This window comes from Lissotriton helveticus, chromosome 4_1 (genome assembly GCF_964261635.1).
Source record: "Lissotriton helveticus chromosome 4_1, aLisHel1.1, whole genome shotgun sequence".
Taxonomy (NCBI): Eukaryota; Metazoa; Chordata; class Amphibia; order Caudata; family Salamandridae; genus Lissotriton; species Lissotriton helveticus.
This window is the reverse complement of record NC_136063.1, coordinates 83,729,862-83,798,664: the sequence shown is the minus strand read 5'-3', so window position 1 is coordinate 83,798,664 and position 68,803 is coordinate 83,729,862. Positions and strand designations below refer to the sequence as shown.

At 51.8% G+C, this 68,803-nt stretch overlaps 10 protein-coding genes across 10 annotated transcripts; 7 read left to right on the top strand and 3 right to left on the bottom strand.

Annotated features, from left to right (window-relative positions):
* Positions 1 to 6,193: 6,193 nt before the first annotated feature.
* LOC144827018 (histone H1.3-like) lies at positions 6,194 to 6,972 on the top strand. Its single transcript, XM_078685483.1, has one exon. It carries the CDS (start codon positions 6,194 to 6,196, stop codon positions 6,836 to 6,838), a length of 645 nt encoding a protein of 214 aa, XP_078541609.1. The 3' UTR covers positions 6,839 to 6,972.
* A 2,144-nt stretch (positions 6,973 to 9,116) lies between these two features.
* On the bottom strand, positions 9,117 to 9,497 carry LOC144827017 (histone H2B 1.2-like). The gene has a single exon (XM_078685482.1). The coding sequence runs from the start codon at positions 9,495 to 9,497 to the stop codon at positions 9,117 to 9,119; it is 381 nt and encodes a 126-aa protein (XP_078541608.1).
* A 33,238-nt stretch (positions 9,498 to 42,735) lies between these two features.
* Positions 42,736 to 43,514, top strand: LOC144828378 (histone H1.3-like). Its single transcript, XM_078686490.1, has one exon. It carries the CDS (start codon positions 42,736 to 42,738, stop codon positions 43,378 to 43,380), a length of 645 nt encoding a protein of 214 aa, XP_078542616.1. The 3' UTR covers positions 43,381 to 43,514.
* A 700-nt stretch (positions 43,515 to 44,214) lies between these two features.
* On the top strand, positions 44,215 to 44,706 carry LOC144827938 (histone H3). The gene has a single exon (XM_078686102.1). It carries the CDS (start codon positions 44,296 to 44,298, stop codon positions 44,704 to 44,706), a length of 411 nt encoding a protein of 136 aa, XP_078542228.1. The 5' UTR covers positions 44,215 to 44,295.
* Positions 44,707 to 45,657: 951 nt separating this feature from the next.
* LOC144827937 (histone H2B 1.2-like) lies at positions 45,658 to 46,038 on the bottom strand. The gene has a single exon (XM_078686101.1). The coding sequence runs from the start codon at positions 46,036 to 46,038 to the stop codon at positions 45,658 to 45,660; it is 381 nt and encodes a 126-aa protein (XP_078542227.1).
* Positions 46,039 to 51,838: 5,800 nt separating this feature from the next.
* Positions 51,839 to 52,533, top strand: LOC144828376 (histone H1.4-like). The gene has a single exon (XM_078686487.1). The coding sequence runs from the start codon at positions 51,839 to 51,841 to the stop codon at positions 52,481 to 52,483; it is 645 nt and encodes a 214-aa protein (XP_078542613.1). The 3' UTR covers positions 52,484 to 52,533.
* Positions 52,534 to 53,317: 784 nt separating this feature from the next.
* LOC144828377 (histone H3) lies at positions 53,318 to 53,861 on the top strand. Its single transcript, XM_078686488.1, has one exon. The coding sequence runs from the start codon at positions 53,399 to 53,401 to the stop codon at positions 53,807 to 53,809; it is 411 nt and encodes a 136-aa protein (XP_078542614.1). The 5' UTR covers positions 53,318 to 53,398; the 3' UTR covers positions 53,810 to 53,861.
* An 878-nt stretch (positions 53,862 to 54,739) lies between these two features.
* LOC144828375 (histone H2B 1.2-like) lies at positions 54,740 to 55,405 on the bottom strand. Its single transcript, XM_078686486.1, has one exon. The coding sequence runs from the start codon at positions 55,138 to 55,140 to the stop codon at positions 54,760 to 54,762; it is 381 nt and encodes a 126-aa protein (XP_078542612.1). The 5' UTR covers positions 55,141 to 55,405; the 3' UTR covers positions 54,740 to 54,759.
* Positions 55,406 to 55,425: 20 nt separating this feature from the next.
* Positions 55,426 to 55,824, top strand: LOC144827935 (histone H2A type 2-C-like). The gene has a single exon (XM_078686100.1). It carries the CDS (start codon positions 55,426 to 55,428, stop codon positions 55,822 to 55,824), a length of 399 nt encoding a protein of 132 aa, XP_078542226.1.
* A 983-nt stretch (positions 55,825 to 56,807) lies between these two features.
* On the top strand, positions 56,808 to 57,119 carry LOC144827934 (histone H4). The gene has a single exon (XM_078686099.1). The coding sequence runs from the start codon at positions 56,808 to 56,810 to the stop codon at positions 57,117 to 57,119; it is 312 nt and encodes a 103-aa protein (XP_078542225.1).
* The last annotated feature ends 11,684 nt before the right edge of the window (positions 57,120 to 68,803 follow it).

Sequence of the window (68,803 nt, the reverse complement as noted above, 5' to 3'; positions counted from 1 at the left end):
CCAGATGGATCGAAGCATACCCACTGAAGGACAATACTGCCTTATCCACTGCCAAAATTCTTCTTAAAGAATACTTCCCCAGATACGGAATGCCACGGATCGTATGGTCAGACAACGGAAGTGAGTTCGTAGGGAAAGTTATGCAGAGTGTGTGTGCCGGCCTAGGGATTAGACAAAAATTTCATAGTGCGAATCATCCCCAGTCCGCGGGTTTAGTCGAGGGTTACAATGGTACCCTTAAACTGAAACTCGCTAAAATACAAGCATCCACGGGTTTGTCCTGGCCAGACGCATTGCCTTTGGCTTTGCTATCAACAAGAGCAACTGTGCATTCTAGAGTAGGGCTTAGTCCTTATGAAATAATTTTCGGTCGTCCTGCAAATATTTGGGGGGTACCTAGACCGAAAGAATTTAAGCAGCTGGAATACCCAATGTTAATTGATTACCTTTTCGACTTGACTGCTAAATTGAGTCTTATTCACCAACAGGTTTTCGATGCATTGCCAAAGCCACCGGAGAGTCCAGGCCATCAGCTGAAACCGGGTGATCAGGTGGTCATCAGAAATTTTGCAAGAACGAAAAATCTTCAGCCCAGATTCATTGGCCCTTTCCAAGTCCTGCTAGCAACGAGAACTGCTATTCGTGTGGCCGGAAGGAAACATTGGATCCATACGACACATGCTAAACGTGTGCCTCTGCCACTTCCTTACGACAACTGGGTAAAGAAAGGAATCGGTGCCTCTGCAACGGAACAAGTCCCCAGGTTCATACCTTTCAGCGATGCAGAACTAATCACGGATTCACCAAATTCTGACTCTCCTCCTGAAACTGCTCTTTTGAACCCTGAACATTTGTCATCCACACCCAAAGAACATTTGCCATCTGCGAACGTGAACATCGCAACGTTAGCTGAAAATACATTGTTTCCAGATCAGACAGCTCCTGCAAAACTGAGATACAACTTACGTTCTCGCAATATGGACAAATAAAGCAGGAAACTGCCTATTTTCAGATTTGAATTTGCTATACATTGCCTCCAGCCGGGAAGTTTGCTAATACTTTGTATTGTTTCTTTTTGTTTTAAAATTGCCTTGCCGTCTGGGTAGCCGTAGGGTCGTGGCTGTGTGCCTAGTTGAATCTGCGGGGGTCAGACGCAAGGTCGATCTTTCTGTTAGTTCTGGGAACTCCCAGGGCTGATAGAGGCATTTTCATCTACGTACACATCATCAGTGGTCGCGAACGGTCGTAGAAGATGGAGCTTCCTGAGCTACAACGAGAAAATGTAATTTATATTCGTAGAAATAGACTGTACAGAATACTACACAGCAAATGCTTTCTAATGCAATGTGCAGTTACATTTTTAATTGTTTTGATAACGTTGGTGGGTGGAATCGTCTTTGGTGTACATTTGATTTTTATGCCAGTAACTACAGTACCTTCCCTTGACCCTACTACTTCTACGATTTCTTCTATGCATTCTTTTCACTCATTTCCTGAACACGAACAAGCTCGACGCTCAGAATTTATTAACAATACATTTGTACAGCTCTTGCATCAACACCAACTGATAGTTAATACTACAGACTGCTGGGTGTGTGGCTTGATACCTCACACTATGGATAAAGGCATTCCCTATCTAGTCTTGCCTTTCAGCTATAATGGATCATTTCAGGCCTTTCAGACCATTTTTTCATATGCTCTTGAGACCTATCCTCCGCGTCCACCACGGTCCACTAAATACAACTCAGCCAACAAAGCTTTAGTCCAGGGAATTATTGACATGATTAAAGACGTCAATAATACTCCATCTTATCCTAGAGATGAATTACTGGTGTATTTGAGTTGGAACTCTACAGAGTATCGCCTTAGTTTGGGAGAAAGCAAGCGTAAAAGCTCCACTTCAGTTTGGGTCGTGCCTCACCGAGGTCAGGTCTGTTTGCAAGGAAATGGGGGAAATCCGAGAGCTCAGCTAGGGAGCAGTGAGTGCGTTGAGACTTACGTATTTCCGTCTAACTCCTCCCCTGCCTTTCTGACTGCTAGGGGTACCTACTTCATTTGTCAGGACAGAGCATATACATGGCTGCCTGCTGACTTTTCAGGTTCATGTTATATTGCTCGATTGTTACCCCCGACATACACTGCTTCTTCAGATTATCACAAAACCAGAGTAGCAAGAGGTGTCTTCAGCAAGGAAGATACCGCTGGTCAAGAAGCTGGAGACTTCTTCAAAGGTTTTCTTCCGTTTTGGGGGCCTATGGCCAATAGTAGAAATCTACGTCAACTAACACGGGTAGTTGAATCTACTATTACGGAAACTGCAGGTGCCCTTAGTAACTTAACAGCTGAGCTCCAGGCGGATCGTCTCATGACGTTGCAGAACCGTATGGTTCTAGACGTAATACTTGCAGATCGAGGTGGGGTATGCAGAATGATCCAATCGAGCTGCTGTGTCTTTATTCCCAATAATGCTCCAACAGTCTATGAAGCAATCTCTAAGCTACATAAGATTTCCGACTCTATACACGTAGATAAGGGAAACTGGTCCTTCATGGAGTGGTTTTGGACTCTGGTATCAGCGTGGGGATGGAAGGTTCTGATGGTTATTGGTGTCATCCTAGTATTTCTGTTCTCGTGCTGTCTTATTATCCAATGCGGTCCCGCTCTGTGTAGCCTCTGTGCTGCAACCTGTTTCAGAAAACCACCTGTACTAGGAGAAAAGGCACGAGACAGGATGATGATACAACAACATGTCACTGACCTAATGAGCATAGAATTAGACTCTGACTCTGATATAGACTGAGTAATTGCCTATGTAAGGGCAAAAGGAGGGTCTGAGGTTCCGTGACGATTTTACTCGTGTTTATAACATTGTCGTAAATACATAATTTTGGTATCAGTGAACCGCAAATGATCCATTTAGTATATCCTGATGTTTTCGCTATGCTACGAGCAAGAGCACTCCTGTTACCAACACATTTGTGATTTACCCATGGCATCCATTTTAGAACACGGAAGCCATTTTGTATTCCTTGCCCTCACATAGTCAATGGACACGCAATGACTTCTTCTTATTTAAGGACACGTAGGCTTTAACCGGCGATTCACCTTGCTAGTGACACGTGCACCTTAGGCCAGCAACGCTGTGGCAGCATGACTCGGCAAGAACTGCCTCCCCAGCCTGAGGCCAGTCCTGCTATACTGGTTCTTGTGTTCGTTGGCCTGATCATGATTAGGCGGCCGAAGCTGGTAACCGTGCCCATTTACGACCCACAAACATTTCTTATCCTGTCTTTCTATCTTCTGCACCTGGCTCTGCTCCTTTCCTTCTGGGCCTTTATTAGGGGGAGGTAACGAAATTTACGATGAGGCGGTCCGGGTCTTGAATGAAGAATTGACATGGGATTATGATGGACTAGTGGGAACCCCTCATTCGTAATGTTTTGACATCAGATACTGTTGACGATTCCTGTGCAACGCCAAATATTTATTGTTCAAGACACGAATGTTTAGAACTGTGGTAACATGTAAAGAATTTGCCCCGAGCAGAATATTTAGTATATAAGGAACAACCCTCTTTGTACAAATCGAACAGGCTCCTAGATACTGCCCATGTGTAGTTTCTGTGACTTCTGTGTCCCTGCAGTAATAAACCTTTGGTCTTTGACGCCACCATCGAGAAGCCCGTGTTTCTGTTTGTTTGTGCACCAAGACAGGTGGAACTCCGGGGTCTTCGGGTGTTATCCCTGACACCTCTGGACGGAACCAAAAAGTCCAGAACTCCACTGTGACATTTGGACGTGTTAAGCTTCAAGGGGATGAAGTTGCACCTTCGACCCAGGGTAATGGAGCTCCGAGCAGGGTACGAATTTAGGTTAACCCCCCCCTGGCTGGAGGTGTTAAAGGAAAACACTTCACATGCCCATTAAAGTCTATTTCACCCCTTCACAGTATCAGGAAAGGCCTGCAAGGCCTTGGGACTACTTCCAGCCTCCGGACACCAATTGTACTGATACCTGTGACATTTGGTGTTGTTCAACTTCAAGGGGATGAAGTCACACCTTCTACCCAGGGTTATGGAGCTCAGTGCAGGGTAAGATTTCAGCTTTTCACCCCTAGCTGGATGTGTTGAAGCAAAACACTTCTCATGCCCAAGAAAGTCTATTTCACCCCTCCACAGTATCTGGAAAGGCCTGCAAGGCCTTGGGCCTACCTCCAGGCACCATTTTTACTGATACCTGCGAGATTTGGTGGTGTTAAGCTTCAAGGGGATGAAGTCACACTTTCTACCCAGGGTTATGGAACTCAGCGCAGGGTAAGATTTTAGGTTATCCCCCTGGCTGGAGGTGTTTAAGCAAAACACCGCACATGCCCAGTACAGTGCATTTCACCCTCTCCCAGTATCAGGAAATGCCTGCAAGGCCTTGGGCCTACTTCCAGCCTCCAGGCACCAGTTTTACTGATACCTGTGACATTTGGTGGTGTTAAGCTTCAAGGGGATGAAGTCGCACTTTCTACCCAGGGTTATGGAGCTCAGCGCAGGGTAAGATTTCAGGCTTCACCCATGACTGGAGGTGTTAAAGCAAAACACTTCACATGTCCAGTAAAGTGTACTTCGCCTGTTCACATTATCAGGAAAGGCTTGCAAGGCCTTGGGAGTGTTTCCAGCCTACAGGCACCAGTTTTAGTTATACCTGTGACAAGCTAGGGCTGGGCCAGAGTACCTGAAGGCTAAGATCTGAAACTGTTGATGTACGTTTTGTACTGTGAGAAGTGTTTGATTTGTGGTTCACTCTACCTACATCCAAGGCGAAAACCGGTATTTAGAAGTAGATCTCAATCAGGCTGCCAGGCGCAGAATCTGATTTGTGGGCGCAGGTCGCACTCTTGACAGACCATTTGATTCAGGAGTGGTCCCCACGCCAGCAATCGGGCTCACTAGAACGGTGATAGTCACAGGCCTCACTCTGTACTGTGGGATGTATGATGTAAGAATTAGATTGCGGTACATTACATTGCTTTTTTAGGCGCTTTCCACAACTTGCACGGGAGGGCGATCTAGACTTAGGAATAGTATGATTTACTATGCCAGGGAGGGAAGGTGTTGGAATAGTAAATCACACTATTCCTTAGTGTAGAGCGCCCTCCAGTGCAAGTCGTGGAAACGATTTGCGGGGTAAATGCAGAGATCTAAATGTACTGCGGTGTTTTGACCGCGTTGTTAAGGTCGGTTCCCTTCTAGGTACGTCACCTGAGTGGTAAACCTAACTCCAGCTGTAAAAAAAGCAGCTCAGCAGAGTGCCTCCATGCAGGTACTGGGGGGGGGGGTCACCATTTCAGGTGCATTCACACCCTCTGCTCTCACTCTGGGTGCCGTTAAACATGCAGGCCTGACTCGGCCGCCTGCCTTCACCGTGCCACTGTGTGCTTATGATGTGGAGTCTGCGCCCGTCTCCTCCAGCTCGGCGCTTGGCAGTGAATGCCCTCTGCCTCCATGTGCAGCTATCAGCGCGCAGCACCCCTGGTGATGCCTGAGCCCGGACCGTGCCCCGCTGCTTGTGAAAGTCCCCCGGCTGCCCCCGACTCGTGGGTGCCACAGCCGAGGGTGCGGGCGCGCGGCGAGGGCCCCCCTGGACCCCGGGCATTGTCTCCACTCCCCGCGCTCGTCCGGCGGAGCCCTGTGTTACTTCGGCCCGTTCCAGAACCCGTTCCCCGCGGCCCCCGGAGCCCCACTGCGCCGCCACAGGGCCCGCTCCCTGCAGGAGGCCCCTCCCGCCCGCGGGCCGCCGCTCCCGGCCTCGGAGCGCGAGGGTGGACCGGGGAAAAGGGGCCCGAGGCCCGGGATTCCAGGCACGGAGGCGTCAGCCATCGGGGGAGGGCAGAGATTCACGGCGGATTACGAGCCTCTGAGGACGGGGGCAGCTGAAACGGGGGCGGGAGCGGGAAGGGGCTGAAGCTGGGCTTCTTTTCATGTGTGCCTGGGAGCGTGTGTTTAACTGATTGTGTTTTAAAACTTAGTTATTCCGATGGAAGGAAACACAAAAGTCAGCTGGGAGCAGGGAGCCGAGTGCGCCTCGCACAGCCCTCTCTCCCCGGGACCAATCAGGGGCTGGCTCCTCCCTATATATGCACGGGGCTCGGCTCGGGCGGTACATTTCTGCTCTCTGACAGTGCCTGCGCCCAGACTTGCATTACAATGGCAGAAACCGCTCCAGCCGTCGCGGCGCCTCCCGCTGAGGTCGCCCCCAAGAAGAAGCAGCAGAAGAAAGCTGCGGGGGCCTCCAAGGCCAAGAAGCCTTCCGGTCCCAGCGTGTCCGACATGATTATGAAGGTGGTGACTGCCTCGGCCGAGAGGAAGGGAGTCTCCCTGTCGGCCCTGAAGAAGGGGCTGCTCGCCGCCGGCTACGATGCGGACAAGAACAAGGGCCGTGTAAAGGTCTCCCTGAAGAGCCTGGTCAGCAAAGGCGCCCTAGCCCAGCTGAAGGGCACCGGGGCCTCCGGCTCCTTCAAGGTGAACAAGAAGCAGCTGGTGGGCAAGAAGGCGGCAAAGAAGACAGCCACCAAGAAGCCAGCGGCCAAGAAAGCTGCCCCTGCCGCCAAGAAGCCCAAAAAGGCTCCCGCGGGGGTCAAGAAGAGCCCGAAGAAGGTCAAGAAGCCAGCGGCAGCCAAGAGCCCCAAGAAGCCCAAGGCTGCCCCCGCCAAGAAGGCTGCCAAGAGCCCAGCGAAAGCCAAGGCGGCGAAGCCCAAAGTAGCCAAGAAAAGCCCTGCCAAGGTAGTCAAACCCAAGGCAGCCAAGCCCAAAGCAGCCAAGCCCAAAAAGGCAGCACCCAAGAAGAAGTAAGGGCTTGCACCGAGACACTGCAAACACAAAGGCTCTTTTAAGGGCCACCACCCTGTCTAGAAGAGAGCGTGTTCATCCCCACCTTTGCACCCACCCAATGCCCCACTTTTCCAAAAATAAACCGCACAATACATCCCAGCGCACCGTTTCACAGGCGAGTGCTGCGTGTGATCTTGGCCATATAAAACGGCTCTTTCGGTGCTGAGTGGATTGAAATCGTTATCACATAGAAAACAAGGGGGTCCGGGAGTTATAAGACCTCCGTTCATAGTACATGTGCAATAACGTGTTTGTGTCTCGGTGCTTTCACTGTACCCGGGCAGACTCGACATAGTGTCTGCATAAAGCAGACGATTGTGAACTTTAAATGGAGCGCAGGGCACTGCGTGCTCCAGGGTGACATGGGGCGGGTAAAAGGGGGTCTGGGAGTTATGAGACCTCAGTTTATTATAAACGTGTGCTAACGTGTGTGTGTGTGTGTTGGTGCTTTCACTGTACCCGGGCAAACTCGACATAGTGTCTGCATAAAGCAGACGATTGTGAACTTTCCATCGAGCGCAGGTAACGGGGAGTGTTCCAGGGCGGCGTGCTCATGACATCTCGGGCTCCTCTCCCGGTTGACCGGGGTCGGGTGGACCACCAGTGGACGGACGGACACGGAGACAAAGGCTGGCCGGGGCGCGGGCTCCGGCTACATCATCCAACCGGAGGGTTCTCTTTTATCCACAGCTCATTGGACAGCTAGGCTGCAGCCTCCGGTCCAGTAACCAATCGTTGCACACCGCGGGCTATTTTCGAACGTGGGGCGGTCTCCTCAGCCAATCAGAGCAGCCCTCCGTCTGTGAGCGCATAAATAGGGCTCTTTCCCCGTTCGACGCCATTCTTCTCTGCCTTCGCCGAGAGAGACCGCTCCCGCCATGGCCCGCACCAAGCAGACAGCCCGCAAGTCCACCGGCGGCAAAGCGCCCCGCAAGCAGCTGGCCACCAAGGCTGCCCGCAAGAGCGCGCCTGCCACCGGCGGCGTCAAGAAGCCTCACCGCTACCGGCCCGGCACCGTGGCCCTCCGCGAGATCCGCCGCTACCAGAAGTCCACCGAGCTCCTCATCCGCAAGCTGCCCTTCCAGCGCCTGGTGAGGGAGATCGCCCAGGACTTCAAGACCGACCTGCGCTTCCAGAGCTCCGCCGTCATGGCCCTGCAGGAGGCCAGCGAGGCCTACCTGGTCGGGCTCTTCGAGGACACCAACCTGTGCGCCATCCACGCCAAGAGGGTGACCATCATGCCCAAGGACATCCAGCTGGCACGTCGCATCCGAGGCGAGAGGGCCTAAGGCGACAGACCGACCCGGACAACCACCACAACGGCTCTTTTAAGGGCCACCACCCTGTCACCTACGAGCTTATCCTATCTGTCATGGCACGTGTTTTAACACGTCAGGGAGGGTGGGCTGTGAGTACCACGAGCACTGGGCAACTTATACCGCCGGCTCTTGAGAAACCAGAGCACTCTGTGTTCACAGTGCACCAACACCTCTCCAATGTGTCCTTCATTTTAAAGCGTTGTTTGGGTAGAGGGTTGTGGTCGGGATCCGCGGGTCACAAGCCAGCACTATGGGGCATCTGTGCCCCCGGTACGTCGGGTTCTGAGAGTACCTCGAGTACTGGGCAACTTATACCGGCTCTGGGGGGGGGAACCAGAGCACTCTGTGTTCACAGTGCACAAACACCTCTTAAACGTGTCCTTCATTTAATAGAGCGCTTCTTTGGGGGTAGAGGATTGTGTAGGGATCCGCTGGTCACAAGCCAGCGCTATGGCGCATCTGTGCTCCCGGTACATCGGGTTCATGTGTCCGATTTCAGGAACGTTTGCCCCGGGGCGGATTATAGCCGTTCCCCAGGGTCTTAGAAGTACTAACACAACGTTAAACCCGCTCACACAAACACTGTTCGCCCCATACATGGAAAAGAATAAGCCCAAGGGCAGATGCACGAATTCCCAGTGGGTTTATGTAACCGCATCGTTACAGTGCTTATGTGACACTTGGTCCCAATGAGGGCTCATTCATAGGGATATGTTAATTTAAAGAGGCAAAACGGGTTGACTGCTCTGTCGGCCCTCGGTTTGCAGCAAGCCCCGTGAGAGCGGGCCTTTCTGCACTCAACATTACCCTTCTAAAACACATATTTCTCAAGTGATAACAGAAGCACATTAGCTCTTAGAGGAGGAAGTGATTGGCCCTTAAAAGAGCCGTTGTGTTCGTTGGTGATGCGCCTCGAAGCCTTACTTGGCGCTGGTGTACTTGGTGACGGCCTTGGTGCCCTCCGACACGGCGTGCTTGGCCAGCTCTCCGGGCAGCAGAAGGCGGACTGCAGTCTGGATCTCCCGGGAGGTGATGGTGCGCCGCGAGTTGTAGAGAGCCAGTTTGGAAGACTCGCTAGCGATGCGCTCGAAGATGTCGTTCACGAAGGAGTTCATGATGCCCATGGCCTTGGAGGAAATGCCGGTATCTGGGTGCACCTGCTTCATCACTTTGTAAATGTAGATGGCATAGCTTTCCTTCCTGCTCTTCCTGCGCTTCTTCCCGTCCTTCTTGGGCGGCTTGGAGAGCGCTTTCTTGGAGCCCTTCTTGGGAGCCGGCGCGGACTTGGCTGGTTCAGGCATGGTCGAAGATATTTCACTGCTTGCTGTGAAGCCGAGAGAAATAAAGCCTACGCGCTCTGCACTTGTATTTATGGGCTTGGCGTGCAAAGCAGTCTTCTTCCCGGTTCTCCCTTCTCATTGGCAGGCTCCCCACTTCCTATGTTAAGTCCTCCTCCAATGAGAAGTACTATCAGCGCCTAGCTGTCAACCAATCAGACGCTCCCGAAGTCTTTATATCACCGAGTCCAGCAGAAAGAGAAGTATTATTCTCTCTGTTGTGTGACTGAGACCCCGAGACCGATCGCCATGTCTGGACGAGGAAAGCAAGGAGGAAAGGCCCGCGCCAAGGCCAAGACACGCTCTTCCAGAGCCGGGCTCCAGTTCCCCGTGGGCCGTGTGCACAGGCTGCTCCGGAAGGGAAGCTACGCCGAGAGGGTGGGCGCCGGTGCCCCCGTCTATCTGGCTGCAGTGCTGGAGTACCTGACCGCTGAGATCCTGGAGCTGGCTGGCAACGCGGCCCGGGACAACAAGAAGACCCGCATCATCCCCAGACACCTCCAGCTGGCCATCCGCAACGACGAGGAGCTGAACAAGCTGCTGGGCCGAGTCACCATCGCCCAGGGAGGAGTCTTGCCCAACATCCAGGCCGTGCTGCTGCCCAAGAAAACCGAGAGCCACAAGGCGCAGGGCAAAGCAAGCAAGTAAAGGCCCGCAGACCCCCGTGGAAACACACCCTAAACACAAAGGCTCTTTTCAGGGCCAACCACAGACTCCATCAAAGAGCTTATCCGTGCCATGGTGTTACTCTAGCGGCTTCATAGATGCGGCAGCGCCCGCAACCGTAGCTTTGTAGCGGAGGGCATGCCCAAGCTCTGGCCGTACACTTTAATGTAGTCCCGTCCCAAAGCCTAGCATGAGGCCGACCATATTATGTTTTTTTTTTTTTTTTTTTGTATATACATATATAATTTTAATTTTCAGGGACACATTTTGCAGACTCTTCCCCAGCTGAGCGGGCACCGAGCGAGAGGGTTAGCCGGGCCGCGGTGACAAGTGGGGGCCTGGAAGGTGGAGTGTGTGTGTGTGTGTGTGTTTGACTGATCAGTGCACCGGCGGCAGCTGCTGAGCCCGATCGGGAGCCGCTGACAAAGAGGCGGGCTGGGAGCGCGCTCCTTTTTCAAACAATATTCTACATATATATTTTTTCATTCTTGGGGGACACATTTTGCAGGCTTGCCCCAGCCGGGCGCGAGATGTGGGCAGTGTTACGTGGTTGCAGGCGGCCAAACGCCCCGGGGTGGTGCCGGTGAGGCCGCTAACGTGTGCTGGCTCCATTAAAACATGTCCGAGCCTTCTGCTGATATTGGAGAGGGGGCACCGGAAGGCATGGGATAGGTGGGCCGCGGTCACAAGTGGGGGCCGGGAAGGAAGGTGCTTGCGTGTGTTTGACTGATCCGTGCACCGACGGAAGCTGCTGAGCCAGCCCATGACAAAGGCGGGCTGGGAGCCCGCTCTTTTTCAAACGGCAACGGCAGCTCCAGTCCCCGCTCCCTGCAGAGGGCGGGCCGGGGCCCGGGCTCTCCCGCCTCACTGGGCGTCACTTGGTGCTCCCGCGCAGGTCCGCTCCGCCTCCATATAAGCAGCCGTGCGGGCCTAAGTCGTCATTTCTGCTCACAGCATCAAGAGGAGAACATGTCTGGACGCGGCAAAGGAGGGAAGGGGCTCGGCAAAGGCGGCGCCAAGAGGCACCGCAAGGTGCTCCGGGACAACATCCAGGGCATCACCAAGCCGGCCATTCGCCGCCTGGCGCGCCGTGGCGGAGTCAAGCGCATCTCCGGCCTCATCTACGAGGAGACCCGCGGGGTGCTCAAGGTTTTCCTGGAGAACGTGATCCGGGACGCCGTCACCTACACCGAGCACGCCAAGAGGAAGACCGTCACCGCCATGGATGTGGTCTATGCCCTGAAGCGCCAGGGCCGCACCCTCTACGGATTCGGCGGTTAAACACTCGACTTGCCCACGGAAAAACGCAAAACACCAACCCAAAGGCTCTTTTAAGAGCCGACCACGATGTCATGGGAGAGCTGTGTCTATGCACTATTGTTCCCGCAGAGCCGGGATCGGCTACTCGCTAGCCCAATACCAGGGGATTTGCTCCGGTGCCACCCTACCATGTCGGGCGCTGTCCCGTGGCCCCAGGAGCCCGCCATTCAGGAGCCCTGGACTGGGTTCCTAAGGGGGTGTTTAGACCGGCCCAGGTGCCCGCCATTATGGAGCCCTTGCCTGGGGACCTACGGTGGGTTTAGCCCGGCCCAGGGTCCCGTTTTCCTGGAGCTCTAAACTGGGGACCTAAGGCGTGTTTAGCCCGGCCCAGGGGCCCGCAACCATGGAGCCCTAAACTGGTGACCTAAGGCGGGCTCAGCCCGGTCCAGGGGCCCGCCACCACGGAGCCCTGGACTGGGGACCTAATTCGTGTTTAGCCCGTCCCAGGGTCCCGTTATCCTGGAGCCCTTCACTGGGGAGATAAGGCAGGTTTAGCCCGGCCCAGGTGCACGCCAACATGGAGCCCTTGCCTGGGGACCTACTGTGGGTTCAGCCCGGTCCAGCGGCCTGCCATCATGGAGCCCTTGCCTGGGGACCTAAGGTGGGTTTAGCACGGCCCAGGGGCCTGCCATCATGGAGCCCTTGCCTGGGGACCTAAGGTGGGTTCAGCCCGGTCCAGGGGGCCTGCCATCATGGAGCCCTGGACTGGGGACCTAAGGAGTGTTTAGCCCGTCCCAGGGTCTCGTTATCCTGGAGCCCTTTACTGGGGAGATAAGGCAGTTTTAGCCCGGCCCAGGGGCCCGCCATCATGGAGCCCTTGCCTGGGGACCTAAGGTGGGTTCAGTCCGGTCCAGGGGCCTGCCATCATGGAGCCCTGGGCTGGGGACCTACGGTGGGTTTAGCCCGGCCCAGGGGCCCGCCATCATGGAGCCCTTGCCTGGGGACCTAAGGTGGGTTCAGCCCGGTCCAGGGGCCTGCCATCATGGAGCCCTGGACTGGGGACCTACGGTGGGTTTAGCCCGGCCCAGGGGCCCGCCATCATGGAGCCCATGTCTGGGGACCGAAGGTGGGTTCAGCCCGGTCCAGGGGCCTGCCATCATGGAGCCCTGGACTGGGGACCTAAGGTAGGTTCAGCCCGGTCCAGGGGCCTGCCATCACGGAGCCCTGGCCTGGGGACCTAATTGGTGTTTAGCCCGTCCCAGGGTCACGTTATCCTGGAGCCCTTCACAGGGGAGATAAGGCAGGTTTAGCCCGGCCCAGGGGCACGCCAACATGGAGCCCTTTCCTGGGGACCTACTGTGGGTTCAGCCCGGTCCAGCGGCCTGCCATCATGGAGCCCTTGCCTGGGGACCTAAGGTGGGTGTAGCACGGCCCAGGGGCCCGCCATCATGGAGCCCTTGCCTGGGGACCTAAAGTGGGTTTAGCCCGGCTCAGGGTCCCACGAGTCACGCAGTTCACCGACTATTAAGCCCCCCACGTAGTGGGGGCTTACAGCGCCCGGCTGGGAGACAAAGTTGGAGTCAGCGCGGCCATTCCGCCGCCCGGCCATCTGGTCGCCGCAGCTCACTGGGCCATCTGGTCGGCGACCAGATGGCCCAGTCAGCTACGGCGACCAGATGGCCGGGCGGCGGAATGGCCGTGCTAACTCCAACTTTGTCTTCCGCCCAGGAGCATAAGCCCTAGGGGCTTAATAGTCGATACAACAGGGTTCCCATGCAGGCCCATAGGAAGAGGGTGTGGGGTCCTAAATGATGTGGCGAACCACCATGTCCGTTTACGGGTCCCCGTGGGCCTTTACACAACGCTTTCAGTATTTTTCTTTTTTTGTGTGTGGACATTTTGGTTCAAGGGGACGTGGGCACTACTTCTACCCAGGGCTGGTGAGCTCCGATTCGGGTAAAATTTCCGCATTTCCCCCTTAGCTGGAGGTCGGCAAAAAAAAACTAAACAAAAAACGATACATACATTTTTTCTTCTTTTTTTCTAACTTTATGTTCAAGGGGACCAAGTCACTTTTTCTACCCAGGGCCGATGAACTCCGATTCGGGTAACATTTCCGGTTTCCCCCCTTAGCTGGAGGTCGGCAAAAAAAATAACTATATATATACATTTTTTTTTTTTTTTACTATTTCCTTAGTTTCAAGGGGACAAAGTCACTTGTTCTACCCAGGGCTGGGGAGCTCCGATTCGGGTACAATTTCGGGTTTCCCCCCTTAGCCGGAGGTCGGCAAAAAAAAAAAAAATCTAAATTTTTTTTTTTTTTTTTTAACTAACTTTAGGTTCAAGGGGACAACGTCACTGTTTCTACCCGAGGATGTGGAGCTCCGATCCGGGTAAAACTTCAGGTTTTCCCCCTAAGCTGAAGGTGGTCCAAAATAAATAAATAAATAAAAAAATATATACACATACAATTTTTTTCTTCTTCTTCAAATAACTCTAGGTTGAAGGGGACAAAGTCACTTTTTCTACCCGGCCTATGGATCTCCGATCCGGGTACAATTTACCCATTTAAAACTGTTAATACAAAATATATATATATATATATTTTGCTCAATGTTTAGGTTCTAGGGGACTAAGTCACTTTTTCTACACAGGGCTATGGAGCTCCGATTAGGGTAATGTTTCAGGATTTCCCCTTTGGCTGGAGGCGGAGAAAAAAAAAAACGTCATTCAAAAGGTATATAAAGCCCTTTGCATTATCAGATCCTAGCCTTCAGTGTCCCAAGCCCATTTCTAGCCTGCAGGCACAAAGTGTCTATTTCTGCACAGGGCTATGGAGCTCCGCGCAGGGTGAGATCCCCCCCTGTTACAGTATCAGCACAAGGCTGTGGGCCCATTCCTAGCCTCCAAACACCTCTTTTAGGGATACTTGTAACATTTGGCGGAGTTAATCTTCAAAGGGGATACAGTTGCTCCTACTAGCCTGGGCTATGGAGCTCCGTTCAGGGTAAGATGTCAGGTTCCAACCCTGGCTGGAGGTGGGCAAACAAAAGAATTCTTTATTCCAACACTGTGTCTAACCCCTTTACAGTATCAGACCCAGGCCTGCAAGACCCTAGGCACATTTCCAGCCTCCAGGCACCTATTTACGTGATACTTGTGACATTATGAAGCCTGCAGCTTCAAGGGGACAAAGTCACTCCTCCTACCCAGGGTTAAGGAACTCCGCGCAGGGTAAGAATTCAGGTTATCCCCCTGGCTGGAGGTGTTTAAGCAAAACACTTCACATGCCCAATAAATTGTATTTCACCCTTTCCCAGTAGCAGGAAAGGCATGCAAGGCCTTGTGCCTACTTCCAGCCTCCAGGCACCAATGTTACTGATACCTGTGACATTTGGTGGTGTTAAGCTTCAAGGGGATGAAGTCACACCTTCTACCCAGGGTTATGGAGCTCCGCGCAGGGTAAGAATTTAGGTTATCCCCTTGGCTGGAGGTGTTAAAGCAAAACACCTCACATGCCCAATAAAGTATATTTCACCCCTCCAGAGTATCAGGAAAGGACTGCAAGGCCTTGGGCCTACATCCATTCTCCAGGCACCAATTGTACTGATACCTGTGACATTTGGTGTTGTTCAACTTCAAGGGGATGAAGTCACACCTTCTACCCAGGGTTATAGAGCTCAGTGCAGGGTATGATTTCAGGTTCTCCCCCTGGCTTGAGGTGTTAAAGCAAAACACTTCACATGCCCAATAAATTGTATTTCGCCCCTTCACAGTATCAGGAAAGGCCTGCAAGGCCTTGGGCCTACTTCCAGCCTCCAGACACCAATTGTACTGATACCTGTGACATTTGGTGTTGTTCAACTTCAAGGGGATGAAGTCACACTTTCTACCCAGGGTTATGGAGCTCAGCGCAGGGTAAGATTTCAGCTTTTCACCCCTAGCTGGATGTGTTGAAGCAAAACACTTCTCATTCCCAATAAAGTCTATTTCACCCCTCCACAGTATCAGGAAAGGCCTGCAAGGCATTGTGCCCTTTTCCAGCCTCCAGGCACCAATGTTACTGATACCTGTGACATTTGGTGGTGGTAAGCTTCAAGGGGATGAAGTCACACCTTCTACCCAGGGTTATGGAGCTCAGCGCAGGGTAAGATTTCAGCTTTTCACCCCTAGCTGGATGTGTTGAAGCAAAACACTTCTCATTCCCAATAAAGTCTATTTCACCCCTCCACAGTATCAGGAAAGGCCTGCAAGGCCTTGGGCCTACTTCCAGCCCCTAGGCACCTGTTATTGTGATACTTGTGACATTTGGAGGTGTTCAGCTTCAAGGGGATAAAGCCACACCTCCTACCCAGGGTTATGGAGCTCAGCGCAGGGTAAGATTTCACCTTTTCACCCCTAGCTGGATGTGTTGAAGCAAAACACTTCTCATGCCCAATAAAGTCTATTTCACCCCTCCACGGTATCAGGAAAGGCCTGCAAGGCCTTGGGCCTACTTCCAGCCCCCAGGCACCAATGTTACTGACACCTGTGACATTTGGTGGTGTTAAGCTTCAAGGGGAAGAAGTCACACCTTTTATCCAGGGCTATGGAGCTCAGCGCAGGGTAAGATTTCAGGTTATCCCCCTGGCTTGAGGTGTTAAAGCAAAACACTACACATGCCAAGTAAAGTCTATTTCACTCCTTCAGAGTATCAGGAAAGGCCTGCAAGGCCTTGAGCCTACATCCATTCTCCAGGCACCAATTGTACTGATACCTGTGACATTTGGTGTTGTTCAACTTCAAGGGGATGAAGTCACACCTTCTACCCAGGGTTATGGAGCTCAGCGCAGGGTAAGATTTCAGCTTTTCACCCCTAGCTGGATGTGTTGAAGCAAAACACTTCTCATTCCCAATAAAGTCTATTTCACCACTCCACGGTATCAGGAAAGGCCTGCAAGGCCTTGGGCCTATTTCCAGCCTCCAGGCACTAATTTTACTGATACCTGTGACATTTGGTGGTGTTAAGCTTCAAGGGGAAGAAGTTGCACCTTCTACCCAGGGTTATGGAGCTCAGCGCAGGGTAAGATTTCAGCTTTTCACCCCTAGCTGGATGTGTTGAAGCAAAACACCTCACATGCCCAATAAAGTCTATTTCACCCCTTCACAGTATCAGGAAAGGCCTGCAATGCCTTGGGCCTACATCCATTTTCCAGGCACCAATTGTACTGATACCTGTGACATTTGGTGTTGTTCAACTTCAAGGGGATGAAGTCACACCTTCTACCCAGGGTTATAGAGCTCAGTGCAGGGTATGATTTCAGGTTCTCCCCCTGGCTTGAGGTGTTAAAGCAAAACACTTCACATGCCCAATAAATTGTATTTCGCCCCTTCACAGTATCAGGAAAGGCCTGCAAGGCCTTGGGCCTACTTCCAGCCTCCAGACACCAATTGTACTGATACCTGTGACATTTGGTGTTGTTCAACTTCAAGGGGATGAAGTCACACTTTCTACCCAGGGTTATGGAGCTCAGTGCAGGGTAAGATTTCAGTTTATCCCCCTGGCCTGAGGTGTTAAAGCAAAACACTTCAAATGCCCAATAAAGTCTATTTCACCCCTTCACAGTATCAGGAAAGGCCTGCAAGGCATTGTGCCTTCTTCCAGCCTCCAGGCACCAATGTTACTGATACCTGTGACATTTGGTGGTGGTAAGCTTCAAGGGGATGAAGTCACACCTTCTACCCAGGGTTATGGAGCTCAGCGCAGGGTAAGATTTCAGCTTTTCACCCCTAGCTGGATGTGTTGAAGCAAAACACTTCTCATTCCCAATAAAGTCTATTTCACCCCTCCACAGTATCAGGAAAGGCCTGCAAGGCCTTGGGCCTACTTCCAGCCCCTAGGCACCTGTTATTGTGATACTTGTGACATTTGGAGGTGTTCAGCTTCAAGGGGATAAAGCCACACCTCCTACCCAGGGTTATGGAGCTCAACGCAGGGTAAGATTTCACCTTTTCACCCCTAGCTGGATGTGTTGAAGCAAAACACTTCTCATGCCCAATAAAGTCTATTTCACCCCTCCACGGTATCAGGAAAGGCCTGCAAGGCCTTGGGCCTACTTCCAGCCCCCAGGCACCAATGTTACTGACACCTGTGACATTTGGTGGTGTTAAGCTTCAAGGGGAAGAAGTCACACCTTTTATCCAGGGCTATGGAGCTCAGCGCAGGGTAAGATTTCAGGTTATCCCCCTGGCTTGAGGTGTTAAAGCAAAACACTACACATGCCAAGTAAAGTCTATTTCACTCCTTCAGAGTATCAGGAAAGGCCTGCAAGGCCTTGAGCCTACATCCATTCTCCAGGCACCAATTGTACTGATACCTGTGACATTTGGTGTTGTTCAACTTCAAGGGGATGAAGTCACACCTTCTACCCAGGGTTATGGAGCTCAGCGCAGGGTAAGATTTCAGCTTTTCACCCCTAACTGGATGTGTTGAAGCAAAACACTTCTCATTCCCAATAAAGTCTATTTCACCCCTCCACAGTATCAGGAAAGGCCTGCAAGGCATTGTGCCCTTTTCCAGCCTCCAGGCACCAATGTTACTGATACCTGTGACATTTGGTGGTGGTAAGCTTCAAGGGGAAGAAGTCACACCTTCTACCCAGGGTTATGGAGCTCAGCGCAGGGTAAGATTTCAGCTTTTCACCCCTAGCTGGATGTGTTAAAGCAAAACACTTCACATGGCCAATAAAGTCTATTTCACCCCTCCACAGTATCAGGAAAGTCCTGCAATGCTTTGGGCCTACTTCCAGCCCCTAGGCACCTGTTCTTGGGATACTTGTGACATTTGGAGGTGTTCAGCTTCAAGGGGATGAAGTCACACCTTCTACCCAGGGTTATGGAGCTCAGCGCAGGGTAAGATTTCAGGTTATCGCCCTGGCTTGAGGTGTTAAAGCAAAACACTTCACATGCCCAATAAAGTCTATTTCACCCCTTTCCCAGTATCAGGAAAGGCCTGCAAGGCCTTGTGCCTACTCCCAGCCTCCAGGCTCCAATGTTACTGATACCTGTGACATTTGGTGGTGTTAAGCTTCAAGGGGATGAAGTCACACTTTCTACCCAGGGTTATGGAGCTCAGCGCAGGGTAAGATTTCAGGTTATCCCCCTGGCTGGAGGTGTTAAAGCAAAGCACTCCACGTGCCCATTAAAGTCTATTTCACCCCTTCACAGTATCAGGAAAGACCTGTAAGGCCTTGTGCCTACTTCCAGCCTCCAGGCACCAATGTTACTGATACCTGTGACATTTGGTGGTGTTAAGCTTCAAGGGGAAGAAGTCCCACCTTCTACCCAGGGTTATGGAGCTCAGCGCAGGGTAAGATTTCATGTAATCGCCCTGGCTTGAGGTGTTAAAGCAAAACACTTCACTTGCCCAATAAAGTCTATTTCACCCCTTTCAAAGTACCAGGAAAGGCCTGCAAGGCCTTGTGCCTACTTCCAGCCACCAGGCACCAATGTTACTGATACCTGTGACATTTGGGGGTGTTAAGCTTCAAGGGAAAGAAGTCACACCTTCTACCCAGGGTTATGGAGCTCAGCACAGGGTAAGATTTCAGGTTATCCCCCTGGCTGGAGGTGATAAAGCAAAACACTCCACATGCCCAATAAAGTCTATTTCACCATTTCACAGTATCAGGAAAGGCCTGCATGGCCTTGGGCCTACTTCCAGCCTCCAGGCACCTAGGTTACTGACACCTGTGACATTTGGTGGTGTTAAGCTTCAAGGGGAAGGAGTCACACCTTCTACCCAGGGTTATGGAGCTCAGCGCAGGGTAAGATTTCAAGTTATCCCCCTGGCTGGAGGTGTTAAAGCAAAACACTCCACATGCCCAATAAAGTCTATTTCACCCCTTTTACAGTATCAAGAAAGGCCTGCAAGGCCTTGGGCCTACATCCATTCTCCAGGCACCAATTTTACTGATACCTGTGCCATTTGGTGTTGTTCAACTTCAAGGGGATGAAGTCACACCTTCTACCCAGGGTTATGGAGCTCCGCGCAGGGTAAGAATTTAGGTTATCCCCTTGGCTGGAGGTGTTAAAGCAAAACACCTCACATGCCCAATAAAGTATATTTCACCCCTCCAGAGTATCAGGAAAGGACTGCAAGGCCTTGGGCCTACATCCATTCTCCAGGCACCAATTGTACTGATACCTGTGACATTTGGTGTTGTTCAACTTCAAGGGGATGAAGTCACACCTTCTACCCAGGGTTATGGAGCTCAGCGCAGGGTAAGATTTCAGCTTTTCACCCCTAGCTGGATGTGTTGAAGCAAAACACTTCTCATGCCCAATAAAGTCTATTTCACCCCTCCACAGTATCAGGAAAGTCCTGCAATGCTTTGGGCCTACTTCCAGCCCCTAGGCACCTGTTCTTGCGATACTTGTGACATTTGGAGGTGTTCAGCTTCAAGGGGATGAAGTCCCACCTTCTACCCAGGGTTATGGAGCTCAGCGCAGGGTAAGATTTCATGTTATCGCCCTGGCTTGAGGTGTTAAAGCAAAACACTTCACTTGCCCAATAAAGTCTATTTCACCCCTTTCAAAGTACCAGGAAAGGCCTGCAAGGCCTTGTGCCTACTTCCAGCCACCAGGCACCAATTGTACTGATACCTGTGACATTTGGTGTTGTTCAACTTCAAGGGGATGAAGTCACACTTTCTACCCAGGGTTATGGAGCTCAGCGCAGGGTAAGATTTCAGCTTTTCACCCCTAGCTGGATGTGTTGAAGCAAAACACTTCTCATTCCCAATAAAGTCTATTTCACCCCTCCACAGTATCAGGAAAGGCCTGCAAGGCATTGTGCCCTTTTCCAGCCTCCAGGCACCAATGTTACTGATACCTGTGACATTTGGTGGTGGTAAGCTTCAAGGGGAAGAAGTCACACCTTCTACCCAGGGTTATGGAGCTCAGTGCAGGGTAAGATTTCAGTTTATCCCCCTGGCCTGAGGTGTTAAAGCAAAACACTTCAAATGCCCAATAACGTCTATTTCACCCCTTCACAGTATCAGGAAAGGCCTGCAAGGCATTGTGCCTTCTTCCAGCCTCCAGGCACCAATGTTACTGATACCTGTGACATTTGGTGGTGGTAAGCTTCAAGGGGATGAAGTCACACCTTCTACCCAGGGTTATGGAGCTCAGCGCAGGGTAAGATTTCAGCTTTTCACCCCTAGCTGGATGTGTTGAAGCAAAACACTTCTCATTCCCAATAAAGTCTATTTCACCCCTCACAGTATCAGGAAAGGCCTGCAAGGCCTTGGGCCTACTTCCAGCCCCTAGGCACCTGTTATTGTGATACTTGTGACATTTGGAGGTGTTCAGCTTCAAGGGGATAAAGCCACACCTCCTACCCAGGGTTATGGAGCTCAGCGCAGGGTAAGATTTCACCTTTTCACCCCTAGCTGGATGTGTTGAAGCAAAACACTTCTCATGCCCAATAAAGTCTATTTCACCCCTCCACGGTATCAGGAAAGGCCTGCAAGGCCTTGGGCCTACTTCCAGCCCCCAGGCACCAATGTTACTGACACCTGTGACATTTGGTGGTGTTAAGCTTCAAGGGGAAGAAGTCACACCTTTTATCCAGGGCTATGGAGCTCAGCGCAAGGTAAGATTTCAGGTTATCCCCCTGGCTTGAGGTGTTAAAGCAAAACACTACACATGCCAAGTAAAGTCTATTTCACTCCTTCAGAGTATCAGGAAAGGCCTGCAAGGCCTTGAGCCTACATCCATTCTCCAGGCACCAATTGTACTGATACCTGTGACATTTGGTGTTGTTCAACTTCAAGGGGATGAAGTCACACCTTCTACCCAGGGTTATGGAGCTCAGCGCAGGGTAAGATTTCAGCTTTTCACCCCTAGCTGGATGTGTTGAAGCAAAACACTTCTCATTCCCAATAAAGTCTATTTCACCCCTCCACAGTATCAGGAAAGGCCTGCAAGGCATTGTGCCCTTTTCCAGCCTCCAGGCACCAATGTTACTGATACCTGTGACATTTGGTGGTGGTAAGCTTCAAGGGGAAGAAGTCACACCTTCTACCCAGGGTTATGGAGCTCAGCGCAGGGTAAGATTTCAGCTTTTCACCCCTAGCTGGATGTGTTAAAGCAAAACACTTCACATGGCCAATAAAGTCTATTTCACCCCTCCACAGTATCAGGAAAGTCCTGCAATGCTTTGGGCCTACTTCCAGCCCCTAGGCACCTGTTCTTGGGATACTTGTGACATTTGGAGGTGTTCAGCTTCAAGGGGATGAAGTCACACCTTCTACCCAGGGTTATGGAGCTCAGCGCAGGGTAAGATTTCAGGTTATCGCCCTGGCTTGAGGTGTTAAAGCAAAACACTTCACATGCCCAATAAAGTCTATTTCACCCCTTTCCCAGTATCAGGAAAGGCCTGCAAGGCCTTGTGCCTACTCCCAGCCTCCAGGCTCCAATGTTACTGATACCTGTGACATTTGGTGGTGTTAAGCTTCAAGGGGATGAAGTCACACTTTCTACCCAGGGTTATGGAGCTCAGCGCAGGGTAAGATTTCAGGTTATCCCCCTGGCTGGAGGTGTTAAAGCAAAACACTCCACGTGCCCATTAAAGTCTATTTCACCCCTTCACAGTATCAGGAAAGACCTGTAAGGCCTTGTGCCTACTTCCAGCCTCCAGGCACCAATGTTACTGATACCTGTGACATTTGGTGGTGTTAAGCTTCAAGGGGAAGAAGTCCCACCTTCTACCCAGGGTTATGGAGCTCAGCGCAGGGTAAGATTTCATGTTATCGCCCTGGCTTGAGGTGTTAAAGCAAAGCACTTCACTTGCCCAATAAAGTCTATTTCACCCCTTTCAAAGTACCAGGAAAGGCCTCGAAGGCCTTGTGCCTACTTCCAGCCACCAGGCACCAATGTTACTGATACCTGTGACATTTGGGGGTGTTAAGCTTCAAGGGGAAGAAGTCACACCTTCTACCCAGGGTTATGGAGCTCAGCACAGGGTAAGATTTCAGGTTATCCCCCTGGCTGGAGGTGATAAAGCAAAACACTCCACATGCCCAATAAAGTCTATTTCACCATTTCACAGTATCAGGAAAGGCCTGCATGGCCTTGGGCCTACTTCCAGCCTCCAGGCACCTAGGTTACTGACACCTGTGACATTTGGTGGTGTTAAGCTTCAAGGGGAAGGAGTCACACCTTCTACCCAGGGTTATGGAGCTCAGCGCAGGGTAAGATTTCAAGTTATCCCCCTGGCTGGAGGTGTTAAAGCAAAACACTCCACATGCCCAATAAAGTCTATTTCACCCCTTTTACAGTATCAAGAAAGGCCTGCAAGGCCTTGGGCCTACATCCATTCTCCAGGCACCAATTTTACTGATACCTGTGCCATTTGGTGTTGTTCAACTTCAAGGGGATGAAGTCACACCTTCTACCCAGGGTTATGGAGCTCCGCGCAGGGTAAGAATTTAGGTTATCCCCTTGGCTGGAGGTGTTAAAGCAAAACACCTCACATGCCCAATAAAGTATATTTCACCCCTCCAGAGTATCAGGAAAGGACTGCAAGGCCTTGGGCCTACATCCATTCTCCAGGCACCAATTGTACTGATACCTGTAACATTTGGTGTTGTTCAACTTCAAGGGGATGAAGTCACACCTTCTACCCAGGGTTATGGAGCTCAGCGCAGGGTAAGATTTCAGCTTTTCACCCCTAGCTGGATGTGTTGAAGCAAAACACTTCTCATGCCCAATAAAGTCTATTTCACCCCTCCACAGTATCAGGAAAGGCCTGCAAGGCATTGTGCCCTTTTCCAGCCTCCAGGCACCAATGTTACTGATACCTGTGACATTTGGTGGTGGTAAGCTTCAAGGGGAAGAAGTCACACCTTCTACCCAGGGTTATGGAGCTCAGCGCAGGGTAAGATTTCAGCTTTTCACCCCTAGCTGGATGTGTTAAAGTAAAACACTTCACATGGCCAATAAAGTCTATTTCACCCCTCCACAGTATCAGGAAAGTCCTGCAATGCTTTGGGCCTACTTCCAGCCCCTAGGCACCTGTTCTTGCGATACTTGTGACATTTGGAGGTGTTCAGCTTCAAGGGGATGAAGTCACACCTTCTACCCAGGGTTATGGAGCTCAGCGCAGGGTAAGATTTCAGGTTATCGCCCTGGCTTGAGGTGTTAAAGCAAAACACTTCACATGCCCAATAAAGTCTATTTCACCCCTTTCCCAGTATCAGGAAAGGCCTGCAAGGCCTTGTGCCTACTCCCAGCCTCCAGGCACCAATGTTACTGATACCTGTGACATTTGGTGGTGTTAAGCTTCAAGTGGATGAAGTCACACTTTCTACCCAGGGTTATGGAGCTCAGCGCAGGGTAAGATTTCAGGTTATCCCCCTGGCTGGAGGTGTTAAAGCAAAACACTCCACGTGCCCATTAAAGTCTATTTCACCCCTTCACAGTATCAGGAAAGGCCTGTAAGGCCTTGTGCCTACTTCCAGCCTCCAGGCACCAATGTTACTGATACCTGTGACATTTGGTGGTGGTAAGCTTCAAGGGGAAGAAGTCACACCTTCTACCCAGGGTTATGGAGCTCAGCGCAGGGTAAGATTTCATGTTATCGCCCTGGCTTGAGGTGTTAAAGCAAAACACTTCACTTGCCCAATAAAGTCTATTTCACCCCTTTCAAAGTACCAGGAAAGGCCTGCAAGGCCTTGTGCCTACTTCCAGCCTCCAGGCACCAATGTTACTGACACCTGTGACATTTGGTGGTGTTAAGCTTCAAGGGGAAGAAGTCACACTTTCTACCCAGGGTTATGGAGCTCAGCGCAGGGTAAGATTTCAGGTTATCCCCCTGGCTGGAGGTGTTAAAGAAAAACACTTCACATGCCCAATAAAGTCTATTTCACCCCTTCACAGTATCAGGAAAGGCCTGCAAGGCCTTGGGCCTACATCCATCCTCCAGGCACCAATGTTACTGATACCTGTGACATAAGGTGGTGTTGAGCTTCAAGGGGATGAAGGCACACCTATTACCCAGGGTTATGGAGCTCCGCGCAGGGTAAGATTTTAGGTTATCCCCCTGGCTGGAGGTGTTTAAGCAAAACACCTCACATGCCCAGTACAGTGTATTTCACCCTTTCCCAGTATCAGGAAAGGCCTGCAAGGCCTTGTGCCTACTTCAGGCCTCCAGGCACCAATGTTACTGATACCTGTGACATTTGGTAGTGTTAAGCTTCAAGGGGAAGAAGTCACACCTTCTACCCAGGTTTATGGAGCTCAGCGCAGGGTAATATTTCAGGTTATCCCCCTGGCTTGAGGTGTTTAAGCAAAACACCTCACATGCCCAGTACAGTGTATTTCACCCTTTCCCAGTATCAGGAAAGGCCAGCAAGGCCTTGTGCCTACTGCAGGCCTCCAGGCACCAATGTTACTGATACCTGTGACATTTGGTGGTGTTAAGCTTCAAGGGGAAGAAGTCACACCTTCTACCCTGGGTTATGGAGCTCAGCGCAGGGTAAGATTTCAAGTTTCAACCCTGGCTGGAGGTGTTAAAGCAAAACACCTCACATGCCCAGTACAGTGTATTTCACCCTTTCCCAGTATCAGGAAAGGCCAGCAAGGCCTTGTGCCTACTGCAGGCCTCCAGGCACCAATGTTACTGATACCTGTGACATTTGGTGGTGTTAAGCATCAAGGGGATGAAGTCACACCCTCTAACCAGGGTTATGGAGCTCAGTGCAGGGTAAGAATTGGGGTTATCCCCCTGGCTGGAGGTGTTAAAGAAAAACACTTCACATGCCCAATAAAGTCTATTTCACCCTTTCCCAGTAGCAGGAAAGGCATGCAAGGCCTTGTGCCTACTTCCAGCCTCCAGGCACCAATGTTACTGATACCTGTGACATTTGGTGGTGTTAAGCTTAAAGGGGAAGAAGTCACACCTTCTACCCAGGGTTATGGAGCTCAGCGCAGGGTAAGATTTTAGGTTATCCCCCTGGCTGGAGGTGTTTAAGCAAAACACCTCACATGCCCAGTACAGTGTATTTCACCCTTTCCCAGTATCAGGAAAGGCCTGCAAGGCCTTGTGCCTACTTCAGGCCTCCAGGCACCAATGTTACTGATACCTGTGACATTTGGTAGTGTTAAGCTTCAAGGGGAAGAAGTCACACCTTCTTCCCAGGTTTATGGAGCTCAGCGCAGGGTAATATTTCAGGTTATCCCCCTGGCTTGAGGTGTTTAAGCAAAACACCTCACATGCCCAGTACAGTGTATTTCACCCTTTCCCAGTATCAGGAAAGGCCAGCAAGGCCTTGTGCCTACTGCAGGCCTCCAAGCACCAATGTTACTGATACCTGTGACATTTGGTGGTGTTAAGCTTCAAGGGGAAGAAGTCACACCTTCTACCCTGGGTTATGGAGCTCAGCGCAGGGTAAGATTTCAAGTTTCAACCCTGGCTGGAGGTGTTAAAGCAAAACACCTCACATGCCCAGTACAGTGTATTTCACCCTTTCCCAGTATCAGGAAAGGCCAGCAAGGCCTTGGTCCTACTTCCAGCCTCCAGGCACCAATGTTACTGATACCTGTGACATAAGGTGGTGTTGAGCTTCAAGGGGATGAAGGCACACCTTTTACCCAGGGTTATGGAGCTCAGCGCAGGGTAAGATTTCAGGTTATCCCCCTGGGTGCAGGTGTTAAGGCAAAACACTTCACATGCCCAATACAGTCTATTTCACCCCTTCACAGTATCAGGAAAGGCCTGCAAGGCCTTGGGCCTACTTCCAGCCCCCAGGCAGCAATGGTACTGACACCTGTGACATTTGGTGGTGTTAAGCTTAAAGGGGAAGAAGTCACACCTTCTACCCAGGGTTATGGAGCTCAGCGCAGGGTAATATTTCAGGTTATCCCCCTGGCTTGAGGTGTTTAAGCAAAACACCTCACATGCCCAGTACAGTGTATTTCACCCTTTCCCAGTATCAGGAAAGGCCTGCAAGGCCTTGTGCCTACTTCAGGCCTCCAGGCACCAATGTTACTGATACCTGTGACATTTGGTGGTGTTGAGCTTCAAGGGGATGAAGGCACACCTTTTACCCAGGGTTATGGAGCTCAGCGCAGGGTAACAATTCAGGTTATCCCCCTGGCTTGAGGTGTTTAAGCAAAACACCTCACATGCCCAGTACAGTGTATTTCACCCATTCACGGTATCAGGAAAGGCCTTCAAGGCCTTGGGCCTACTTCCAGCCTCCAGGCACCAATTTTACTGATACCTGTGACATTTGGTGGTGTTAAACTTCAAGGGGATGAAGTCACACTTTCTACCCAGGGTTATGGAGCTCAGCGCAGGGTAAGATTTTAGGTTATCCCCCTGGCTGGAGGTGTTAAAGCAAAACACTTCACATGCCCAATAAATTGTATTTCACCCCTTCACAGTATCAGGAAAGGCCTGCAAGGCCTTGGGCCTACTTCCAGCCTCCAGGCACCAATTATACCCATACCTGTGACATTTGGAGGTGTTAAGCTTCAAGGGGAAGAATTCACACCTTCTACCCAGGGTTGTGGAGCTCAGCGCAGGGTAAGATTTCAAGTTTCACCCCTGGCTGGAGGTGTTAAAGCAAAACACCTCACATGCCCAATAAATTGTATTTCACCCATTCACAGTATCAGGAAAGGCCTGCAAGACCTTGGGCCTACTTCCAGCCTCCAGGCACCAATTTTACTGATACCTGTTACATTTGGAGGTGCTAAGCTTCAAGGGGATGAAGTCACACCTTCTACCCTGGGTTATGGAGCTCAGTGCAGGGTAAGAATTCAGGTTATCCCCCTGGCTGGAGGTTTTACAGCAAAACACTCCACATGTCCAATAAAATCTATTTCACCCCTTCACAGTATCAGGAAAGGCCTGCAAGGCCTTGGGCCTACTTCCATCCTCCAGGCACCAATGTTACTGATACCTGTGACATTTGGTGGTGTTAAGCTTCAAGGGGAAGAAGTCACACCTTCTACCCAGGTTTATGGAGCTCAGCGCAGGGTAATATTTCAGGTTATCCCCCTGGCTTGAGTTGTTTAAGCAAAACACCTCACATGCCCAGTACAGTGTATTTCACCCTTTCCCAGTATCAGGAAAGGCCAGCAAGGCCTTGTGCCTACTGCAGGCCTCCAGGCACCAATGTTACTGATACCTGTGACATTTGGTGGTGTTAAGCTTCAAGGGGAAGAAGTCACACCTTCTACCCTGGGTTATGGAGCTCAGCGCAGGGTAAGATTTCAAGTTTCAACCCTGGCTGGAGGTGTTAAAGCAAAACACCTCACATGCCCAATAAAGTGTATTTCACTCCTTCACAGTATCAGGATAGGCCTGCAAGGCCTTGGGCCTACTTCCAGCCTCCAAGCACACATTTTACTGATACCTGTGACATTTGGTGGTGTTAAGCTTCGAGGGGATGAAGTCGCACCTTTTACCCAGGGTTATGGAGCTCAGCGCAGGGTAAGATTTTAGGTTATCCCCCTGGCTGGAGGTGTTTAAGCAAAACACCTCACATGCCCAATAAAGTCTATTTCACCCCTTCACAGTATCAGGAAAGGCCTGAAAGGCATTGGGCCTACTTCCAGCCTCCAGGCACCAATGTTACTGATACCTGTGACATTTGGTGGTGTTAAGCTTCAAGGGGATGAAGTCACACCTTCTACCCAGGGTTATGGAGCTGAGTGCAGGGTATGATTTCAGGTTATCCCCCTGGCTTGAGGTGTTAAAGCAAAACACTTCACATGCCCACATGCCAATAAATTGTATTTCACCCCTTCACAGTATCAGGAAAGGCCTGCAAGGCATTGGGCCTACTTCCAGCCCCCAGACACCAATTGTACTGATACCTGTGACATTTGGTGTTGTTCAACTTCAAGGGGATGAAGTCACACCTTCTACCCAGGGTTATGGAGCTCAGCGCAGGGTAAGATTTCAGCTTTTCACCACTAGCTGGATGTGTTGAAGCAAAACACTTCTCATGCCCAATAACGTCTATTTCACCCCTCCACCGTATCAGGAAAGGCCTGCAAGGCATTGGGCCTACTTCCAGCCTCCAGGCACCAATTTTACTGATACCTGTGACATTTGGTGGTGTTAAGCTTCAAGGGGATGAAGTCACACCTTCTACCCAGGGTTATGGAGCTCAGCGCAGGGTAAGATTTTAGGTTATCCCCCTGGCTGGAGGTGTTTAAGCAAAACACCTCACATGCCCAATAAAGTCTATTACACCCCTTCACAGTATCAGGAAAGGCCTTGGGCCTACTTCCAGCCTGCAGGCACCAATTGCACTGATACCTGTGACATTTGGTGGTGTTAAGCTTCAAGGGGATGAAGTCACACCTTCTACCCAGGGTTATGGAGCTCAGTGCAGGGTATGATTTCAGGTTATCCCCCTGGCTTGAGGTGTTAAAGCAAAACACTTCACATGCCCAATAAATTGTATTTCACCCCTTCACAGTATCAGGAAAGGCCTGCAAGGCCTTGGGCCTACTTCCAGCCTCCAGACACCAATTGTACTGATACCTGTGACATTTGGTGTTGTTCAACTTCAAGGGGATGAAGTCACACCTTCTACCCAGGGTTATGGAGCTCAGCGCAGGGTAAGATTTCAGCTTTTCACCCCTAGCTGGATGTGTTGAAGCAAAACACTTCTCATTCCCAATAAAGTCTATTTCACCCCTCCACAGTATCAGGAAAGGCCTGCAAGGCATTGTGCCTTCTTCCAGCCTCCAGGCACCAATGTTACTGATACCTGTGACATTTGGTGGTGGTAAGCTTCAAGGGGAAGAAGTCACACCTTCTACCCAGGGTTATGGAGCTCAGCGCAGGGTAAGATTTCAGCTTTTCACCCCTAGCTGGATGTGTTAAAGCAAAACACTTCACATGGCCAATAAAGTCTATTTCACCCCTCCACAGTATCAGGAAAGTCCTGCAATGCTTTGGGCCTACTTCCAGCCCCTAGGCACCTGATCTTGTGATACTTGTGACATTTGGAGGTGTTCAGCTTCAAGGGGATAAAGCCACACCTTCTACCCAGGGTTATGGAGCTCAGCGCAGGGTAAGATTTCAGGTTATCGCCCTGGCTTGAGGTGTTAAAGCAAAACGCTTCACATGCCCAATAAAGTCTATTTCACCCCTTCACAGTATCAGGAAAGGCCTGCAAGGCCTAGGGCCTACTTCCAGCCCCCAGGCACCTGTTTTTGTGATACTTGTGTCATTTGGAGGTGTTCAGCTTCAAGGGGGTGAAGTCACACTTTCTACCCAGGGTTATGGAGCTCAGCGCAGGGTAAGATTTTAGGTTATCCCCCTGGCTGGAGGTGTTTAAGCAAAACACCGCACATGCCCAGTACAGTGCATTTCACCCTCTCCCAGTATCAAGAAATGCCTGCCCAATAAAGTATATTTCACCCCTTCACAGTATCAGGAAAGGCCTGCAAGGCCTTGGGCCTACTTCCAGCCCCCAGGCACCAATGTTACTGATACCTGTGACATTTGGTGGTGTTAACCTTCAAGGGGAAGAAGTCACTCCTTCTACCCAGGGTTATGGAGCTCAGCGCAGGGTAAGATTTCAAGTTATCCCCCTGGCTGGAGGTGTTTAAGCAAAACACCTCACATGCCCAGTACAGTGTATTTCACCCTTTCCCAGTATCAGGACAGGCCTGCAAGGCCTTGTGCCTACTTCCAGCCTCAAGGCACCAATGTTACTGATACCTGTGACATATGGTGGTGTTAAACTTCAAGGGGATGAGGTTACACCTTTTACCCAGGGTTATGGAGCTCAGCGCAGGGTAAGAATTCGGGTTATCCCCCTGGCTGGAGGTGTTAAAGAAAAACACTTCACATGCCCAATAAAGTCTATTTCACCCCTTCACAGTATCAGGAAAGGCCTGCAAGGCCTTGGGCCTACTTCCATCCTCCAGGCACCAATGCTACTGATACCTGTGACATTTGGTGGTTTTAAGCTTCAAGGGGAAGAAGTCACACCTTCTACCCAGGGTTATGGAGCTCAGTGCAGGGTAACAATTCAGGTTATCCCCCAGGGGGCAGGTGTTAAGGCAAAACACTTCACATGCCCAATACAGTCTATTTCACCCCTTCACAGTATCAGGAAAGGCCTGCAAGGCCTTGGGCCTACTTCCAGCCCCCAGGCAGCAATGGTACTGACACCTGTGACATTTGGTGGTGTTAAGCTTAAAGGGGAAGAAGTCACACCTTCTACCCAGGGTTATGGAGCTCAGCGCAGGGTAATATTTCAGGTTATCCCCCTGGCTTGAGGTGTTTAAGCAAAACACCTCACATGCCCAGTACAGTGTATTTCACCCTTTCCCAGTATCAGGAAAGGCCTGCAAGGCCTTGTGCCTACTTCAGGCCTCCAGGCACCAATGTTACTGATACCTGTGACATTTGGTGGTGTTGAGCTTCAAGGGGATGAAGGCACACCTTTTACCCAGGGTTATGGAGCTCAGCGCAGGGTAACAATTCAGGTTATCCCCCTGGCTTGAGGTGTTTAAGCAAAACACCTCACATGCCCAGTACAGTGTATTTCACCCATTCACGGTATCAGGAAAGGCCTTCAAGGCCTTGGGCCTACTTCCAGCCTCCAGGCACCAATTTTACTGATACCTGTGACATTTGGTGGTGTTAAGCTTCAAGGGGATGAAGTCACACCTTCTACCCAGGGTTATGGAGCTGAGTGCAGGGTATGATTTCAGGTTATCCCCCTGGCTTGAGGTGTTAAAGCAAAACACTTCACATGCCCACATGCCAATAAATTGTATTTCACCCCTTCACAGTATCAGGAAAGGCCTGCAAGGCATTGGGCCTACTTCCAGCCCCCAGACACCAATTGTACTGATACCTGTGACATTTGGTGTTGTTCAACTTCAAGGGGATGAAGTCACACTTTCTACCCAGGGTTATGGAGCTCAGCGCAGGGTAAGATTTTAGGTTATCCCCCTGGCTGGAGGTGTTAAAGCAAAACACTTCACATGCCCAATAAATTGTATTTCACCCCTTCACAGTATCAGGAAAGGCCTGCAAGGCCTTGGGCCTACTTCCAGCCTCCAGGCACCAATTATACCCATACCTGTGACATTTGGAGGTGTTAAGCTTCAAGGGGAAGAATTCACACCTTCTACCCAGGGTTGTGGAGCTCAGCGCAGGGTAAGATTTCAAGTTTCACCCCTGGCTGGAGGTGTTAAAGCAAAACACCTCACATGCCCAATAAATTGTATTTCACCCATTCACAGTATCAGGAAAGGCCTGCAAGACCTTGGGCCTACTTCCAGCCTCCAGGCACCAATTTTACTGATACCTGTTACATTTGGAGGTGCTAAGCTTCAAGGGGATGAAGTCACACCTTCTACCCTGGGTTATGGAGCTCAGTGCAGGGTAAGAATTCAGGTTATCCCCCTGGCTGGAGGTTTTACAGCAAAACACTCCACATGTCCAATAAAATCTATTTCACCCCTTCACAGTATCAGGAAAGGCCTGCAAGGCCTTGGGCCTACTTCCATCCTCCAGGCACCAATGTTACTGATACCTGTGACATTTGGTGGTGTTAAGCTTCAAGGGGAAGAAGTCACACCTTCTACCCAGGTTTATGGAGCTCAGCGCAGGGTAATATTTCAGGTTATCCCCCTGGCTTGAGTTGTTTAAGCAAAACACCTCACATGCCCAGTACAGTGTATTTCACCCTTTCCCAGTATCAGGAAAGGCCAGCAAGGCCTTGTGCCTACTGCAGGCCTCCAGGCACCAATGTTACTGATACCTGTGACATTTGGTGGTGTTAAGCTTCAAGGGGAAGAAGTCACACCTTCTACCCTGGGTTATGGAGCTCAGCGCAGGGTAAGATTTCAAGTTTCAACCCTGGCTGGAGGTGTTAAAGCAAAACACCTCACATGCCCAATAAAGTGTATTTCACTCCTTCACAGTATCAGGATAGGCCTGCAAGGCCTTGGGCCTACTTCCAGCCTCCAAGCACACATTTTACTGATACCTGTGACATTTGGTGGTGTTAAGCTTCGAGGGGATGAAGTCGCACCTTTTACCCAGGGTTATGGAGCTCAGCGCAGGGTAAGATTTTAGGTTATCCCCCTGGCTGGAGGTGTTTAAGCAAAACACCTCACATGCCCAATAAAGTCTATTTCACCCCTTCACAGTATCAGGAAAGGCCTGAAAGGCATTGGGCCTACTTCCAGCCTCCAGGCACCAATGTTACTGATACCTGTGACATTTGGTGGTGTTAAGCTTCAAGGGGATGAAGTCACACCTTCTACCCAGGGTTATGGAGCTGAGTGCAGGGTATGATTTCAGGTTATCCCCCTGGCTTGAGGTGTTAAAGCAAAACACTTCACATGCCCACATGCCAATAAATTGTATTTCACCCCTTCACAGTATCAGGAAAGGCCTGCAAGGCATTGGGCCTACTTCCAGCCCCCAGACACCAATTGTACTGATACCTGTGACATTTGGTGTTGTTCAACTTCAAGGGGATGAAGTCACACCTTCTACCCAGGGTTATGGAGCTCAGCGCAGGGTAAGATTTCAGCTTTTCACCACTAGCTGGATGTGTTGAAGCAAAACACTTCTCATGCCCAATAACGTCTATTTCACCCCTCCACCGTATCAGGAAAGGCCTGCAAGGCATTGGGCCTACTTCCAGCCTCCAGGCACCAATTTTACTGATACCTGTGACATTTGGTGGTGTTAAGCTTCAAGGGGATGAAGTCACACCTTCTACCCAGGGTTATGGAGCTCAGCGCAGGGTAAGATTTTAGGTTATCCCCCTGGCTGGAGGTGTTTAAGCAAAACACCTCACATGCCCAATAAAGTCTATTACACCCCTTCACAGTATCAGGAAAGGCCTTGGGCCTACTTCCAGCCTGCAGGCACCAATTGCACTGATACCTGTGACATTTGGCGGTGTTAAGCTTCAAGGGGATGAAGTCACACCTTCTACCCAGGGTTATGGAGCTCAGTGCAGGGTATGATTTCAGGTTATCCCCCTGGCTTGAGGTGTTAAAGCAAAACACTTCACATGCCCAATAAATTGTATTTCACCCCTTCACAGTATCAGGAAAGGCCTGCAAGGCCTTGGGCCTACTTCCAGCCTCCAGACACCAATTGTACTGATACCTGTGACATTTGGTGTTGTTCAACTTCAAGGGGATGAAGTCACACCTTCTACCCAGGGTTATGGAGCTCAGCGCAGGGTAAGATTTCAGCTTTTCACCCCTAGCTGGATGTGTTGAAGCAAAACACTTCTCATTCCCAATAAAGTCTATTTCACCCCTCCACAGTATCAGGAAAGTCCTGCAATGCTTTGGGCCTACTTCCAGCCCCTAGGCACCTGATCTTGTGATACTTGTGACATTTGGAGGTGTTCAGCTTCAAGGGGATAAAGCCACACCTTCTACCCAGGGTTATGGAGCTCAGCGCAGGGTAAGATTTCAGGTTATCGCCCTGGCTTGAGGTGTTAAAGCAAAACACTTCACATGCCCAATAAAGTCTATTTCACCCCTTCACAGTATCAGGAAAGGCCTGCAAGGCCTAGGGCCTACTTCCAGCCCCCAGGCACCTGTTTTTGTGATACTTGTGTCATTTGGAGGTGTTCAGCTTCAAGGGGGTGAAGTCACACTTTCTACCCAGGGTTATGGAGCTCAGCGCAGGGTAAGATTTTAGGTTATCCCCCTGGCTGGAGGTGTTTAAGCAAAACACCGCACATGCCCAGTACAGTGCATTTCACCCTCTCCCAGTATCAAGAAATGCCTGCCCAATAAAGTATATTTCACCCCTTCACAGTATCAGGAAAGGCCTGCAAGGCCTTGGGCCTACTTCCAGCCCCCAGGCACCAATGTTACTGATACCTGTGACATTTGGTGGTGTTAACCTTCAAGGGGAAGAAGTCACTCCTTCTACCCAGGGTTATGGAGCTCAGCGCAGGGTAAGATTTCAAGTTATCCCCCTGGCTGGAGGTGTTTAAGCAAAACACCTCACATGCCCAGTACAGTGTATTTCACCCTTTCCCAGTATCAGGACAGGCCTGCAAGGCCTTGTGCCTACTTCCAGCCTCAAGGCACCAATGTTACTGATACCTGTGACATATGGTGGTGTTAAACTTCAAGGGGATGAGGTTACACCTTTTACCCAGGGTTATGGAGCTCAGCGCAGGGTAAGAATTCGGGTTATCCCCCTGGCTGGAGGTGTTAAAGAAAAACACTTCACATGCCCAATAAAGTCTATTTCACCCCTTCACAGTATCAGGAAAGGCCTGCAAGGCCTTGGGCCTACTTCCATCCTCCAGGCACCAATGCTACTGATACCTGTGACATTTGGTGGTTTTAAGCTTCAAGGGGAAGAAGTCACACCTTCTACCCAGGGTTATGGAGCTCAGTGCAGGGTAACAATTCAGGTTATCCCCCAGGGTGCAGGTGTTAAGGCAAAACACTTCACATGCCCAATACAGTCTATTTCACCCCTTCACAGTATCAGGAAAGGCCTGCAAGGCCTTGGGCCTACTTCCAGCCCCCAGGCAGCAATGGTACTGACACCTGTGACATTTGGTGGTGTTAAGCTTAAAGGGGAAGAAGTCACACCTTCTACCCAGGGTTATGGAGCTCAGCGCAGGGTAATATTTCAGGTTATCCCCCTGGCTTGAGGTGTTTAAGCAAAACACCTCACATGCCCAGTACAGTGTATTTCACCCTTTCCCAGTATCAGGAAAGGCCTGCAAGGCCTTGTGCCTACTTCAGGCCTCCAGGCACCAATGTTACTGATACCTGTGACATTTGGTGGTGTTGAGCTTCAAGGGGATGAAGGCACACCTTTTACCCAGGGTTATGGAGCTCAGCGCAGGGTAACAATTCAGGTTATCCCCCTGGCTTGAGGTGTTTAAGCAAAACACCTCACATGCCCAGTACAGTGTATTTCACCCATTCACGGTATCAGGAAAGGCCTTCAAGGCCTTGGGCCTACTTCCAGCCTCCAGGCACCAATTTTACTGATACCTGTGACATTTGGTGGTGTTAAACTTCAAGGGGATGAAGTCACACTTTCTACCCAGGGTTATGGAGCTCAGCGCAGGGTAAGATTTTAGGTTATCCCCCTGGCTGGAGGTGTTAAAGCAAAACACTTCACATGCCCAATAAATTGTATTTCACCCCTTCACAGTATCAGGAAAGGCCTGCAAGGCCTTGGGCCTACTTCCAGCCTCCAGGCACCAATTATACCCATACCTGTGACATTTGGAGGTGTTAAGCTTCAAGGGGAAGAATTCACACCTTCTACCCAGGGTTGTGGAGCTCAGCGCAGGGTAAGATTTCAAGTTTCACCCCTGGCTGGAGGTGTTAAAGCAAAACACCTCACATGCCCAATAAATTGTATTTCACCCATTCACAGTATCAGGAAAGGCCTGCAAGACCTTGGGCCTACTTCCAGCCTCCAGGCACCAATTTTACTGATACCTGTTACATTTGGAGGTGCTAAGCTTCAAGGGGATGAAGTCACACCTTCTACCCTGGGTTATGGAGCTCAGTGCAGGGTAAGAATTCAGGTTATCCCCCTGGCTGGAGGTTTTACAGCAAAACACTCCACATGTCCAATAAAATCTATTTCACCCCTTCACAGTATCAGGAAAGGCCTGCAAGGCCTTGGGCCTACTTCCATCCTCCAGGCACCAATGTTACTGATACCTGTGACATTTGGTGGTGTTAAGCTTCAAGGGGAAGAAGTCACACCTTCTACCCAGGTTTATGGAGATCAGCGCAGGGTAATATTTCAGGTTATCCCCCTGGCTTGAGTTGTTTAAGCAAAACACCTCACATGCCCAGTACAGTGTATTTCACCCTTTCCCAGTATCAGGAAAGGCCAGCAAGGCCTTGTGCCTACTGCAGGCCTCCAGGCACCAATGTTACTGATACCTGTGACATTTGGTGGTGTTAAGCTTCAAGGGGAAGAAGTCACACCTTCTACCCTGGGTTATGGAGCTCAGCGCAGGGTAAGATTTCAAGTTTCAACCCTGGCTGGAGGTGTTAAAGCAAAACACCTCACATGCCCAATAAAGTGTATTTCACTCCTTCACAGTATCAGGATAGGCCTGCAAGGCCTTGGGCCTACTTCCAGCCTCCAAGCACACATTTTACTGATACCTGTGACATTTGGTGGTGTTAAGCTTCGAGGGGATGAAGTCGCACCTTTTACCCAGGGTTATGGAGCTCAGCGCAGGGTAAGATTTTAGGTTATCCCCCTGGCTGGAGGTGTTTAAGCAAAACACCTCACATGCCCAATAAAGTCTATTTCACCCCTTCACAGTATCAGGAAAGGCCTGAAAGGCATTGGGCCTACTTCCAGCCTCCAGGCACCAATGTTACTGATACCTGTGACATTTGGTGGTGTTAAGCTTCAAGGGGATGAAGTCACACCTTCTACCCAGGGTTATGGAGCTGAGTGCAGGGTATGATTTCAGGTTATCCCCCTGGCTTGAGGTGTTAAAGCAAAACACTTCACATGCCCACATGCCAATAAATTGTATTTCACCCCTTCACAGTATCAGGAAAGGCCTGCAAGGCATTGGGCCTACTTCCAGCCCCCAGACACCAATTGTACTGATACCTGTGACATTTGGTGTTGTTCAACTTCAAGGGGATGAAGTCACACCTTCTACCCAGGGTTATGGAGCTCAGCGCAGGGTAAGATTTCAGCTTTTCACCACTAGCTGGATGTGTTGAAGCAAAACACTTCTCATGCCCAATAACGTCTATTTCACCCCTCCACCGTATCAGGAAAGGCCTGCAAGGCATTGGGCCTACTTCCAGCCTCCAGGCACCAATTTTACTGATACCTGTGACATTTGGTGGTGTTAAGCTTCAAGGGGATGAAGTCACACCTTCTACCCAGGGTTATGGAGCTCAGCGCAGGGTAAGATTTTAGGTTATCCCCCTGGCTGGAGGTGTTTAAGCAAAACACCTCACATGCCCAATAAAGTCTATTACACCCCTTCACAGTATCAGGAAAGGCCTTGGGCCTACTTCCAGCCTGCAGGCACCAATTGCACTGATACCTGTGACATTTGGTGGTGTTAAGCTTCAAGGGGATGAAGTCACACCTTCTACCCAGGGTTATGGAGCTCAGTGCAGGGTATGATTTCAGGTTATCCCCCTGGCTTGAGGTGTTAAAGCAAAACACTTCACATGCCCAATAAATTGTATTTCACCCCTTCACAGTATCAGGAAAGGCCTGCAAGGCCTTGGGCCTACTTCCAGCCTCCAGACACCAATTGTACTGATACCTGTGACATTTGGTGTTGTTCAACTTCAAGGGGATGAAGTCACACCTTCTACCCAGGGTTATGGAGCTCAGCGCAGGGTAAGATTTCAGCTTTTCACCCCTAGCTGGATGTGTTGAAGCAAAACACTTCTCATTCCCAATAAAGTCTATTTCACCCCTCCACAGTATCAGGAAAGGCCTGCAAGGCATTGTGCCTTCTTCCAGCCTCCAGGCACCAATGTTACTGATACCTGTGACATTTGGTGGTGGTAAGCTTCAAGGGGAAGAAGTCACACCTTCTACCCAGGGTTATGGAGCTCAGCGCAGGGTAAGATTTCAGCTTTTCACCCCTAGCTGGATGTGTTAAAGCAAAACACTTCACATGGCCAATAAAGTCTATTTCACCCCTCCACAGTATCAGGAAAGTCCTGCAATGCTTTGGGCCTACTTCCAGCCCCTAGGCACCTGATCTTGTGATACTTGTGACATTTGGAGGTGTTCAGCTTCAAGGGGATAAAGCCACACCTTCTACCCAGGGTTATGGAGCTCAGCGCAGGGTAAGATTTCAGGTTATCGCCCTGGCTTGAGGTGTTAAAGCAAAACACTTCACATGCCCAATAAAGTCTATTTCACCCCTTCACAGTATCAGGAAAGGCCTGCAAGGCCTAGGGCCTACTTCCAGCCCCCAGGCACCTGTTTTTGTGATACTTGTGTCATTTGGAGGTGTTCAGCTTCAAGGGGGTGAAGTCACACTTTCTACCCAGGGTTATGGAGCTCAGCGCAGGGTAAGATTTTAGGTTATCCCCCTGGCTGGAGGTGTTTAAGCAAAACACCGCACATGCCCAGTACAGTGCATTTCACCCTCTCCCAGTATCAAGAAATGCCTGCCCAATAAAGTATATTTCACCCCTTCACAGTATCAGGAAAGGCCTGCAAGGCCTTGGGCCTACTTCCAGCCCCCAGGCACCAATGTTACTGATACCTGTGACATTTGGTGGTGTTAACCTTCAAGGGGAAGAAGTCACTCCTTCTACCCAGGGTTATGGAGCTCAGCGCAGGGTAAGATTTCAAGTTATCCCCCTGGCTGGAGGTGTTTAAGCAAAACACCTCACATGCCCAGTACAGTGTATTTCACCCTTTCCCAGTATCAGGACAGGCCTGCAAGGCCTTGTGCCTACTTCCAGCCTCAAGGCACCAATGTTACTGATACCTGTGACATATGGTGGTGTTAAACTTCAAGGGGATGAGGTTACACCTTTTACCCAGGGTTATGGAGCTCAGCGCAGGGTAAGAATTCGGGTTATCCCCCTGGCTGGAGGTGTTAAAGAAAAACACTTCACATGCCCAATAAAGTCTATTTCACCCCTTTTACAGTATCAAGAAAGGCCTGCAAGGCCTTGGGCCTACATCCATTCTCCAGGCACCAATTTTACTGATACCTGTGCCATTTGGTGTTGTTCAACTTCAAGGGGATGAAGTCACACCTTCTACCCAGGGTTATGGAGCTCCGCGCAGGGTAAGAATTTAGGTTATCCCCTTGGCTGGAGGTGTTAAAGCAAAACACCTCACATGCCCAAAAGTGTATATTTCACCCCTCCAGAGTATCAGGAAAGGACTGCAAGGCCTTGGGCCTACATCCATTCTCCAGGCACCAATTGTACTGATACCTGTGACATTTGGTGTTGTTCAACTTCAAGGGGATGAAGTCACACCTTCTACCCAGGGTTATGGAGCTCAGCGCAGGGTAAGATTTCAGCTTTTCACCCCTAGCTGGATGTGTTGAAGCAAAACACTTCTCATGCCCAATAAAGTCTATTTCACCCCTTCACAGTATCAGGAAAGGCCTGCAAGGCCTTGGGCCTACTTCCAGCCCCCAGGCACCTGTTTTTGTGATACTTGTGACATTTGGAGGTGTTCAGGTTCAAGGGGGTGAAGTCACACTTTCTACCCAGGGTTATGGAGCTCAGCGCAGGGTAAGATTTTAGGTTATCCCCCTGGCTGGAGGTGTTTAAGCAAAACACCTCACATGCCCAGTACAGTGCATTTCACCCTCTCCCAGTATCAAGAAATGCCTGCAAGGCCTTGTGCCTACTTCCAGCCTCCAGGCACCAATGTTACTGATACCTGTGACATTTGGTGGTGTTAAGCTTCAAGGGGAAGAAGTCACACCTTCTACCCAGGGTTATGGAGCTCAGTGCAGGGTGAGAATTCAGGTTATCCCGCTGGCTGGGGGTGTTAAAGCAAAACACTTCACATGCCCAATACAGTCTATTTCACCCCTTCACAGTATCAGGAAAGGCCTGCAAGGCCTTGGGCCTACTTCCAGCCCCCAGGCACCAATGTTACTGATACCTGTGACATTTGGCGGTGTTAAGCTTCAAGGGGATGAAGTCACACCTTCTACCCAGGGTTATGGAGCTCAGCGCAGGGTAAGATTTCAGGTTATCCCCCTGGCTTGAGGTGTTTAGGCAAAACACCTCACATGCCCAGTACAGTGTATTTCACCCTTTCCCAGTATCAGGAAAGGCATGCGAGGCCTTGGGCCTACTTCCAGCCTCCAGGCACCAATGTTACTGATACCTGTGACATTTGGACGTGTTAAGCTTCAAGGGGATGAAGTTGCACCTTCGACCCAGGGTAATGGAGCTCCGAGCAGGGTACGAATTTAGGTTAACCCCCCCCTGGCTGGAGGTGTTAAAGGAAAACACTTCACATGCCCATTAAAGTCTATTTCACCCCTTCACAGTATCAGGAAAGGCCTGCAAGGCCTTGGGACTACTTCCAGCCTCCGGACACCAATTGTACTGATACCTGTGACATTTGGTGTTGTTCAACTTCAAGGGGATGAAGTCACACCTTCTACCCAGGGTTATGGAGCTCAGTGCAGGGTAAGATTTCAGCTTTTCACCCCTAGCTGGATGTGTTGAAGCAAAACACTTCTCATGCCCAAGAAAGTCTATTTCACCCCTCCACAGTATCTGGAAAGGCCTGCAAGGCCTTGGGCCTACCTCCAGGCACCATTTTTACTGATACCTGCGAGATTTGGTGGTGTTAAGCTTCAAGGGGATGAAGTCACACTTTCTACCCAGGGTTATGGAACTCAGCGCAGGGTAAGATTTTAGGTTATCCCCCTGGCTGGAGGTGTTTAAGCAAAACACCGCACATGCCCAGTACAGTGCATTTCACCCTCTCCCAGTATCAGGAAATGCCTGCAAGGCCTTGGGCCTACTTCCAGCCTCCAGGCACCAGTTTTACTGATACCTGTGACATTTGGTGGTGTTAAGCTTCAAGGGGATGAAGTCGCACTTTCTACCCAGGGTTATGGAGCTCAGCGCAGGGTAAGATTTCAGGCTTCACCCATGACTGGAGGTGTTAAAGCAAAACACTTCACATGTCCAGTAAAGTGTACTTCGCCTGTTCACATTATCAGGAAAGGCTTGCAAGGCCTTGGGAGTGTTTCCAGCCTACAGGCACCAGTTTTAGTTATACCTGTGACAAGCTAGGGCTGGGCCAGAGTACCTGAAGGCTAAGATCTGAAACTGTTGATGTACGTTTTGTACTGTGAGAAGTGTTTGATTTGTGGTTCACTCTACCTACATCCAAGGCGAAAACCGGTATTTAGAAGTAGATCTCAATCAGGCTGCCAGGCGCAGAATCTGATTTGTGGGCGCAGGTCGCACTCTTGACAGACCATTTGATTCAGGAGTGGTCCCCACGCCAGCAATCGGGCTCACTAGAACGGTGATAGTCACAGGCCTCACTCTGTACTGTGGGATGTATGATGTAAGAATTAGATTGCGGTACATTACATTGCTTTTTTAGGCGCTTTCCACAACTTGCACGGGAGGGCGATCTAGACTTAGGAATAGTATGATTTACTATGCCAGGGAGGGAAGGTGTTGGAATAGTAAATCACACTATTCCTTAGTGTAGAGCGCCCTCCAGTGCAAGTCGTGGAGACGATTTGCGGGGTAAATGCAGAGATCTAAATGTACTGCGGTGTTTTGACCGCGTTGTTAAGGTCGGTTCCCTTCTAGGTACGTCACCTGAGTGGTAAACCTAACTCCAGCTGTAAAAAAAGCAGCTCAGCAGAGTGCCTCCATGCAGGTACTGGGGGGGGGTCACCATTTCAGGTGCATTCACACCCTCTGCTCTCACTCTGGGTGCCGTTAAACATGCAGGCCTGACTCGGCCGCCTGCCTTCACCGTGCCACTGTGTGTTTATGATGTTGAGTCTGCGCCCGTCTCCTCCAGCTCGGCGCTTGGCAGTGAATGCCCTCTGCCTCCATGTGCAGCTATCAGCGCGCAGCACCCCTTGTGATGCCTGAGCCCGGACCGTGCCCCGCTGCTTGTGAAAGTCCCCCGGCTGCCCCCGACTCGTGGGTGCCACAGCCGAGGGTGCGGGCGCGCGGCGAGGACCCCCCTGGACCCCTGGCATTGTCTCCACTCCCCGCGCTCGGCCGGCGGAGCCCTGTGTTACTTCGGCCCGTTCCAGAACCCGTTCCCCGCGGCCCCCGGAGCCCCACTGCGCCGCCACAGGGCCCGCTCCCTGCAGGAGGCCCCTCCCGCCCGCGGGCCGCCGCTCCCGGCCTCGGAGCGCGAGGGTGGACCGGGGAAAAGGGGCCCGAGGCCCGGGATTCCAGGCTCGGGGGCGTCAGCCATCGGGGGAGGGCAGAGATTCACGGCGCATTACGAGCCTCTGAGGACGGGGGCAGCTGAAACGGGGGCGGGAGCGGGAAGGGGCTGAAGCTGGGCTTCTTTTCATGTGTGCCTGGGAGCGTGTGTTTAACTGATTGTGTTTTAAAACTTAGTTATTCCGATGGTAGGAAACACAAAAGTCAGCTGGGAGCAGGGAGCCGAGTGCGCCTCGCACAGCCCTCTCTCCCCGGGACCAATCAGGGGCTGGCTCCTCCCTATATATGCACGGGGCTCGGCTCGGGCGGTACATTTCTGCTCTCTGACAGTGCCTGCGCCCAGACTTGCGTTACAATGGCCGAAACCGCTCCAGCCGTCGCGGCGCCTCCCGCTGAGGTCGCCCCCAAGAAGAAGCAGCAGAAGAAAGCTGCGGGGGCCTCCAAGGCCAAGAAGCCTTCCGGTCCCAGCGTGTCCGACATGATTATGAAGGTGGTGACTGCCTCGGCCGAGAGGAAGGGAGTCTCCCTGTCGGCCCTGAAGAAGGGGCTGCTCGCCGCCGGCTACGATGCGGACAAGAACAAGGGCCGTGTAAAGGTCTCCCTGAAGAGCCTGGTCAGCAAAGGCGCCCTAGCCCAGCTGAAGGGCACCGGGGCCTCCGGCTCCTTCAAGGTGAACAAGAAGCAGCTGGTGGGCAAGAAGGCGGCAAAGAAGACAGCCACCAAGAAGCCAGCGGCCAAGAAAGCTGCCCCTGCCGCCAAGAAGCCCAAAAAGGCTCCCGCGGGGGTCAAGAAGAGCCCGAAGAAGGTCAAGAAGCCAGCGGCAGCCAAGAGCCCCAAGAAGCCCAAGGCTGCCCCCGCCAAGAAGGCTGCCAAGAGCCCAGCGAAAGCCAAGGCGGCGAAGCCCAAAGTAGCCAAGAAAAGCCCTGCCAAGGTAGTCAAACCCAAGGCAGCCAAGCCCAAAGCAGCCAAGCCCAAAAAGGCAGCACCCAAGAAGAAGTAAGGGCTTGCACCGAGACACTGCAAACACAAAGGCTCTTTTAAGGGCCACCACCCTGTCTAGAAGAGAGCGTGTTCATCCCCACCTTTGCACCCACCCAATGCCCCACTTTTCCAAAAATAAACCGCACAATACATCCCAGCGCACCGTTTCACAGGCGAGTGCTGCGTGTGATCTTGGCCATATAAAACGGCTCTTTCGGTGCTGAGTGGATTGAAATCGTTATCACATAGAAAACAAGGGGGTCCGGGAGTTATAAGACCTCCGTTCATAGTACATGTGCAATAACGTGTTTGTGTCTCGGTGCTTTCACTGTACCCGGGCAGACTCGACATAGTGTCTGCATAAAGCAGACGATTGTGAACTTTAAATGGAGCGCAGGGCACTGCGTGCTCCAGGGTGACATGGGGCGGGTAAAAGGGGGTCTGGGAGTTATGAGACCTCAGTTTATTATAAACGTGTGCTAACGTGTGTGTGTGTGTTGGTGCTTTCACTGTACCCGGGCAAACTCGACATAGTGTCTGCATAAAGCAGACGATTGTGAACTTTCCATCGAGCGCAGGTAACGGGGAGTGTTCCAGGGCGGCGTGCTCATGACATCTCGGGCTCCTCTCCCGGTTGACCGGGGTCGGGTGGACCACCAGTGGACGGACGGACACGGAGACAAAGGCTGGCCGGGGCGCGGGCTCCGGCTACATCATCCAACCGGAGGGTTCTCTTTTATCCACAGCTCATTGGACAGCTAGGCTGCAGCCTCCGGTCCAGTAACCAATCGTTGCACACCGCGGGCTATTTTCGAACGTGGGGCGGTCTCCTCAGCCAATCAGAGCAGCCCTCCGTCTGTGAGCGCATAAATAGGGCTCTTTCCCCGTTCGACGCCATTCTTCTCTGCCTTCGCCGAGAGAGACCGCTCCCGCCATGGCCCGCACCAAGCAGACAGCCCGCAAGTCCACCGGCGGCAAAGCGCCCCGCAAGCAGCTGGCCACCAAGGCTGCCCGCAAGAGCGCGCCTGCCACCGGCGGCGTCAAGAAGCCTCACCGCTACCGGCCCGGCACCGTGGCCCTCCGCGAGATCCGCCGCTACCAGAAGTCCACCGAGCTCCTCATCCGCAAGCTGCCCTTCCAGCGCCTGGTGAGGGAGATCGCCCAGGACTTCAAGACCGACCTGCGCTTCCAGAGCTCCGCCGTCATGGCCCTGCAGGAGGCCAGCGAGGCCTACCTGGTCGGGCTCTTCGAGGACACCAACCTTTGCGCCATCCACGCCAAGAGGGTGACCATCATGCCCAAGGACATCCAGCTGGCCCGTCGCATCCGAGGCGAGAGGGCCTAAGGCGACGGACCGACCCGAACAACCACCACAACGGCTCTTTTAAGGGCCACCACCCTGTCACCTACGAGCTTATCTTATCTGTCATGGCACGTGTTTTAACACGTCAGGGAGGGTGGGCTGTGAGTACCACGAGCACTGGGCAACTTATACCGCCGGCTCTTGAGAAACCAGAGCACTCTGTGTTCACAGTGCACCAACACCTCTCCAATGTGTCCTTCATTTTAAAGCGTTGTTTGGGTAGAGGGTTGTGGTCGGGATCCGCGGGTCACAAGCCAGCACTATGGGGCATCTGTGCCCCCGGTACGTCGGGTTCTGAGAGTACCTCGAGTACTGGGCAACTTATACCGGCTCTGGGGGGGGGGAACCAGAGCACTCTGTGTTCACAGTGCACAAACACCTCTTAAACGTGTCCTTCATTTAATAGAGCGCTTCTTTGGGGGTAGAGGATTGTGTAGGGATCCGCTGGTCACAAGCCAGCGCTATGGCGCATCTGTGCTCCCGGTACATCGGGTTCATGTGTCCGATTTCAGGAACGTTTGCCCCGGGGCGGATTATAGCCGTTCCCCAGGGTCTTAGAAGTACTAACACAACGTTAAACCCGCTCACACAAACACTGTTCGCCCCATACATGGAAAAGAATAAGCCCAAGGGCAGATGCACGAATTCCCAGTGGGTTTATGTAACCGCATCGTTACAGTGCTTATGTGACACTTGGTCCCAACGAGGGCTCATTCATAGGGATATGTTAATTTAAAGAGGCAAAACGGGTTGACTGCTCTGTCGGCCCTCGGTTTGCAGCAAGCCCCGTGAGAGCGGGCCTTTCTGCACTCAACATTACCCTTCTAAAACACATATTTCTCAAGTGATAACAGAAGCACATTAGCTCTTAGAGGAGGAAGTGATTGGCCCTTAAAAGAGCCGTTGTGTTCGTTGGTGATGCGCCTCGAAGCCTTACTTGGCACTGGTGTACTTGGTGACGGCCTTGGTGCCCTCCGACACGGCGTGCTTGGCCAGCTCTCCGGGCAGCAGAAGGCGGACTGCAGTCTGGATCTCCCGGGAGGTGATGGTGCGCCGCGAGTTGTAGAGAGCCAGTTTGGAAGACTCGCTAGCGATGCGCTCGAAGATGTCGTTCACGAAGGAGTTCATGATGCCCATGGCCTTGGAGGAAATGCCGGTATCTGGGTGCACCTGCTTCATCACTTTGTAAATGTAGATGGCATAGCTTTCCTTCCTGCTCTTCCTGCGCTTCTTCCCGTCCTTCTTGGGCGGCTTGGAGAGCGCTTTCTTGGAGCCCTTCTTGGGAGCCGGCGCGGACTTGGCTGGTTCAGGCATGGTCGAAGATATTTCACTGCTTGCTGTGAAGCCGAGAGAAATAAAGCCTACGCGCTCTGCACTTGTATTTATGGGCTTGGCGTGCAAAGCAGTCTTCTTCCCGGTTCTCCCTTCTCATTGGCAGGCTCCCCACTTCCTATGTTAAGTCCTCCTCCAATGAGAAGTACTATCAGCGCCTAGCTGTCAACCAATCAGACGCTCCCGAAGTCTTTATATCACCGAGTCCAGCAGAAAGAGAAGTATTGACATGACAGGCAGCTGATCTGGTGACGACGATGAGCAGCAGCTGATTAGGGCTCTCCCCCCCGCCCTCCCGCCCTCGCGCCTCGCTGCCTGCCTGCTCCTCCAAGGTGCTGGGCCTGCGTTCCCTGGCTTGTCCGGGGCCAGGCTGCGCTCCAAGGAGGGGACGCTACAGCTGATGGCAGCACCTGAGTAGGGCCTCTCCCTCCCTCGCTCCACGCTCTCTCTCCCCACTCCTCTAAGGTGCTGGGCCTGCGCTCCCTGGCTTGACCGGGGCCAGGCTGCACACCGAGGAGGGGAAGGAGAAGAGCTAGCATCATTTCACAGCCAGCTCCTCTTGGGTGCTGGGCCTGCGTCTCCCTGGCTTGACCGGGGCCAGGCTGCGCACCAGAGAGGGGGGCAGGCAAGCAGGCTGACTGCCTGAGAATACCAAGGGCTTCCCCCAGACCCTCCCCCAGACCCATCCACCTGGACTGACTGTTCCTGCCGTGGGGGCGTGCTGTCTTCCGGAGAATCGCCGCTGGATTGCCGGGGGTCAACAAAACAGTGAGTACCTGCTAAAACTGCACTTGTGATTTGATTCTGTGCTTTTTAACCTGGTAAATACTATCATATTCTACTGCATTGCTCGCAATTGTGACCTTGTATTAACTGAATTTGTGGTTTTCGCATCGTTTCTTCCCTGCGCCTCTGCTAAACGCTGCGCTATTCCCTGGCATTGTTTAGCATTTGTAATATTATATTGCATTGCCTGCATTTGTGAACTTGCATTTACTGAACCTGTGGTTTTGCATAGTTTGCTACCTGCGCTTTCTGACCTGCTATACGCTGTGCTATCCTCCTGCATTGTCTGCATTTGCATTTGTGATTTTACAACAGCTGATTCTGAGACTGTGGTTTTGCATCAATTGACCTTTTGATACTCTGGATCTTGCGACTCCCTAGCAACACTGTCTGTGAATTTCAGGTTTTTCTTAGCAAAAAACTTAGTGTTACTATACCCGTAGAAGCCCCATAGCTACTACCCTATGTCTACCCAAGGCGACCCACAGCCCCCCCACCAAGCAGCACCAACCATGGATGCAGACGCCGGGACTCAACCCTGCAACACCGGAGACGACACGGAATGGCGCACTCAGGCAAAAAGAAAGGGACGCGACTCAATTCCAAGCTCGCCGGAAAAACATGCAAAGCTTGCCCGCCCACCTCTCATCAGTCCTACAATTCCAACCTCAAACCGCTATCAGGCTCTCCAGCTTACCCAGGACTGCGACGCCAACCCTCAGGACCACGGGGCAGCTGAACCAGGGACCTCTCCAGGTCCCACAAAAAGACTACGGATCCCCCCCATCATCCTGAAGAACTTACCCACACACAAGGACCTCGTGGAGATGCTGGATGAACACTGCGGCTCCCCCTACACGATCAAGCCCAGGCAAGACCACGCCAAGCTTATGCTCACCACCCCAGAAGACTACAGGAGCGTGACCAGCACACTCACCGAACAGAAAATGGAGTATTACACCTTCCCAATGACCACTGCAAAAGCCCAGCGCTTTGTAATACGGGGACTCCCAGCAAATGCATCACTTGACCACATCACTGGGGACTTAGCTGAACGCGGGCTTCCAGTCAAAAATATCGCGCAGATTGCCTCTCCAGCAGACAAGAGCAAGAAATTTCCCCTCTTTGTCGTAACCCTGTCAGCAAGCCACGACGGGAAACCAGCGGACCTTTCAGCAGTCACACGGCTCTGCGGCTGCATCGTAACCACAGAAGCACCTAGAGGGAAACGAGGACCAGTCATGTGCTACAACTGCCAGCGCCTGGGGCACACCTCTGCTTTCTGCCAACAGAAGCCAAAGTGTGTACGCTGCGGAGGTGAACACACCTCCACCCAATGCACAAGGAACCGGGAAACCGAACCAGCAAAGTGTGCCAACTGCGCAGGACCCCACCCAGCGAGCTATCGCGGCTGTCCCTATCTACAGAATGCAAAGAAGGTTGAACACCGCAAGCCACCCTCACAACCACAAAGGTCTTCCCAACAATCATCAGCAACAGACCAGCACCAAAGGAAGACCTACAACCGCAGACCTGCACTGGACCACAGGATCCCAACCCCCAATACAACCGACAACAGTAGAGAAGCACACGTGGATGGAAGGACATACGCGGACGTCATGGTACCGAAACAAGTCAGCCCGCCTCCCACAACAGCACCGGGACCATCCGGTGGAACAGGCTCAACCAGCCCACCTCCAACAACCGCACCGGGACCATCCTGTGAAATAGGCTCAGCCATCAACTGGCAGGAACTCATTGCGAAGATTGCAAAAACGGTTGCAGATATGAACATCCACCCGGTGGTGACAATGGTGGCGAATATTATCGCCGGACTTTTCCAGGGCGAAGAAAACACCAGCAATGGCAGCAAAATCTAAAAGAAACTCCCTCTTCGTGATGTGGAATGCTAATGGCATTCAGAAGAAAACTGCAGAACTCCTGCACCTGATGGAAACCATGGACATGGATATAGCGCTTATCTCCGAGACCCACCTTCAAGGAAGCCAGAAGCTCAACATAGCAAACCACAGGGTATACCGCACAGATCGCACCACTGGAGCCAAGGGTGGGGGAACAGCGGTGATCGTCAGCACAAAAGTGAAGCACCACGAGATCTCTCTACCACCAGTTGGGAGCATTGAAGCAACTGGCATACAGATTCAGACATCTGCAGGCCCGCTGCGGCTGATCGCCGCCTACTCACCCCCAGGCAAGCTAAGCCCAAAGGACCTGGATGCTTTACTGGACCCCAGCATCCCGACACTAATTGGAGGCGACCTTAATGCCAAGCACAAATGCTGGAACTCTCGGACGGGAAACAGCAAAGGACACGCCCTACTTGCCCACTCAAAGAAGGAGGACTTTGTAGTGGCCGGCCCGACTCAACCAACGCACTATCCAGGCTCTGCACTGCATAAACCAGATGTTCTGGACATTGTGGTCATGAAGAATCTCTCCCAGTCTATGGAGCTTGAAACCCTAACAGCGCTGACATCCGACCACAACCCAGTATTGATCACAGTTGGAGACGTACTTGAAGACCAGCAGCAGGGCATCAGACACAACTTCAAGAAGGCGGACTGGTGCCTATACAAGAGATGCCTGGAGGAGACACTGGTCCCAGGTCCCCTGCGAAGCACTGAAGACATTGACCAGGCAATTCACCACTTCACAGCTTCAATCCACACAGCTATTGAGCGCAGCATTCCAGAGCAGAAACTACAACGATGCTCTATCTACGATCTCCCGAAGGGCATCAAGCAGTCAATAGCTGCCAAGAACAGAGCCCGCAGAGAGTGGCAAAGGAACCGCACCCCCGACCTGCTGAAGAAGTATAATGAACTGACAAGACAGCTGAAGATGCAAATAAGCCAGCATAGAGGCGAAAAATGGGAAGCAGCTACAGCCAACCTTAAGGACTCAGACAACTCTCTCTGGAGAATGACCCGCCGCCTGACTGGGAAGAAGGAACCAAACCCACCGATACAAGGGACGACTCACCTGGCATGCAGCAGCAGGGATAAGGCTGAGGTCTTCGCTGACACGCTGGAGGCATCATTCAGGCCCAACCAGGCAAGCAAACTGGCACCAGAAGTAGAGCAAGAGGTCGCCAAGCATCACCGGGAGCACCCACCAGAAACAGAAACTGCACACATTGAGGAATGCTCAATGGGCGAATTACTGGACCTGGCAAAAACACTAAAAAACGGCAAGGCACCAGGGAAGGACAGAATAGTCAACCAAGCCATCAAGATGCTACCAGATACTGCAGTGGATCACCTTGCTGAGATATTTAACGCATGCATGAAGCACCAGTATTTCCCAAACACCTGGAAAGAAGCAAGAGTCGTCGTATTCCCCAAGGCTGGGAAACCACTGCGAGATCCTGCAAATTACCGGCCCATAAGTCTACTATCTGGCCTATCAAAACTCTTTGAAAAAGTTATCCACGCCCGTCTTGTGGACTTTGCGACAAGCAACAACCTCCTTGCCAAAGAACAGTTTGGGTTCCGGAAAGATCACTCAACCAATCACCAACTCCTCAGAGTTGTGGACATCATCAGCCATGGTTTCAACATCAACAAGTCTACCGGAGTAGTCTTTCTGGATGTAGCCAAAGCGTTTGACCGAGTATGGCACGAGGGACTGCTTTATAAACTTATCAAGCTCCAGTTTCCCAGCTACCTGGTCATGCTACTGTCCAGCTACCTGACAAATCGGACCTTTCACGTGGCAGTGCGAGAAGAATGCTCATCGCCACGCCCAATTCTTGCTGGAGTGCCTCAGGGATCAATCCTAGGACCATTCCTCTTCAACATATTCACAAACGACATCCCCACGGACCTAAAGAAGACTGATCTTGCCCTTTACGCAGATGATGTCGCGGTCATCTCTCAATCCTTCAGCGACAAGGAAGTGGCTAAGAACCTGGAGACATCGCTCTGCAGACTCTCCGAATGGTACAGCGACTGGCAGATCACCTTGAACACGGGCAAAACCACTGCAACATTATTTACCAGGAAGCAGAACAGGAAACACCCACAGATCCTCCTCAACGGAGACGAGGTCAAATGGGAAAACAGCAGCTCCTACCTGGGGGTGACTCTGGACTCTAAACTCAGCTGGAGAAACCACATAGAGAAGACCTGCCAGAAAGCAGCATCCAAACTGGCTGCATTATACCCACTCCTGAAGACCAAGTCGATGCCCATGCAGAGCAAGGTGCGAGTAGTCACTGCAATAATTCGACCAACTATGACATACGCTTCACCAGTTTGGAGTGGCTGCCGCCCACAGCTTCGGATGGACCTACAGAAAGTACAGAACAAGGCCTTACGGATTGCAGCAGGTGCACCTATGTTCACACGAACAGCAGACCTCCACAGAAACTTAGGGATTGAGATGCTGGACGACCATCTCCTCAAACTCAACAGGAAATTCTACACAGGATTAGATCAAAAAGAAAACCCACTGATCAGGAAACTCGCAGACATCTCTACGAACCCATTTGACCGCTACCCGCGTCCCATTGAAGCGCTAACCTTGCGAAACTGAAACAGAAACGCAGCATCCAAAAACTCAGCACTGCTTGAAGGCAAACGCCGGCAGGTACACAAAACCCACCGCTGCCAGATGGCATGACAGCCTCGGCAAGCAACCAAAACTCAACACTATCAGAAGGAACTTGATGGACAAAGACAAGACCCCCTGAGGAAACATGCTGACAATTCTGCATACTCAATCGACCGCTACCCGCGGCCCATCACTGAGATGACCATGTGATGCAACCTCAACTGTGACAAAGCGTCACACATCAATAAGACAATCTAAACAGCGACTAAAAAATTCAAAATGATTGTGGAGTAATGAGGCTACTGCCTCGGTATCCAAAAACTCACCACTGTCAGAAGGAATCTGACAGACGAAAACAAGACAGCAGACGGGCGGTACATTTCTGCTCTCTGACAGTGCCTGCGCCTAGACTTGCATTACAATGGCCGAAACCGCTCCAGTCGCCGCGGCTCCTCCCGCTGAGGTCGCCCCCAAGAAGAAGCAGCAGAAGAAAGCTGCGGGGGCCTCCAAGGCCAAGAAGCCTTCCGGTCCCAGCGTGTCCGACATGATTATGAAGGTGGTGACTGCCTCGGCCGAGAGGAAGGGAGTCTCCCTGTCGGCCCTGAAGAAGGGGCTGTTCGCCGCCGGCTACGATGCGGACAAGAACAAGGGCCGTGTAAAGGTCTCCCTGAAGAGCCTGGTCAGCAAAGGCGCCCTAGCCCAGCTGAAGGGCACCGGGGCCTCCGGCTCCTTCAAGGTGAACAAGAAGCAGCTGGTGGGCAAGAAGGCGGCAAAGAAGACAGCCACCAAGAAGCCAGCGGCCAAGAAAGCTGCCCCTGCCGCCAAGAAGCCCAAAAAGGCTCCCGCGGGGGTCAAGAAGAGCCCGAAGAAGGTCAAGAAGCCAGCGGCAGCCAAGAGCCCCAAGAAGCCCAAGGCTGCCCCCGCCAAGAAGGCTGCCAAGAGCCCAGCGAAAGCCAAGGCGGCGAAGCCCAAAGTAGCCAAGAAAAGCCCTGCCAAGGTAGTCAAACCCAAGGCAGCCAAGCCCAAAGCAGCCAAGCCCAAAAAGGCAGCACCCAAGAAGAAGTAAGGGCTTGCACCGAGACACTGCAAACACAAAGGCTCTTTTAAGGGCCACCACCCTGTCTAGAAGAGAGCGTGTTCATCCCCACCTTTGCACCCACCCAATGCCCCACTTTTCCAAAAATAAACCGCACAATAAATCCCAGCGCACCGTTTCACAGGCGAGTGCTGCGTGTGATCTTGGCCATATAAAACGGCTCTTTCGGTGCTGAGTGGATTGAAATCGTTATCACATAGAAAACAAGGGGGTCCGGGAGTTATAAGACCTCCGTTCATAGTACATGTGCAATAACGTGTTTGTGTCTCGGTGCTTTCACTGTACCCGGGCAGACTCGACATAGTGTCTGCATAAAGCAGACGATTGTGAACTTTAAATGGAGCGCAGGGCACTGCGTGCTCCAGGGTGACATGGGGCGGGTAAAAGGGGGTCTGGGAGTTATGAGACCTCAGTTTATTATAAACGTGTGCTAACGTGTGTGTGTGTGTTGGTGCTTTCACTGTACCCGGGCAAACTCGACATAGTGTCTGCATAAAGCAGACGATTGTGAACTTTCCATCGAGCGCAGGTAACGGGGAGTGTTCCAGGGCGGCGTGCTCATGACATCTCGGGCTCCTCTCCCGGTTGACCGGGGTCGGGTGGACCACCAGTGGACGGACGGACACGGAGACAAAGGCTGGCCGGGGCGCGGGCTCCGGCTACATCATCCAACCGGAGGGTTCTCTTTTATCCACAGCTCATTGGACAGCTAGGCTGCAGCCTCCGGTCCAGTAACCAATCGTTGCACACCGCGGGCTATTTTCGAACGTGGGGCGGTCTCCTCAGCCAATCAGAGCAGCCCTCCGTCTGTGAGCGCATAAATAGGGCTCTTTCCCCGTTCGACGCCATTCTTCTCTGCCTTCGCCGAGAGAGACCGCTCCCGCCATGGCCCGCACCAAGCAGACAGCCCGCAAGTCCACCGGCGGCAAAGCGCCCCGCAAGCAGCTGGCCACCAAGGCTGCCCGCAAGAGCGCGCCTGCCACCGGCGGCGTCAAGAAGCCTCACCGCTACCGGCCCGGCACCGTGGCCCTCCGCGAGATCCGCCGCTACCAGAAGTCCACCGAGCTCCTCATCCGCAAGCTGCCCTTCCAGCGCCTGGTGAGGGAGATCGCCCAGGACTTCAAGACCGACCTGCGCTTCCAGAGCTCCGCCGTCATGGCCCTGCAGGAGGCCAGCGAGGCCTACCTGGTCGGGCTCTTCGAGGACACCAACCTGTGCGCCATCCACGCCAAGAGGGTGACCATCATGCCCAAGGACATCCAGCTGGCACGTCGCATCCGAGGCGAGAGGGCCTAAGGCGACGGACCGACCCGAACAACCACCACAACGGCTCTTTTAAGGGCCACCACCCTGTCACCTACGAGCTTATCTTATCTGTCATGGCACGTGTTTTAACACGTCAGGGAGGGTGGGCTGTGAGTACCACGAGCACTGGGCAACTTATACCGCCGGCTCTGGAGAAACCAGAGCACTCTGTGTTCACAGTGCACCAACACCTCTCCAATGTGTCCTTCATTTTAAAGCGTTGTTTGGGTAGAGGGTTGTGGTCGGGATCCGCGGGTCACAAGCCAGCACTATGGGGCATCTGTGCCCCCGGTACGTCGGGTTCTGAGAGTACCTCGAGTACTGGGCAACTTATACCGGCTCTGGGGGGGGGAACCAGAGCACTCTGTGTTCACAGTGCACAAACACCTCTTAAACGTGTCCTTCATTTAATAGAGCGCTTCTTTGGGGGTAGAGGATTGTGTAGGGATCCGCTGGTCACAAGCCAGCGCTATGGCGCATCTGTGCTCCCGGTACATCGGGTTCATGTGTCCGATTTCAGGAACGTTTGCCCCGGGGCGGATTATAGCCGTTCCCCAGGGTCTTAGAAGTACTAACACAACGTTAAACCCGCTCACACAAACACTGTTCGCCCCATACATGGAAAAGAATAAGCCCAAGGGCAGATGCACGAATTCCCAGTGGGTTTATGTAACCACATCGTTACAGTGCTTATGTGACACTTGGTCCCAACGAGGGCTCATTCATAGGGATATGTTAATTTAAAGAGGCAAAACGGGTTGACTGCTCTGTCGGCCCTCGGTTTGCAGCAAGCCCCGTGAGAGCGGGCCTTTCTGCACTCAACATTACCCTTCTAAAACACATATTTCTCAAGTGATAACAGAAGCACATTAGCTCTTAGAGGAGGAAGTGATTGGCCCTTAAAAGAGCCGTTGTGTTCGTTGGTGATGCGCCTCGAAGCCTTACTTGGCGCTGGTGTACTTGGTGACGGCCTTGGTGCCCTCCGACACGGCGTGCTTGGCCAGCTCTCCGGGCAGCAGAAGGCGGACTGCAGTCTGGATCTCCCGGGAGGTGATGGTGCGCCGCGAGTTGTAGAGAGCCAGTTTGGAAGACTCGCTAGCGATGCGCTCGAAGATGTCGTTCACGAAGGAGTTCATGATGCCCATGGCCTTGGAGGAAATGCCGGTATCTGGGTGCACCTGCTTCATCACTTTGTAAATGTAGATGGCATAGCTTTCCTTCCTGCTCTTCCTGCGCTTCTTCCCGTCCTTCTTGGGCGGCTTGGAGAGCGCTCTCTTGGAGCCCTTCTTGGGAGCCGGCGCGGACTTGGCTGGTTCAGGCATGGTCGAAGATATTTCACTGCTTGCTGTGAAGCCGAGAGAAATAAAGCCTACGCGCTCTGCACTTGTATTTATGGGCTTGGCGTGCAAAGCAGTCTTCTTCCCGGTTCTCCCTTCTCATTGGCAGGCTCCCCACTTCCTATGTTAAGTCCTCCTCCAATGAGAAGTACTATCAGCGCCTAGCTGTCAACCAATCAGACGCTCCCGAAGTCTTTATATCACCGAGTCCAGCAGAAAGAGAAGTATTATTCTCTCTGTTGTGTGACTGAGACCCCGAGACCGATCGCCATGTCTGGACGAGGAAAGCAAGGAGGAAAGGCCCGCGCCAAGGCCAAGACACGCTCTTCCAGAGCCGGGCTCCAGTTCCCCGTGGGCCGTGTGCACAGGCTGCTCCGGAAGGGAAGCTACGCCGAGAGGGTGGGCGCCGGTGCCCCCGTCTATCTGGCTGCAGTGCTGGAGTACCTGACCGCTGAGATCCTGGAGCTGGCTGGCAACGCGGCCCGGGACAACAAGAAGACCCGCATCATCCCCAGACACCTCCAGCTGGCCATCCGCAACGACGAGGAGCTGAACAAGCTGCTGGGCCGAGTCACCATCGCCCAGGGAGGAGTCTTGCCCAACATCCAGGCCGTGCTGCTGCCCAAGAAAACCGAGAGCCACAAGGCGCAGGGCAAAGCAAGCAAGTAAAGGCCCGCAGACCCCCGTGGAAACACACCCTAAACACAAAGGCTCTTTTCAGGGCCAACCACAGACTCCATCAAAGAGCTTATCCGTGCCATGGTGTTACTCTAGCGGCTTCATAGATGCGGCAGCGCCCGCAACCGTAGCTTTGTAGCGGAGGGCATGCCCAAGCTCTGGCCGTACACTTTAATGTAGTCCCGTCCCAAAGCCTAGCATGAGGCCGACCATATTATGTTTTTTTTTTTTTTTTGTATATACATATATAATTTTAATTTTCAGGGACACATTTTGCAGACTCTTCCCCAGCTGAGCGGGCACCGAGCGAGAGGGTTAGCCGGGCCGCGGTGACAAGTGGGGGCCTGGAAGGTGGAGTGTGTGTGTGTGTGTGTGTTTGACTGATCAGTGCACCGGCGGCAGCTGCTGAGCCCGATCGGGAGCCGCTGACAAAGAGGCGGGCTGGGAGCGCGCTCCTTTTTCAAACAATATTCTACATATATATTTTTTCATTCTTGGGGGACACATTTTGCAGGCTTGCCCCAGCCGGGCGCGAGATGTGGGCAGTGTTACGTGGTTGCAGGCGGCCAAACGCAGCGGGGTGGTGCCGGCGAGGCCGCTAACGTGTGCTGGCTCCATTAAAACATGTCCGAGCCTTCTGCTGATATTGGAGAGGGGGCACCGAACGCATGGGATAGGTGGGCCGCGGTCACAAGTGGGGGCCGGGAAGGAAGGTGCTTGCGTGTGTTTGACTGATCTGTGCACCGGCGGCAGCTGCTGAGCCAGCCCATGACAAAGGCGGGCTGGGAGCCCGCTCTTTTTCAAACGGCAACGGCCGCTCCAGCCCCCGCTCCCTGCAGAGGGCGGGCCGGGGCCCGGGCTCTCCCGCCTCACTGGGCGTCACTTGGTGCTCCCGCGCAGGTCCGCTCCGCCTCCATATAAGCAGCCGTGCGGGCCTAAGCCGTCATTTCTGCTCACAGCATCAAGAGGAGAACATGTCTGGACGCGGCAAAGGAGGGAAGGGGCTCGGCAAAGGCGGCGCCAAGAGGCACCGCAAGGTGCTCCGGGACAACATCCAGGGCATCACCAAGCCGGCCATTCGCCGCCTGGCGCGCCGTGGCGGAGTCAAGCGCATCTCCGGCCTCATCTACGAGGAGACCCGCGGGGTGCTCAAGGTTTTCCTGGAGAACGTGATCCGGGACGCCGTCACCTACACCGAGCACGCCAAGAGGAAGACCGTCACCGCCATGGATGTGGTCTATGCCCTGAAGCGCCAGGGCCGCACCCTCTACGGATTCGGGGGTTAAACGCTCGACATGCCCACGGAAAAAAAAAGGCAAAACACCAACCCAAAGGCTCTTTTAAGAGCCGACCACGATGTCATGGGAGAGCTGTGTCTATGCACTATTGTTCCGGCAGAGCCGGGTTCGGCTACTCGCTAGCCCAATACCAGGGGATTTGCTCCGGTGCCACCCTACCATGTCGGGCGCTGTCCCGTGGCCCAGAAGGCCGCCATCCTGGAGCCCTGGACTGGGGACCTAGGGGGGCTTTTGCCCGGCCCACGAGCCCGCCATGCTGGGACCTTTCCCTGCGGGACTAAGGGGGTGTTTAGACCAGCCCAGGTGCCCGCCATTATGGACTCCTTGTCTGGGGACCTACGGTGGGTTCAGCCCGGTCCAGGGGCCTGCCATCATGGAGCCCTGGACTGGGGACCTATGGTGGGCATAGCCCGTCCCATGGTCCCGTTAGCCTGGAGCCCTTCACTGGGCAGATGAGGGAGGTTTAGCCCGGCCCAGGGGCCCGCCATTATTGAGCCCTGGACTGGGGACCTAAGGTGGGTTCAGCCCGGTCCAGGGGCCTGCCATCATGGAGCCCTGAACTGGGGACCTATGGTGGGCATAGCCCGTCCCATGGTCCCGTTAGCCTGGAGCCCTTCACTGGGCAGATGAGGGAGGTTTAGCCCGGCCCAGGGGCCCGCCATTATTGAGCCCTGGACTGGGGACCTAAGGTGGGTTCAGCCCGGTCCAGGGGCCTGCCATCATGGAGCCCTGGACTGGGGACCTATGGTGGGCTTAGCCCGTCCCAGGGTCCCGTTATCCTGGAGCCCTTCACTGGGGAGATAAGGCAGGTTTAGCCCGGCCCAGGGGCCCGCCATCATGGAGCCCTTGACAGGGGACCTACGGTGGGTTTAGCTCGGACCAGTGGCCCGCCATCATGGAGCCCTTGCCTGGGGACCTACGGTGGGTTTAGCCCGGACCAGGGACCCGCCATCATGGAGCCCTTGCCTGGGGACCTAAGGCGTGTTTAGCCCGTCCCAGGGTCCCGTTAGCCTGGAGCCCTTCACTGGGGAGATAAGGCAGGTTTAGCCCGGCCCAGGGGCCCGCCATAATGGAGCCTGGACTGGGGACATAAGGTGGGTTCAGCCCGGTCCAGGGGCCTGCCATCATGGAGCCCTGGACTGGGGACCTACGGTGGGTTTAGCCCGGACCAGGGACCCGCCATCATGGAGCCCTTGCCTGGGGACCTAAGGCGTGTTTAGCCCGTCCCAGGGTCCCGTTAGCCTGGAGCCCTTCACTGGGGAGATAAGGCAGGTTTAGCCCGGCCCAGGGGCCCGCCATAATGGAGCCTGGACTGGGGACATAAGGTGGGTTCAGCCCGGTCCAGGGGCCTGCCATCATGTAGCCCTGGACTGGGGACCTACGGTGGGTTTCGCCCGGCCCAGGGGCCCGCCATCATGGAGCCCTTGTCTGGGGACCGAAGGTGGGTTCAGCCCGGTCCAGGGGCCTGCCATCATGGAGCCCTGGACTGGGGACCTAAGGTAGGTTCAGCCCGGTCCAGGGGCCTGCCATCACGGAGCCCTGGCCTGGGGACCTAATTGGTGTTTAGCCCGTCCCAGGGTCACGTTATCCTGGAGCCCTTCACAGGGGAGATAAGGCAGGTTCAGCCCGGTCCAGGGGCCTGCCATCATGGAGCCCTGGACTAGGGACCTACGGTAGGTTCAGCCCGGTCCAGGGGCCTGCCATCACGGAGCCCTGGCCTGGGGACCTAATTGGTGTTTAGCCCGTCCCAGGGTCACGTTATCCTGGAGCCCTTCACAGGGGAGATAAGGCAGGTTCAGCCCGGTCCAGGGGCCTGCCATCATGGAGCCCTGGACTAGGGACCTACGGTGGGTTTAGCCCGGCCCAGGGGCCCGCCATCATGGAGCCCTTGCCTGGGGACCTAAAGTGGGTTTAGCCCGGCTCAGGGCCCCACGAGTCACGCAGTTCACCGACTATTAAGCCCCCCACGTAGTGGGGGCTTACAGCGCCTGGCTGGGAGACAAAGTTGGAGTTAGCGCGGCCATTTCGCCGCCCGGCCATCTGGTCGCCGCAGATCACTGGGCCATCTGGTCGGCGACCAGATAGCCCAGTCAGCTACGGCGACCAGATGGCCGGGCGGCGGAACGGCCGTGCTACCTCCAACTTTGTCTTCCACCCAGGAGCTGTAAGCCCTGCGGGCTTAATAGTCGATAAAATAGGGTTCCCATGCAGGCCCATAGGAAGAGGGTGTGGGGTCCTAAATGATGTGGTGAACCGCCATGTCCGTTTACGGGTCCCTGTGGGCCTTTAAACAGCGGTTTCAGTATTTTTCTTTTTTGTGTGTGGACATTTTGGTTCAAGGGGACGTGGGCACCACTTCTACCCAGGGCTGGTGAGCTCCGATTCGGGTACAATTTCCGAATTTCCCCCTTAGCTGGAGGTCGGCAAAAAAAAAAAAAAAAGATATACACATTTTCTTCTTTTTTTTCCTAACTTTATGTTCAAGGGGACAGTCACTTTTTCTACCCAGGGCTGGTGAGCTCCGATTCGGGTACAATTTCCACATTTCCCCCTTAGCTGGAGGTCGTAAAAAAAAAATATATATATATATATATATATATATATATATATATATATATATATATATATATATATATATATATATATATATTCTCATTTTTTAATCTTTTACTAACTCTTAAGGTTCAAGGGGACAAAGTCACTTTTCCTACCCAGGGCTGGTGAGCTCCGATTCGGGTAACATTTCCGGTTTTCGCCCTTAGCTGGAGTCGGCAAAAAAAAAAAAAAAAGCATATATAATTTTTTTATTTTTTTTTACTATCTCCTTAGGTTCAAGGGGACAAAGTCACTTGTTCTACCCAAGGCTGGGGAGCTCCGATTCGGGTACATTTTCGGGTTTTCCCCCTTAGCCGGAGGTCGGCCAAAAAAAAAAAAATCTAAACTTTTTTTTTTTTTTACTAACTATTTAGGTTCAAGGGGACAACGTCACTGTTACTACCCGAGGCTGTGGAGCTCCGATCCGTGTAAAACTTCAGGTTTTCCCCCTAAGCTGAAGGTGGTCCAAAATAAATAATAAAAAAAAATATATATACACATAATTTTTTTTTTCCTCAAATAACTCTAGGTTCAAGGGGACAAAGTCACTTTTTCTACCCGGCCTATGGAGCTCCGATCCGGGTGCAATTTACCCATTTAAAACTGTTATTACAAAATATATATATATATATTTTGCTCAATGTTTAGGCTCTAGGGGACTAAGTCACTTTTTCTACACAGGACTATGGAGCTCCGATTAGGGTAATGTTTCAGGATTTTTCCTTTGGCTGGAGGCGGAGAAAAAAAAAAAACGTCATTCAAAAGGTATATAAAGCCCTTTGCATTATCAGATCCTAGCCTTCAGTGTCCCAAGCCCATTTCTAGCCTGCAGGCACAAAGTGTCTATTTCTGCACAGGGCTATGGAGCTCCGCGCAGGGTGAGATACCCCCCTGTTACAGTATCAGCACAAGGCTGTGGGCCCGTTCCTAGCCTCCAAACACCTCTTTTAGGGATACTTGTTACATTTGGCGGAGTTAATCTTCAAAGGGGATACAGTTGCTCCTACTAGCCTGGGCCATGGAGCTCCGTTCAGGGTAAGATGTCAGGTTCCAACCCTGGCTGGAGGTGGGCAAACAAAATAATTATTTATTCCAACACTGTATCTAACCCCTTTACAGCATCAGACCCAGGCCTGCAAGACCCTAGGCACATTTCCAGCCTCCAGGCACCTATTTTCGTGATACTTGTGACATTATGAAGCCTGCAGCTTCGAGGGGACAAAGTCACTCCTCCTACCCAGGGTTAAGGAACTCCGCGCAGGGTAAGAATTCAGGTTATCCCCCTGGCTGGAGGTGTTTAAGCAAAACACTTCACATGCCCAATAAATTGTATTTCACCCTTTCCCAGTAGCAGGAAAGGCCTGCAAGGCCTTGTGCCTACTTCCAGCCTCCAGGCACCAATGATACTGATACCTGTGACATTTGGTGGTGTTAAGCTTCAAGGGGAAGAAGTCACATCCTCTACCCAGGGTTATGGAGTTCAGCGCAGGGTAAGATTTCAGGTTATCGCCCTGGCTTGAGGTGTTAAAGCAAAACACTTCACATGCCCATTAAAATCTATTTCACCCCTTCACAGTATCAGGAAAGGCCTACAATGCCTTGGGCCTACTTCCAGCCTCCAGGCACCAAAGTTACTGATACCTGTGACATTTGGTGGTGTTAAGCTTCAAGGGGGTGAAGTCACACTTTCTACCCACGGTTATGGAGCTCAGTGCAGGGTAATATTTCAGGCCATCCCCCTGGCTGGAGGTGTTGAAGCAAAAAACTTCACATGCCCAATAAAGTCTATTACACCCCTCCACAGTATCAGGAAAGGCCTGCAAGGCCTTGGGCCTACTTCCAGCCTTTAGGCACCTGTTCTTGTGATACTTGTGACATTTGGAGGTGTTCAGCTTCGAGGGGATAAAGCCACACCTTCTACCCAGGGTTATGGAGCTCAGCGCAGGGTAAGATTTCAGCTTTTCACGCCTAGCTGGATTTGTTGAAGCAAAATACCTCACATGCCCAATAAAGTCTATTTCACCCCTTCACAGTACCAGGAAAGGCCTGCAAGGCCTTGGGCCTACTTCCAGCCTGCAGGCACCAATTTTACTGATACCTGTGACATTTGGTGGTGTTAAGCTTCAAGGGGAAGAAGTCGCACCTTCTACCCAGGGTTATGGAGCTCAGCGCAGGGTAAGATTTCAGCTTTTCACGCCTAGCTGGATTTGTTGAAGCAAAATACCTCACATGCCCAATAAAGTCTATTTCACCCCTTCACAGTACCAGGAAAGGCCTGCAAGGCCTTGGGCCTACTTCCAGCCTGCAGGCACCAATTTAACTGATACCTGTGACATTTGGTGGTGTTAAGCTTCAAGGGGAAGTGGTCGCACCTTCTACCCAGGGTTATGGAGCTCAGCGCAGGGTAAGATTTCAGCTTTTCACCCCTAGCTGGATGTGTTGAAGCAAAACACCTCACATGCCCAATAAAGTCTATTTCACCCCTTCACAGTATCAGGAAAGTCCTGCAAGGCCTTGGGCCTACTTCCAGCCTGCAGGCACCAATTTTACTGATACCTGTGACATTTGGTGGTGTTAAGCTTCAAGGGGATGAAGTCACACCTTCTACCCAGGGTTATGGAGCTCAGCGCAGGGTAAGATTTTAGGTTATCCCCCTGGCTTGAGGTGTTAAAGCAAAACACTTCACATGCCCATTAAAATCTATTTCACCCCTTCACAGTATCAGAAAAGGCCTACAATGCCTTGGGCCTACTTCCAGCCTCCAGGCACCAAAGTTACTGATACCTGTGACATTTGGTGGTGTTAAGCTTCAAGGGGGTGAAGTCACACTTTTTCTACCCACGGTTATGGAGCTCAGTGCAGGGTAATATTTCAGGCCATCCCCCTGGCTGGAGGTGTTAAAGGAAAACACTTCACAAGCCCATTAAAGTCTATTTCACCCCTTCACAGTATCAGGAAAGGCCTGCAAGGCCTTGGGACTACTTCCAGCCTCCAGACACCAATTGTACTGATACTTGTGACATTTGGAGGTGTTCAGCTTCGAGGGGATAAAGCCACACCTTCTACCCAGGGTTATGGAGCTCAGCGCAGGGTAAGATTTCAGCTTTTCACCCCTAGCTGGATGTTTTAATGCAAAACACTTCACATGGCCAATAAAGTCTATTTCACCCCTCCACAGTATCAGGAAAGGCCTGCATGCCCTTGGGCCTACTTCCAGCCTCCAGGCACCAATTTTACTGATACCCGTGACATTTGGAGGTGTTAACCTTCAAGGGGATGAAGTCGAACCTTCTACCCAGGGTTATGGAGCTCCGCGCAGGGTAAGATTTCAGGTATTACACCTGCTTGGATGTGTGAAAACTCAAAACATCACCTACACAGCAAAGTGTATTTAACCCCTTTACAGTTACAGGGAAAGGTCTGCAATGCCTTGGGCCTACCTCCAGCCTCCAGGCAGCAGTTGTAATGAATATTGTGACATTTGGAGGTGTTAAGATTCAAGGGGATGAAGTCGTACCTTCTACCCAGGGTTATGGAGCTCCGCGCAGGGTAAGATTTCAGATTTCACCCCTGGCTGGAGATTTGAAATCAAAGCACTTCACATACTCAGCAGAGTGTATTTAACTCCTTTTCAGTTACAGGAAAGGCCTGCAAGGCCTTGGGCTTACTTCCAGCCTCCAGACACCAATTGTACTGATACCTGTGACATTTGGTGTTGTTCAACTTCAAGGGGATGAAGTCACACCTTCTACCCAGGGTTATGGAGCTCAGCGCAGGGTAAGATTTCAGGTTATCCCCTTGGCTGGAGGTGTTAAAGCAAAACACCTCACATGCCCAATAAAGTCTATTTAACCCCTCCACAGTATCAAGAAAGACCTGCAAGGCCTTGGGCCTACTTCAGCCCCTAGGCACCTGTTCTTGTGATACTTGTGACATTTGGAGGTGTTCAGCTTCAAGGGGATAAAGCCACACCTTCTACCCAGGGTTATGGAGTTCAGCGCAGGGTAAGATTTCAGCTTTTCACCCCTAGCTGGATGTGTTAAAGCAAATCACTTCACATGGCCAATAAAGTCTATTTCACCCCTCCACAGTATCAGGAAAGGCCTGCAAGGCCTTGGGCCTACTTCCAGCCTCCAGGCACCAATTTTACTGATACCCGTGACATTTCGTGGTGTTAAGCTTCAAGGGGATGAAGTCCCACCTTTTACCCAGGGTTATGGAGCTCAGCGCAGGGTAATATTTTAGGTTATCCCCCTGGCTGGAGGTGTTTAAGCAAAACACCTCACATGCCCAATAAAGTCTATTTCACCCCTTGACAGTATCAGGAAAGGCCTTGGACCTACTTCCAGCCCACAGGCACCTGTTTTTGTGATACTTGTGACATTTGGAGGTGTTCAGCTTCAAGGGGATGAAGTCACACCTTCTACCCAGGGTTATGGAGCTCAGTGCAGGGTAAGATTTCAGTTTATCCCCCTGGCCTGAGGTGTTAAAGCAAAACACTTCAAATGCCCAATAAAGTCTATTTCACCCCTTCACAGTATCAGGAAAGGCCTGCAAGGCCTTGGGCCTACTTCCATCCTCCAGGCACCAATGTTACTGATACCTGTGACATTTGGTGGTGTTGAGCTTCAAGGGGATGAAGGCACACCTTCTACCCAGGGTTATGGAGCTCAGCGCAGGGTAAGATTTCAGGTTATCCCCCTGGCTGGAGGTGTTAAAGGAAAACACTTCACATGCCCAATACAGTCTATTTCACCCCTCCACAGTGTCAGGGAAGGCCTGAAAGGCCTTGTGCCTACTTCCAGCCTCCAGGCACCAATGTTACTCATACCTGTGACATTTGGTGGTGTTAAGCTTCAAGGGGAAGAAGTCACACCTTCTACCCAAGGTTATGGAGCTCAGCGCAGGGTAAGATTTCAGGTTATCCCCCTGGCTGGAGGTGTTCAAGCAAAACACTCCACATGCCCAATAACGTCTATTTCACCCCTTCACAGTATCAGGAAAGGCCTGCAAGGCCTTGTGCCTACTTCCAGCCTCCAGGCACCAATGGTACTGACACCTGTGACATTTGGAGGTGTTAAGCTTCAAGGGGATGAAGTCACACCTTCTACCCAGGGTTATGGTGCTCAGCGCAGGGTAAGATTTCAGGTTATCCCCCTGGCTGGAGGTGTTAAAGGAAAACACTTCACATGCCCAATAAAGTCTATTTCACCCCTCCACAGTGTCAGGGAAGGCCTGAAAGGCCTTGTGCCTACTTCCAGCCTCCAGGCACCAATGTTACTCATACCTGTGACATTTGCTGGTGTTAAGCTTCAAGGGGAAGAAGTCACACCTTTTACCCAGGGTTATGGAGCTCAGCGCAGGGTAAGAATTCAGGCTATCCCCCTGGCTGGAGGTGTTAGAGCAAACCACTTCACATGCCCAAAAAAGTCTATTTCACCCCTTTACAGTATCAGGAAAGGCCTAGTGCCTACTTCCAGCCCCCGGGCACCAATGTTACTGACACCTGTGACATTTGGTGGTGTTAAGCTTCAAGGGGAAGAAGTCACACCTTCTACCCAGGGTTATGGAGCTCAGCGCAGGGTAAGATTTCAGGCTTCACCCCAGGCTGGAGGCGTGAAATTAGAACAATTACCATACAAAACAATGTGTATTTCACCCATTCACAGTATCAGGAAAGGCCTGCAAGGCCTTGGGCCTACTTCCAGCCCCCAGGCACCAATGTTACTGATACCTGTGACATTTGGTGGTGTTAAGCTTCAAGGGGATGAAGTCACACCTTCTACCCAGGGTTATGGAGCTCAGCGCAGGGTAAGATTTCAGGTAATCCCCCTGGCTTGAGGTGTTAAAGCAAAACACTACACATGCCAAGTAAAGTCTATTTCACCCCTTCACAGTATCAGGAAAGGCCTGCAAGGCCTTGGGCCTACATCCATTCTCCAGGCACCAATTGTACTGATACCTGTGACATTTGGTGTTGTTCAACTTCAAGGGGATGAAGTCACACCTTCTACCCAGGGATATGGAGCTCAGCGCAGGGTAAGATTTCAGCTTTTCACCCCTAGCTGGATGTGTTGAAGCAAAACACCTCACATGCCTAATAAAGTCTATTTCACCCCTTCACAGTATCAGGAAAGTCCTGCAAGGCCTTGGGCCTACTTCCAGCCTGCAGGCACCAATTTTACTGATACCTGTGACATTTGGTGGTGTTAAGCTTCAAGGGGAAGTAGTCGCACCTTCTACCCAGGGTTATGGAGCTCAGCGCAGGGTAAGATTTCAGCTTTTCACCCCTAGCTGGATGTGTTGAAGCAAAACACCTCACATGCCCAATAAAGTCTATTTCACCCCTTCACAGTATCAGGAAAGTCCTGCAAGGCCTTGGGCCTACTTCCAGCCTGCAGGCACCAATTTTACTGATACCTGTGACATTTGGTGGTGTTAAGCTTCAAGGGGATGAAGTCACACCTTCTACCCAGGGTTACGGAGCTCAGCGCAGGGTAAGATTTTAGGTTATCCCCCTGGCTGGAGGTGTTTAAGCAAAACACCTCACATGCCCAGTTCAGTGTATTTCAACCTTTCCCAGTATCAGGAAAGGCCTGCAAGGCCTTGTGCCTACTTCCAGCCTCCAGGCACCAATGTTACTGATACCTGTGACATTTGGTGGTGTTAAGCTTCAAGGGGAAGAACTCACACCTTCTACCCAGGGTTATGGAGCTCAGCGCAGGGTAAGATCTCAGGTTATTCCCCTGGCTTGAGGTGTTAAAGCAAAACACTCCACATGCCCAATAAAGTCTATTTCACCCCTTCACAGTATCAGGAAAGGCCTGCAAGGCCTTATGCCTACTTCCAGCCTCCAGGCACCAATTTTACTGATACCTGTGACATTTGGTGGTCTTAAGCTTCAAGGGGATGAAGTCACACCTTCTACCCAGGGTTATGGAGCTCAGCGCAGGGTAAGATTTCAGGTTATCCCCCTGGCTGGAGGTGTTAAAGGAAAACACTTCACATGCCCAATAAAGTCTATTTCACCCCTCCACAGTGTCAGGGAAGGCCTGAAAGGCCTTGTGCCTACTTCCAGCCTCCAGGCACCAATGTTACTGACACCTGTGACATTTGGTGGTGTTAAGCTTAAAGGGGAAGACGTCACACCTTCTACCCAGGGTTATGGAGCTCAGCGCAGGGTAAGATTTCATGTTATCGCCCTGGCTTGAGGTGTTAAAGCAAAACACTTCACTTGCCCAATAAAGTCTATTTCACCCCTTTCAAAGTACCAGGAAAGGCCTGCAAGGCCTTGTGCCTGCTTCCAGCCTCCAGGCACCAATGTTACTGATACCTGTGACATTTGGTGGTGTTAAGCATCAAGGGGATGAAGTCACACCTTCTACCCGGGGTTATGGAGCTCAGTGCAGGGTAAGAATTCAGGTTATCCCCCTGGCTGGAGGTGTTAAAGCAAAACACTTCACATGCCCATTAAAGTTTATTTCAACCATTCACAGTATCAGGAAAGGTCTGCAAGGCCTTGGGCCTACTTCCAGCCCCCAGGTACCAATGTTACTGACACCTGTGACATTTGGTGGTGTTAAGCTTCAAGGGGAAGACGTCACACCTTCTACCCAGGGTTATGGAGCTCAGCGCAGGGTAAGATTTCAGGTTATCCCCCTGGCTGGAGGTGTTAAAGCAAAACACTTCACATGCCCAATAAAGTCTATTTCACCATTCCACAGTATCAGGAAAGGCCTGCAAGGCCTTGGGCCTACTTCCAGCCTCCAGGCACCAATTTTACTGATACCTGTGACATTTGGTGGTGTTAAGCTTCAAGGGGATGAGGTCACACTTTCTACCCAGGGTTATGGAGCTCAGCGCAGGGTAAGATTTTAGGTTATCCCCCTGGCTTGAGGTGTTTAGGCAAAACACCTCACATGCCCAGTACAGTGTATTTCACCCTTTCCCCAGTATCAGGAAAGGCATGCAAGGCCTTGGGCCTACTTCCAGCCTCCAGGCACCAATGTTACTGATACCTGTGACATTTGGACGTGTTAAGCTTCAAGGGGATGAAGTTGCACCTTCGACCCAGGGTTATGGAGCTCCGCGCAGGGTAAGAATTTAGGTTAACCCCCCCCCCCTGGCTGGAGGTGTTAAAGGAAAACACTTCACATGCCCATTAAAGTCTATTTCACCCCTTCACAGTATCAGGAAAGGCCTGCAAGGCCTTGGGACTACTTCCAGCCTCCAGACACAAATTGTACTGATACCTGTGACATTTGGTGTTGTTCAACTTCAAGGGGATGACGTCACACCTTCTACCCAGGGTTATGGAGCTCAGTGCAGGGTAAGATTTCAGCTTTTCACCCCTAGCTGGATGTGTTGAAGCAAAACACTTCTCATGCCCAATAAAGTCTATTTCACCCCTCCACAGTATCTGGAAAGGCCTGCAAGGCCTTGGGCCTACTTCCAGCCTCCAGGCACCATTTTTACTGATACCTGTGACATTTGGTGGTGGTAAGCTTCAAGGGGAAGAAGTCACACCTTCTACCCAGGGTTATGGAGCTCAGTGCAGGGTAAGGTTTCAGGTTAACCCCCTGGCTTGAGGTGTTAAAGCAAAACACTTCACATGCCCAATAAATTGTATTTCACCCCTTCACAGTATCAGGAAATGCCTGCAAGGCCTTGGGCCTACTTCCAGCCTCCAGACACCAATTGTACTGATACCGGTGACATTTGGCGTTGTTCAACTTCAAGGGGATGAAGTCACACCTTCTACCCAGGGTTATGGAGCTCAGCGCAGGGTAAGATTTCAGCTTTTCACCCCTAGCTGGATGTGTTGAAGCAAAACACTTCTCATGCCCAATAACGTCTATTTCACCCCTCCACAGTATCAGGAAAGGCCTGCAAGGCATTGGGCCTACTTCCAGCCTCCAGGCACCAATGTTACTGATACCTGTGACATTTGGTGGTGTTAAGCTTCAAGGGGATGAAGTCACACCTTCTACCCAGGGTTATGGAGCTCAGCGCAGGGTAAGATTTCAGGTTATCCCCCTGGCTGGAGGTGTTAAAGGAAAACACTTCACATGCCCAAT

What these genes read in the sequence shown, in the direction of transcription:
- LOC144828375 (XM_078686486.1), bottom strand. Translation starts at nt 55,140, where the DNA reads ATGCCTGAACCAGCCAAGTCCGCGCCGGCTCCCAAGAAGGGCTCCAAG.
- LOC144827017 (XM_078685482.1), bottom strand. Translation starts at nt 9,497, where the DNA reads ATGCCTGAACCAGCCAAGTCCGCGCCGGCTCCCAAGAAGGGCTCCAAG.
- LOC144827938 (XM_078686102.1), top strand. Translation starts at nt 44,296, where the DNA reads ATGGCCCGCACCAAGCAGACAGCCCGCAAGTCCACCGGCGGCAAAGCG.
- LOC144828377 (XM_078686488.1), top strand. Translation starts at nt 53,399, where the DNA reads ATGGCCCGCACCAAGCAGACAGCCCGCAAGTCCACCGGCGGCAAAGCG.
- LOC144827935 (XM_078686100.1), top strand. Translation starts at nt 55,426, where the DNA reads ATGTCTGGACGAGGAAAGCAAGGAGGAAAGGCCCGCGCCAAGGCCAAG.
- LOC144827018 (XM_078685483.1), top strand. Translation starts at nt 6,194, where the DNA reads ATGGCAGAAACCGCTCCAGCCGTCGCGGCGCCTCCCGCTGAGGTCGCC.
- LOC144827934 (XM_078686099.1), top strand. Translation starts at nt 56,808, where the DNA reads ATGTCTGGACGCGGCAAAGGAGGGAAGGGGCTCGGCAAAGGCGGCGCC.
- LOC144828378 (XM_078686490.1), top strand. Translation starts at nt 42,736, where the DNA reads ATGGCCGAAACCGCTCCAGCCGTCGCGGCGCCTCCCGCTGAGGTCGCC.
- LOC144828376 (XM_078686487.1), top strand. Translation starts at nt 51,839, where the DNA reads ATGGCCGAAACCGCTCCAGTCGCCGCGGCTCCTCCCGCTGAGGTCGCC.
- LOC144827937 (XM_078686101.1), bottom strand. Translation starts at nt 46,038, where the DNA reads ATGCCTGAACCAGCCAAGTCCGCGCCGGCTCCCAAGAAGGGCTCCAAG.